Genomic DNA, 72,089 nt, shown 5'->3' with positions numbered 1-72,089 from the left:
GCCAGCAAATCTAGCGCTGACCAGTCGCCGAGCGTAAATCAGGTCAAAAATCGTGTAGTGTGAACTAGGCATTACTTGTAATCTGTAAATCTGACAGTGTAAGTCACTTTGCAACCGTAGTACATTCTGAAATTGTTACTTTCAAACAGGCCATGTGAAATACACTAATTTTTTACCTGTTAATTAGAATTGGCAAATTCTTAAAGCACATTTTGTACCACCTACCAGCTAATGTGGTCCTGGGGCTTTTGGCAGCTTTCTGCCCCTTCCAAAACACACATTAAAACAGTAGGTGACCCACAGGTACAATTTACTCTTTACAGTTCAGAAAACCTGCCAACAACCTACCACTTAGCTGGTACACTTTACAGCCAAAAGTATTTGGACACCAGACCAGGATGGTATTAAAATAGAGTGACCTCTATGTGAACTTTTCACCTATAATAACAGCCACTCATCTGAGAAGACCTTTGAACACTTTGAAGTATGTCTATAAGAATTTGTGCCCATTTAGTCAAAATAGCATTTCCAGTTCATTCCAAAGTTGTTAAGTAGGGCTAAGGTAAGTGCTCTACTGGAACATAATAGAGCCTTTCCTAAACTGTTGCTGCAAGGTTGGAAGAATAGAATTTTCTTTATATAATTAATTAATTACACCTGTTAGCAATGGCTGTGGTAGCACACAAACTCAGTAATTATAATGGGTGTCACGATACTTTTGTCCACACAGTGTACGAGGTACAATATGTGTTTTAGTATACACCGATCGGCCATAACATTAAAACCACCTCCTTGTTTCTACACTCACTGTCCATTTTATCAGCTCCACTTACCATATAGAAGCACTTTGTAGTTCTGCAATTACTGACTGTAGTCCATCTGTTTCTCTGCATGCTTTGTTACCCCCCTTTCACCCTGTTCTTCAATGGTCAGGATTCTCCCAGGACCACTACAGAGCAGGTATTATTTGGGTGTTGGATCATTCTCAGCACTGCAGTGACACTGACATGGTGGTGGTGTGTTAGTGTGTGTTGTGCTGGTATGAGTGGATAAGACACAGCAGCGCTGCTGGAGATTTTAAACTGAGACTGAGAATTGTCCACCAACCAAATATATCCAGTCAACAGTGCCCTGTGGGCAGCGTCCTGTGACCACTGATGAAGGTCTAGAAGATGACCAACTCAAACAGCATAGATGAGCGATCATCTCTGACTTTACATCTACAAGATGGACCAACTAGGTAGGAGTGTCTAATAGAGTGGACAGTGAGTGGACATGGTATTTAAAAACTCCAGCAGCGCAGCTGTGTCTGATCCACTCATACCAGCACCATGTTATTGTCACTGCAGTGCTGAGAATGATCCAACACCTGCTCTGTGGTGGTCCTGTGGGGGTCCTGACCATTAAAGAACAGCATAAAAGGGGGCTAACAAAGCATGCAAAAAAACAGATGGACTACAGTCAGTAATTGTAGAACTACAAAGTGAGCTGATAAAATGGACAGTGAGTGTAGAAACAAGGAGGTTTTAATGTTATGGCTGATTGGTGTATATTTGTGAATGCTGACTGTCCTAGCTTTAAATCTTTTTGATGATTTCCCTTAGAAAATTATCTAAATAATATTGAATTAATTAATATAATACACTTTAATATAATATAAATACAAAATTATTCTTAAAATAAATAACAGTCCGTTATTTAGCAATGAATTTGGATTATTTGTTTTGAACATCGTAATGATTTCTTGTGCATTTTAAACTAATAAAGCCTGGATTCTGCACAGCAGCAGGACTCTTGGGAAACTGGGCTTGATTCCCACCTCTGGCTGGTTGCTAAAGAGTTTCTTAATTTTCTCACCCTGTACAAATGTGTTTCCTCTGTGGATTCCACTTTATTACCTCCTCTCATAAACATGCTAAAGGTGGATTAGAGTGTTGCTATATGATGGACTGGTAATGATGTCCAGCATGTATTCCCAGCTTGTCTCCACTGTTTTAGGTGCTGCTAAACACACCATGACTTATACCAGATTGAAAAATACATTTTTATTTTAGCTGAAAATGATTCACACTGCAGTTTGTGTGGAAAGCAGTATCATGCATTTACTCTAGTATAAACATATTATAGATCCCAGCGTATCCACATGTACATCCACACATAATTTATATATACAATAATATTTGACATTATTGCAGCTTTCTCTTGTATATAAAGTGATTTTATTGAACCATTGCATTATCTATCATCTATTTTATGTTGCATCGCAACAGGTGAGTAGAGGCGCAAAATGAAAACCTGAGATCTGTTTCAATAAAACGTTTTTATTACTTTTTTCTTTGCAAAGTCATTATTTGGTTAAAGCTGTGCACCAAACCTGGAACAGAAATGCTGTCATTTAAATGACTTTCTATTTTTATATAGTTTACAATCATAATAATGTGTGTGTTGTTTTTTTTTTTTAGTTTTTTTAGTTTTTGTTTTATACAGGAGGCTAATGATAGTACAGTGGTACCTTGTAACTCAACGTCCCCTAAACTCAAGATCTTTGAAACTCAACGCCCTTCGTCAAGAAATTTGTACCCTTAAACTCAACGTTTCCCTTAAACTCATTGTGTGTGCGACTGCTACTTTGCTCAATGCTCGGCTTAAGCGGTGCGGTAAAAAGTCATGCGATCATGAGACGAATCATACAATGCATTTGTGTGGAATAACCGTCAAATTTACTCTGAAAGCTCCACATGTATCTGTGTTCAGCTGAATTTTTCTCCTGTTTCACCTTTTTAAAATCTATTTTCTTCATGCATTTTCTCCCCTTTTTCTCCCTTTTTCTTAGCGCGTCCAACTGCCAGATTGCGTCATGATTCCTCTCCACCAATGCCGATCCCCGCTCTGATTGAGGAGAACAAAGCTAACTTATGCCCCCTCCGACATGTATGCAGCCGTATGCATCTTATCACCTACACTTTGACGAGTGCAGTGCAGCTCAGCACTGTGTACGGAGAGACACACCCTGAGAGCACTCTTTTCTCATCTCTGTGCAGGCGCCATCAATCAGCTAGCAGAGGTTGTAATTGCATTAGTTATGAGAGAGAAGAGACCCCATCCAGCTTAATCCCACCCATATCTGAACAACAGGCCAATCGTTGTACACGTGGCTGCTTAGCTTAGCTGGCAGGCAGAGCTGAGATTCGATACGATGTATTCGAGATCCCAGCTCTCGTTCCAGTGTGTGTTTTTACCGCTGCGCCTGAGCGGCCCTCCTGTTTCACTTTTAAACTTGTGTTACAGTCGGGGTTCTGAGAAATTGTAAGAATCAGTTTTTACCAAGAGAGTCTAAAACACTTCTCGTTAAAAAAAAAAAAGTAACTCAGTGTATTAAAAGAACGACATAGAAACACTAAACCTCTCTTAAATATTACTGCTTATTTGTTCTCTCTGCTAATTAAGAAGCATAAGAAAACAATAAAGAAGTAAAGGTAAAGTGCAGGTTTTATTATATTTTTATTATTATGTTTGTGTTAGTTTCAGTGTATAAGTGTCAAAAACAACCCCATTATTTTACATTAGCCTAAAATATATGCAGTTCCACGGGACCATGGAACGCATTAACAGGTTTCCCAAACATCCTTATGGGAAAAAAAACATTAAAATTTAAGGCCTTTTGAACTCAATGCCACTCCCAGAACTAACTGACGTTGAGTTTCAAGGTACCACTGTACTTGCATTTTCCAGAGCACTTTCCAGTAAGCACCAAGCATCAATAAATGGCCAAATGTGGACAAGTGGCCATGAGTTTATTGGACATCCCATTCTAAAACCATGGCTTCTAATTAGTTTACTACAACAAACTTCACCCTCAGCCCTGCAACACATCATTTTGTGGCTTTAACAGCCTTCACTCTTTTCTACTATTTCTTCTAGTCAGTGCTGTGATGACAAGGCCTTGTTTGCAGTCAACTTTTTATCTCATCCCAAAAGTTTTTATTGAAGTTGAGGTCAGGGCTCTGTGCTGGCCACTGGAGTTTGTCCTCACCAGACCTGTCAAACCATGTCTTTGTGTATCTCACTTTGTTAACACTAGCACAGTTGCTCTAAACCTGTTGAGATAAAATTGGAAGAATTTGCTTTATATACAGTTTGTTAGCAATGATTGTGTCTGAAACACCTGAACCTGATCAATTATTAGGAGGAGTGTCCACATACTTTTGGCCATATAGTGTACATTATTAAAAATTAGGATTTATTGCCGCAGCGGTAAAATACGCTAGCACACCAGAGCTGGGATTTCGAATACATCGTATCAAAACTCAGCTCTGCCATCCCGCTGGGCTGGGCGGCTACCGGACCAGGGTTCCTCATAACTAGTGCAATTACGAGCTCTGCTGGCTGATTGATGGCGCCTGTGCAGAAGTTGGGGAATAATGCTGATCAGGGTGTGGCTCTCGGTATACCATATGAACTCGCCTCATGCAGGTAAAAAAAATGCAGTGGGTACTGCACATGTGTCGGAGGGGGCGTGTGTCAGTTGCAAAGCTCTTCAGTCAGCAGTGAAGGGTTGTATCGGTAGAGATGAAGCATAATGCAACCAGGGTAACTGGATACGACTAGATTAGGGGAGAAAATTGGGGGACACAAAAAATTGGAGAAAGAGAGAGAGAGAGAAAAAAAAGAGGATTTATGCCTGCTCACTTATGAGCATGTGAGCCAGCAAATGCCCACAACTGGTACAAACCACTCTAGAGTCTAACCATCCTAGGATAGAACTAAACTCTTTTAGCCAGTTGAACCACTTAGGAACCATTAGCCTCAAATCCGAGTGCTGTGCCCACATTGGCACCATCGTCTGACTGGGCAGCTTGTGTGGCTGGGCGAAGTAAGAAGCCAAACTCCAGTATCAGGGGCATCAGTACTGGCTCTGGCCTAGTTGGTTGGTTTACTCAGCATGATGAGGCTCCCTAATTCCAGTGCACCCGAATTCTGCCCTTTATTCCCCTGTCTTGCTCGCTGTGCCATCGTGGCACAGACTCGCATGCTTCTGTTTATTGGGGCAAGCTGACTGCAGCTCGCATTAAGACCCAAAATAAAGCAGAGTCCCCTTGGCCTTTATTATGCAGCCTGCCTCGTTAGCATGAATGATTAATATTCATGTTGTTTTTGAGAGAAGCAACGTTGCATTTTAAGAAGCCCAGATCTGAGCGGGAGGAGTAATGAGCGTGTGCGCCAACAGGGTATTTTTACCTGCACCAAATAACCAATAAAAAATTGATTGCTCACAATAGTAACAACAGTAAGTGTTTACCTTTTTGCTGGGAAGGCTTACTGTGTGTTTGCGTGAGATTAAAAGTAAAACCCTCTGTTGTATTGATGTGTGGGATTCTGGCATGCTGGGTAAAATAAGCAGAGGTCTGATGCCTGGCTGCAAATAATGTGATGGCATTGAAGATAAATTGGATAAGAAACAGCCATAACATTAAAACCACCTCCTTGTTTCTACACTTATTGTCCATTTTATCAGCTCCACTTACCATATAGAAGCACTTTGTAGTTTACAATTACTGTTTGTAGTCCATCTATTTCTCTACATATCTTTTTAGCCTCCTTTCACTCTGTTTTTCAATGGTCAGGACCCCCACAGGACCACCACAGAGTAGGTATTATTTGGGTGGTGGATGATTCTCAGCACTGCAGTGACACTGACATGGTGGTGGTGTGTTAGTGTGTGTTGTGCTGGTATGAGTGGATCAGACACAGCAGCGCTGCTGGAGTTTTTAAATACCATGTCCACTCACTGTCCACTCTATTAGACACTCCTACCTAGTTGGTCCACCTTGTAGATGTAAAGTCAGAGACGATCGCTCATCTATTGCTGCTGTTTGAGTTGGTCATCTTCTAGACCTTCATCAGTGGTCACAAGACCCTGCCTACGGGGTGCTGTTGGTTGGATATTTTAGGTTGGTGGACTATTTTCAGTCCAGCAGTGACAGTGAGTGGACACAGTATTTAAAAACTCCATCAGCATTTTTGTGTCTAATCCACTCATACCAGTACAGCACACACTAACACACCACCACCATGTCAGTGTCACTGCAGTACTGAGAATGACCCACCACCTTAATAATACCTGCTCTGTAGTGGTCCTGGGAGAGTCCTGACCATCGAAGAACAGCATGAAAGGGAGCTAACAGAGCATGCAAAGAAACAGATGGACTACAGTCAGTAATTGTAGAACTACAAAGTGCTCCTATATGGTAAGTGGAGCTGATAAAATGGACAGTGAGTGTAGAAACAATGAGGTGGTTTTAATGTTATGGCTGATCGGTGTATGATTCTTTCATTTTCTACTTCAAAATGTCTAGTTTACATATCCTCATATCCTAGTTTCCAGTTTATCTGATTCTTCTACCTATCTGCCTATAGGTACAGGACTAGTAATCAGAAGGTTGCTGGTTCAAGCCTCACCACTGCCAGGCTGCTGTTAGGTCCTTGAGCAAGGCCCTTAACCCCCAATTGCTCAGACTGTATACTGTAATGTAAGTCACTTTTTAACAATTTCAACATTTCATGATTAATAATTAATATATGTGAGCTGAAGCACTCAGATGGTGCACAGTTAATTATGCGAGCCCTCTACAACTGGAATCCAGGGTTCAAATCCCAAGCGGTGCTATTAACCAGTCAGGCAACTACATACAGAAATGATTGGCAATGACTGAGGCCCCTGGATAGATTGGCATTCTGTGCTGTGTAACTGCATTACACTTTGTGATTCCTGGGAAACCAGACCCAGCTTGACTTTGACCAGGATAAAGCGGTGGTTTAAACATGAAAATAAAATAAAATGAAACGTTAAGGGTAACTTTCACAGCCAGTTTTCTTTTTGAATGTGGCACTTTAGCACAACCATATTTTTTCTACATTTTGACAGGTTAGTTTTGGAGTGATGCTGGGCAGAAAATGTTGTTATCCAGCCACAGATGTGTGAAGTGATTTATTTTAAACCACAACACTGTTGCTGTAGCAGTGTACATTGGGTCAGTGTGCTTACAGTTCCTTTCCACTTTAGGCTTTCTGGCAGATGGATGGTACTTTGCTGGGGAGTTTAAAACGTTTTATATTTTTGTATTTTATACAAATGATTTTATTCTTTTTTGTTACACTTAAAAATCTTAAAGTTGGGACAGTATGGAAAATGCAAATAAAATAAAACTGCAGCATTCCTTACATTTACTTTGACTTCAATTTGATTGCAGACAGGATGAACCTGAGATATTTCATGTTTTATCTGCTCAACTTCATTTCATTTGTTAATAAACATCCATTCCTGCATTTCAGGCCTGCAACACATTCCAAAAAAAGTTGGGATGGGGGCAATTTATGGCTAGTAATGAGGTGAAAAAAACTAAATAATGATGTGATTCCAAACAGGTGATGTCAACAAGCGAATGGATGGCGTATGCTCCGGACCAAAGACGAAAAGGACCAGGGTCTGTCATGGTATGGGGCTGTGTCAGTGCCCTTGGCAAAGGTAACTTACATTTCTGTGATGGCAGCATCAATGCAGAAAAGTACATTGAGATCTTAGAGCAACATGAGCTGCCTTCAAGACGTCATCTTTTCCAGGGACGTTCATGCATTTTTCAACAAGACAATGCAAAACCACATACTGCACACATTACAAAGGCATGGCTGCGGAGGAAGAGGGTACGAGTACTGGACTGGCCTGCTGCAGTTCTGACCTGTCCCCAATAGAGAATCTGTGGAGAATTTTGAAAGGAAAAATGCGACAACGACGACCCCGAACTGTTGCACATCTTAAGACGTGTTTGCAGGAAGAACGGAACAAAATAAAAGCTGAAACACTAAATCACTTGGTCTCCTCGGTGCCACAACGTCTTTTAAGTGTGGTGAAAAGGAATAGCAACATTACAAAGTGGTAAATGCTTTACTGTCCCAACTTTTTTTGGAATGTGTTGCAGGCCTGAAATGCAGGAATGGATGTTTATTAAAAAATGAAATAAAGTTGAGCAGATAAAACATGAAATATATCAGGTTCATCCTGTCTGTCATCAAATAAAAGTCAAAGTAAATGTAAGAAACTTTTTCTGATTTGTGGTTGTATTTATCTTAGTGAAGAAAATCCAAAAGCAGGCTTTAACCATCAACAGACAGTAAGTTGGTGAGGTAATGCTGTAGGTTTCCTTCCATTAAAGCTATTTTTACAAATACAAGAGTCTGTACTTTAAATTCAGTCTTTTTAAAATGTATTTTTAATTTCAACACATTTCAGATTTCAAAACAATATTGGCACTAATATAGTAGTGCGTTTATTTTCTGTTACTGTATTGGGGCTCATTTAAGAAACCAGCAAAACATTTTTAAGGCACGAGCAGAATCGTTTTGTGGGTGTTGAGGGGTTTGATCAAGCGACCTTTGACCAGATATTATTCTTAGCACAGCAGTGACACTGATACGAACATCCCAGAATAGTGTGAAATTATCCTGAATAAAAGAAATAAAATCAATCCAATAAGAGTGTTAAAATCTTTGCATATGACTAACTTTAGAAAGTGGCTGAAGTGTGTCAGTTCGAAGCTCCTCAGTCAGCAGTGGAGGGTTGTATCGGTAGAGGTGAAGCGTAACACAATCAGGGTAATTGGATACGACCAGATTAGGGGAAAAAATTGGGGGGAAAAATTGGAGAAAGAGGAAAAAAATCTCTTTTAAATATAAATATAACAAAAAAACTCAAAACTCAATATAAAAACTAAATCCAGTGGGTAACTATGTAATTTCACATTTGTTGTTTCACAGTGTGGATGTTTTTAACTAACTTGGGCTCATTGCTGGTACTAAAGCTGCTGGCACTTTTATAGAGCAAATAGTTTTGTTAGGATTCAGCTAAAGTTTCCACTTTTTTAAGAGCTGAATAATTACGAGTGAAACATTCAATTACTTAGCAATAGCAGAAAATGCCAGTGCTCATGCTATAAGTAAATAAATAAATACAAATAAATAAACATGCATTACTCACACTAGTAATAATGTCTAAAAAATAATAATTATTAATGGCCAATTACGTAAGACCAAGCAGGGACAGTGAATCAGGGGTGCAGCTGACACGGACAATAAATGGCTTAGGGATTCCTCATCAATGGCGCCTGCTCAAAGACGGGGCATAATGGAAATCAGTGCATGACTGCGATACAGATCTACTTATAAATGTAAATGGTGCAGGTGAAAAGAAGCGGTCAGAGGGGCATGTGAGTTAGTTATAACCCTTCTTGGTCAGGACTGAAGGTCTGCAGCAGTAGAAGTAAAATATGATCGGGTAATTGGATATGACTAGATTAGAAGAAAAAGTAAAGGAAAATGCATTAAAACATACAGTATATGTTACTTTATATTGTGAGTTCACTGGACGTACCAATCAGAGCTTATACTCATATTTATTGTAGGTAGTCATTATTTACAAGACACACAAATAATTTCCAGACTGTGTCCCAAACTGCATTCTAAGTGCTACATAGTTTAATAGTTTACAGCTATACTAAATATAGTATTATGTTTGTTTGTTTATTGGGATTTTAACATCATGTTTTACACTTTGGTTACATTCATGACAGGAACGGTAGTTACTCATTACACAAGATTCATCAGTTCACAAGTTTAATGTCAAACACAGTTATGGACAATTTTATTTCTCCAATTCACCTCACTTGCACGTCTTTGGACTGTGGGAGGAAACCGGAGCTCCTGGAAACACGGGGAGAACATGCAAACTCCACACAGAATGGACCTGGACCGCCCCTTCTGGGGATCGAACCCAGGACCTTCTTGCTGTGAGGCAACAGTGCTACTCACTAAGCCACTATGCCACCCAATTATAGTATTATACATGCACTAATATACTGTTATAAAACGGATAGTTTCGGTCCTAAAATCTGATTGGCTGAGCCGCGTTCGAAGCCGTTGTAAAATCCCCGATAAACGCACACCTATGACCACCTCACATCATTCCATATTAATACGCCACTGAAAAGAAAAAGTGAATGTTATGTTCGCCCTCATGTTGCCTAGCAACACTGTTAACGAACTACCTGGGGTCGCGGAAGAATGCTTTTTGTAAGTGTTTTTATGAATAAAAACATTTATAAATTGAACATTGTTGTATTTTATTATATTTTATGTTGACTGCCGTTTTATAAAAGCAATAAGCCACTCGAGACCGTGCGTTACTGCTATGATTTTATCACGGGGAAGGTCGTTTTGGCATGACACGAAGCGATTTTATACGCAGTAACGCACGGTCTCTCGTGGCTTATTGCTTTATTAGAGCACTAGGCTGCAATATGGCACACGACCCAGTATAACTGCTGCCCTTTCATGAAAATCCTCCTTTAGAAGTCAGGATTAGCTAATACAATCAAAACTAAGTTTGGTCCTGTCCTAAGAAGAGCATTAATACTTTGTTTTAAGTCACCTTTAAGTCAGATACCATCACAAGTTTCTCCAGATTTTACTTCTTAAAGTTCTGGTCTCAAAAGGCTAAATCTGCGGCTATGGGTCTCTCACTGTCTTCAAAAGACAATTAAAGACCTTCATCACCTCTTTGCTAAGCACTTATGCTGAGCATTAACATGCACTTACTAGCCTTCTGAAGAATCTTATTTAAATCTTTGTTTTGACAGGGTTTCAGCAGATTTCTATCCTTGGACTGTGGACTAGTGTCTACTTAAACTAGAGTAAGAGAATGTTTACTGTGGAAGCTCTTCTGTAAGTCGCCCTGGCTGGATAAGTAATGAGGTGAAAAAAACTAAATAATGATGTGATTCCAAACAGGTGATGTCAACAAGCGAATGGATGGCGTATGCTCCGGACCAAAGACGAAAAGGACCAGGGTCTGTCATGGTATGGGGCTGTGTCAGTGCCCTTGGCAAAGGTAACTTACATTTCTGTGATGGCAGCATTAATGCAGAAAAGTACATTGAGATCTTAGAGCAACATGAGCTGCCTTCAAGACGTCATCTTTTCCAGGGACGTTCATGCATTTTTCAACAAGACAATGCAAAACCACATACTGCACACATTACAAAGGCATGGCTGCGGAGGAAGAGGGTACGAGTACTGGACTGGCCTGCTGCAGTTCTGACCTGTCCCCAATAGAGAATCTGTGGAGAATTTTGAAAGGAAAAATGCGACAACGACGACCCCGAACTGTTGCACATCTTCACTGTCTTCACTTACTAGCCTTCTGAAGAATCTTATTTAAATCTTTGTTTTGACAGGGTTTCAGCAGATTTCTATCCTTGGACTGTGGACTAGTGTCTACTTAAACTAGAGTAAGAGAATGTTTACTGTGGAAGCTCTTCTGTAAGTCGCCCTGGCTGGATAAGAGCATCTGCTAACAGCTAAAAATGTAAATGTTTTGAATAACACTACATTCCTAAAATAATGTTAATAAATAGATAAAATAGATGAAATGTCTGATACGTACAACCCAAAATCAGGAAAAGTTGGGACAGCATGGAAAATGCAAATAATAAAAACACAGAGTTTCTTACATTTACTTGGACTTTTATTTGATTGCAGACAGGATGAACCTGAGATATTTCATGTTTTATTTGCTCAACTTCATTTCATTTATTAATAAACATCCATTCCTGCATTTCAGGCCTGCAACACATTCCAAAAAAAAGTTGGGACAGTAAAGCATTTACCACTTTGTAATGTTGCCAGTCCTTTTCACCACACTTAAAAGACGTTTTGGCACCGAGGAGACCAAGTGATTTAGTGTTTCAGCTTCGTTCTTCCTGCAAACACGTCTTAAGATGGGTAACAGTACGGGGTTGTTTTTGTCGTATTTTTCCTTTCAAAATTGTCTATTGGGGACAGGTCAGGCCAGTCCAGTACCCGTATCCGTACCCTCTTCCTCCGCAGCCATGCCTTTGTAATGTGTGCAGTATGTGGTTTTGCATTGTCTTGTGGAAAGATGCATGGACGTCCCTGGAAAAGATGACGTCTTGAAGGCAGCACATGTTGCTCTAAGATCTGAATGTACTTTTCTGCATTAATGCTGCCATCACAGAAGTGTAAATGACCTTTGCCAAGGGCACTGACACAGCCCCATACCATGACAGACCCTGGCTTTTGGACTTGTTGCTGATAACAGTCTGGATGGTCCTTTTCGTCTTTGGTCCGGAGCACACGGCGTCCATTTTTTTCCAAAAAAGACCTGGAATGCTGATTCATCTGACCACAATACACGTTTCAACTACAGTATGTGATGGTCCATCCTAGATGCCTCCAAGCCCAGAGAAGTCGAGGCCGCTTCTGGACATGGTTAACATAAGGCTTCTTTTTTGCACAGTAAAGTTTTAAGTGGCATTTGTGCAGTTATCCCTTGCCCAGGCCTCATTACTAGCCCTAAATTGCCCCTGTCCCAACTTTTTTTGGAATGTGTTACAGGCCTGAAATGCAGGAATGGAGGTATATTAACAAATGAAATGAAGTTGAGCAGACACAACATGAAATATCTTGGGTTCAAACTGTCTGTAATGAAATAAAAGTCAAAGTAAATGTAAGGAACACTGCAGTTTTATTTTATTTGCATTTTCAATACCGCCCCAACTTTTTCTGATTTGGGGTTGTACTTGCCATGTTAAAAATGTATTGTTATGTGGTTTGGGACACAGCCTGACTGTGCTGGTGTTTCAAATGATGTCGTTAGCTATAGCATTACTAGTGCAGCTCTTATTTAACATGCTGCATTTGCTACTAAGTTTTTTTATCCCTTCTTAGAACCAGTGATTTAAACTCCTCACTGTTAAGTTGGCATTATAGTGGTTGTCAAACATACCTGTCCTGATTAGAAAATGATGCCACCTTAAATCCCCCCCTGACGAGTTCCAGAGCAGCATTTTGGTGTGGAAAGCAAACTGATTTTTTGACCAACTTCGATCCTGGAATGTTTTCGGATTAGTAATTGGCACCATGTTAGTAAATAATGGCCATGTTTGGAGATCAACAGGAGTAGTAGCACTGCACCCCCAAAATATTAGTGCTGGATTTATGTTCATTGCTTTCCTGTGAGAGGAAAAATTGTGCCTAGCTTAACTGTACAATTTTAAAGTGTACCCACATGGCAAAATGATAAAATGGCCAATAAGTAAAAAGTGAAGGTACAAGGTAGGTCTGCCAGATAAATAGCTCTCTCAGTCAATATTTGTTTGTGTAATCCAGAGATTACTTCCATGATTTGGAGGTTTTCATTTAGGAGATGAACAGCATAGCACAAACGGTTGTTTTTTTTTGCGCTGTGCTCAGATGGTCATTATCTTTACTCCTGTAGCTCCTGCGTGGTAGCGAGTGAAACAAATCGACTGTTTTTTCAGCTCACACATTGCGTATCAGCATGGAACAGATACACACATCAGAGATGATACAAAACACAGCTTCAGTGATTCACAAATTCTGGAATATATTATACACACCACTGTGCAAGCCTGTATACGGACTGATCAAGAAATATGGTGACCCATGTGAATCCAGAATAAAGAGATACTGTCTCAAGAGCGTTGTGAGTGTAAAACGTGTCAAAGTTACATCCACATGGATGGCAGGACCCAAGGTTTCCCAGCAGAACATTGCCCAAAGCATCACACTGCCTCCGCTGGCTTGGCTTCTTCCTATAGTGCATCCTGGTACCATGTGTTCACCAGGTCAGAGACACACACGCACCTGGCTATTCATGTAATGTAAAAGAAAACGTGATTCATCAGACCAGACCACCATCTTCCATTGCTCAGTGGTCCAGTTCCGATGCTCACGTACCCATTGTTGGTGCTTTCGGCAGTGGACAGGGGTCAGCGTGGGCACCCTGACTGGTCTGCAGCTATGCAGCCCCATACGCAACAAACTGCGATGCACTGTGTATTCTGACACCTTTCTATCAGAACCAGCATTAACTTCTTCAGCAATTTGAGCTACAGTAGCTCATCTGTTGGATTGGACCACATAGGCCAGCCTTTGCTCCCCACGTGCATCAATGAGCCATGACTCGGTCGCCGGTTTACCACTGTTCCTTCCTTGGACCACTTTCGATAGATACTGACCACTGCAGACCGAGAACACCTCACAAGAGCTGCAGTTTTGGAGATGCTCTGACCCAGTCGTCCAGCCATCACGATTTGGCCCTTGTCAAACTCGCTCAAATCCTTATGCTCGTCATTTTCCTGCTTCTAACACATCAACTTTGAGGATAAAATGTTCACTTGCTGCCTAATATATCCCACCCACTAACAGGTGCCGTGATGAAGAGATGATCAGTGTTATTTACTTCACCTGTCAGTGGTCATAATGTTATGTCTGGTCAGTGTAGAATCTAATCATACCTATTACTAAGTACATAGAACAGAACCCTCTTTTCTGAAGTGGGGAAGAAAACCCAATTTTTTCACATGAGTTAGAATCTCATCTCTGCTACCGGCAAGCTTGACACCTATACAGACAATAATTGGCTCTTCTGAGGGTGTGAATGCCAAAGTAGACTCCTCATGACTGCTGCAGTTATGACCTCTGCTGTCTGATTGATAGAGACAGAGGACAATGAAGATTGATGTGTGAACGCATGCTCAATACAGATCTCCATATGAACCTGCATCATCCATGTAAAAAAGAAGGGGGCTGTGTTTGTCATGGCCCTCCTCAGTCAGGAGTGGAGGTCAGCAACAGTAAAGGAAGAGAAATGTGATTGGCTACCTGGATATGACTACATTTGAAGGAAATTTAGGAAAAATACATGAAAAAAGAAAACACAACATTTTTCTTTTGCTGGAAGGCAATATGTCTGGATGTCATCCAAGAACCAGAAAAACAAGTCTGATATTTGTTAGAAGCTGCAGGAACATCATGGGCTTAAATGTGGCTGTACAAAATGTTTCTATCATGACATGTTAATGACAAGCTATTGACGGGTGTGTGGCAAAGCAGTATAAAGCTGAATACAACATTTACACTGATCAGCCATGACATTAAAACCACCTCCTTGTTTCTACACTCACTGTCCATTTTATCAGCTCCACTTACCATATATAAGCACTTTGTAGTTCTACAATAACTGACTGTAGTCTATCTGTTTCTCTTTATGCTTTGTTAGCCCCCTTTCATGCTGTTCTACGATGGTCAGGACTCTCCCTGGACCACCACAGAGCAGGTATTACTTGGGTGGTGGATGATTCTCAACACTGCAGTAACACTGACATGGTGGTGGTGTGTTAGTGTGTGTTGTGCTGGAATGAGTGGATCAGACACATCAATGCTGATGCAGTTTTTAAACACCTCACTGTTCCTGCTGGACTGAGAATAGTCCACCAACCAAAAATATATTCAGCCAACAGCACCCCATGGGCAGCGTCCTGTGACCACTGATGAAGGTCTAGAAGATGACCAACTCAAACAGCAGCAATAGATGAGCGATCGTCTCTGACTTTACATCTACAAGGTGGACCAACTAGGTAGGAGTGTCTAATAGAGTGGACAGTGAGTGGACACAGTATTTAAAAACTCCAGCAGTGCTGCTGTGTCTGATCCACTCATACCAGCACAACACACACTAACACACCACCACCATGTCAGTGTCACTGTAGTGCAGAGAATGATCCACCACCTAAATAATACCTGCTCTGTGGGGGTCCTGTGTGGTCCTGATCATTGAAGAACAGAGTAAAAGCAGGTTAAAAAAGTATGTAGAGAAACAGATGGACTACAGTCAGTAATTGTAGAACTACAAAGTGCTTCTATATGGTGAGTGGAGCTGATAAAATGGACAGTGAGTGTAGAAACAAGGAGGTGGTTTTAATGTCATGGCTGATCAGTGTACATTCACAGATGCTGCATAAAGTTCAATACTGATCTTATATCATTTTACTCAAACTCAGAAGTCAAAGCACTGGCGAAACCTTGTCATATAAATGACATGACATATATCAAATGATGTCATAAGAAACTGACAGTGTCATGTTACTGGTACCAGTAAGTGTCATGACAGCTGACTAATGCCATGATTGATGCCATGGCAGCTCATGTTTGTTTGTTTATTAGGATTTTAATGTCATGTTTTACACATTGGTTACATTCATGACAGAAATGATAGTTATTCGTTACACAAGATTCATCAGTTCACAAGTTTTAATGTCAAACACAGTCATGGATAATTTTCAATCTTCAATTTACCTCACTTGCATGTTTTTGGACTGTGGGAGGAAACCTGAGCTCCCAGAGGAAACCCACACAGACACGGGGAGAACATGCAAACGCCACACAGAAAGGACCCGGACCGCCCCACCTGAGGATCAAACCCAGGACCTTCTTGCTGTGAGGCGACAGTGCTACCCACCGAGCCACCATGCAGCAGCTTATGTAAAATTTTGGACAATTGTAAAACATGGTATTATTTTATGTATTAGGATTTTAACGTCATGTTTTACACACTTTTGTTTCATTCATGACAGGACAGGCTCGAAATCGCATAATTCCATACTAAACACAGAAAGGAGCCTGTAAAACATGGTGATGAGTGTTACAACGTCAGTGAATTTATAACCTAATTTGACAGGCCAACTTAAAAAAACTAGTATTCTAACATGACATTTAATGATATGTTAATGATATGTTTTGTAATTAGATGAGACAAAGTTCTGTTTTGATGAACAGATTAGAACCTCACTGTTTTGTCTCTCGCCACAGACAGCTTGCAAATACAAAAACAATGAGGAGACACAGCAGTCTAATAAACTAGCTCACCACTGCAAGGAGCTCAAGCTCTCAGTTTTGAATCAGCTGTTCTACCAATCTGGTAGATTGATCAATCTGGATTGACATTTACATTTTCTGCATTTAGCAGACACTATTATCCATAGCAACTTACAAAAGTGCTTCCATAGTGAACACTGCGTTACTGTAGATTAAGTAGACAACTTGGCATATTAAGATGACTTAAAAAGAAGTTAATACACAAAAATCCTTTGTTTTGGGTCTTTAAATGATTGCGTCCAGATCTGGGCAGCATGGTGGCTCGGTGGGTAGCACTGTCGCCTCACAGCAAAAAGGTCCAGGGTTCAATCCCTAGGCGGGGTGGTCCGGGTCCTTTCTGTGCAGAGTTTTCATGTTCTGCCCGTATCTGCGTGGGTTTCCTCCGGGAGCTCCGGTTTCCTCCCACAGTCCAAAAACATGCAGTTAGGTTAATTGGAGACACTGAATTGCCCTGTAGGTGAATGGATGTGTGTGTCCGCCCTTTGATGGACTCGCGCCCTGCCCAGGGTGTTACTGTGTGCCTTGCACCATTGAAAAGCTGTGATAGGCTCCAGCACCCCCCCTAAATTTATAAGCGGTTAAGAAAGTGAGTGAGTGAGTGAGTGAGTTTCTTTGTAAAGACTATCAAATAATTAAGGTTTTGCTATTTCAATCAATTTTTTGCACAAAAGGGTATTTAAACATACTCTGGTTTCCAATAAGTCAGACCCAACTGTGACCCTGACCATAATAAAAATAAATAATAATAATAATAGATTTTATTTATATAGTGCCTTTCTTATACCCAAGGTCACTTACATGCATTACATATTACATATCTAAGGTCTAATAAAACCCTGTTCTGTACCACGCAACCTCCGAGCAACAAGTCTCGCTTGATTTGATCCTCCACCCAAAACTCGAGGAAGACAAGCATCAAGGCTCTTCTCTGTATTTGCACCCAAGTGGTGGAACGAGGTTCCCTTGACGATCCGAACATCTGAGCCTCTTGCTGTCTTCAAAAGACGATTAACCTTCATCACCTCTTTACTCAGCACTTAAGCTGACATGTACTTACTTACTTACTAATGCTCTTATTCATTTCTTAAAAAGAAAAAAAAAAGAAAAGAGTATGGTAATGTTCACTATGGAAGCACTTCTGTAAGTCGCTCTGGATAAGAGCGTTTGCTAAATGCTGAAAATGTAATGTAAATGTTAAGGCGTTCCAAAGTTTTGGAACCATGACACGGAATGATCTACCACCAACAGTAACTAATCTAAATTTCGGCGCAGACAAGAGACCAGTATCCGAGGTACCAAGTGTACGCGCAGGGGAATAGGGGTGTAAAAGTTCTGATAGATAGACTGAGGCCAGAACATTGAGGGATTTATATGTTAGTGATAGAACTTACACAATAGAATACAATTGAATACTGAGCGGGATGGGTAGCAAGTGTAGCTGATAGAGAATTGGGGTGATATAAGCTGATTTTTTAGGATAAAACGGTAGTTAAACAATGAATGAAGGATTGAACTTTCTGACTAAAATTTACTGCTTCATCTTAATTGGCAAATGCGAGTGTATAAATTATTTGTGTTGCACAAATGCAGAGTCAACATAAACGTGTAAACAACATAAAACTGTGTAATACTGCTGCAGCTGGAGTGTGGACAGCTGTGCAATGAGTAAGTGAGGACGTGCTGTTTCTGAATGGGAGCTAATCAAAGTCCAGAGTGGGTGGTAAATTACAGGCACCAGCTGGACACTTGTCACCAAAATACAGAGGAAAGCGCAGCTTCAAAGAAACCAGATTTAACACTCACGGCAATGTTTTGGTTAATAGAAAAACTACACATACTACAGGTACAGAACTACTACTTTTTAATTTAAAAACTAAGAGCAGCAGATACTATACTGTGATAAAGTATTTGCCCAATCCTAATTTCTTTTATTTTTGCTAGTTTGTCACATTTAAATGTTTCACATCTTCCAACTAATTTTAAAACCATATTAAGTGAATTGGAGATACAAAATTGTCTGTGACTGTGTTTAACATTGAACTTGAACTGATGAATCATGTGTAACCAGTAACTACTTGTGCTGTCATGAATGTAACCAAAGCGTGTAAAACATGACGTTAAAATCCTAAATAAATAAATAAAAATTATTTAAAACCTATATCACCGTTGTGATAGTAATTGCTACCTCATCTACTGAGTCGACCAGTGAACCAAATTTAATTTATAACAGGTTTAGTTTTCCTAGCCACACCAAGTCATGATCACTGCCAGACCTGTTAAATCTAAACATCACTTAAATGAATCTCTCTGGCAGTGTGAAGCAGCTAGAGGGTCTCAAAAAGCAGCACATGATGCCATGTTCTAAAAAGATTTAAATATAAATAAAAAATAATACTATATAAAAATGACCAGTCTAGAAAGGTTTACAGAGTGATAGCTAAGGCTCTGGGACTTCAGTGAACCACAGTAAGAGCCATTATTTACAAAAGGGGAAAAATTCAGTAGTGAACCTTTCCAGGACTGGCTGTGTTAGAAATTCGGCATACAGAAGCCAGGAGACCGGGTCTTCAGCAGTAGAGCTTTATTAACACATATTTTTGGGAGACTTTATCCATCCAAGGAATAAGGGGAGAAAGTAAGAGGAAGAGGATTATATTAAGGGGGGTAAGAAATAGGAATAGAGAGCAGATTACAAAGAGGGTATGATGAACAAAGATTGAGGGAGTGTCATAGAGGCAAACAGTGTTGGTGGTTATAAAGGGTAATTTCCTTACCCAAAAGGTGTGAGGAGAAGAGGGGTAACACAGGATACATGATCAAACAGAAAGGGTCATTTCAATACCCCTGGTGTTAGGAGATGAGGGGCATGTAGGAGACAGGGTAAAGTGAGCAAGTATTATATTTTCCTTCACTGGCATACCGAAATTTCACCAAGAATGCATCATCAAGGAGGTCACACAAGAACCCAGATGAACATCTAAAGAACTACAGGCCTCGCTTGTTGTAGTTAAGGTTCAGTTTACAAGATTCCACAATATGAAGGGACTGGGTAAATATGGCTTTCATGGGAAAGTTGCAACAATAACACAAAGGCTCATCTCGCATAAAAAAAAAAATCATTTAAATGTCCCCCAAGAATTTCGGGACAGTATTTTGTGGACAGGTGAGTCAGAATTGGAAAAATGTAAAGACTTGACTTGAATTTCATTGAGATGCTGTGATAAGAATTTAAACGGGGAGTTTATGCTGGAAAACCCTTCAGTGTAGCTAAAAGAAAATATGTAAAAGACTCATCACAAATGTTTGATTGTCGTTGTTAATGCCAAGGGTGGAATAACCTGTTATTAGGTTAATAGGGGAAATTAATTTTTCCATAAAAAAAAAATTGTGTGTAAAACACGCTAGCATACCAGAGCTGGGATTTAGAATACATCATATCGAATCTCAGCTCTGCCATCCAGCTGGGCTGGCCGGCTACATGAACAACGATTGGCTGTTGTTCATAGGGTGGGACAAGCCGGACCGGGTTCCTCATAACTGGTGCAATTACGAGCTCTGCTGGCTGATTGATGGTGCCTGCACAGAGCTGGGGAATAATGCTGATCAGGGTGTGGCTCTCCATACACAAGGTTGATCCGCATATGAACTCACCTCATGCATGTGAAAAGATGCAGTCAGTACTGCACATGTGTCAGAGGGGGCGTGGAGGGTTGTATCGGTAGAGGTGAATCAGGGTAATCGGATACGACTAGATTAGGGGAGAAAATTGGGGGAAAAAATGAAATTGTGATTTAGGTTAAGAATACATTTTTATCTTCAATAAATTGAACGATCATTTAAAACCTGCATTTTGTGTTGACTCATATTGTCTTCATCTTAGATTAAAATTAGTTTGAAAATCTGAACTAGTTAAAGGTGACAAACAAGTAAACGCAAAAGAAATTGTGAAGGGGAAAATACTTTTTACAACAGTGGAACAAAATCTTTTTAGGATTTGTTTAATATAGCAGACCACACTTAAAGCAAGTTCTAAAGATTTCTACAGCTTGTTTTTAAGGATGGTTTTTACTCCCTGATCATTGCACGTTGGGCTCTTGCTGTGATACCAATACATTTTCATGAGGTCCATATCATTCACATAAACATGTCAGAAAAGGGCAGACTAAGACTTGTGAGGCTTTTAAAAAAAAGTTCTCTTTTTTTGCCTGAAATCAAATCCCAGTGGAGTTCACTGCCCTGACTGTTTTCAAGCCCTGACTATGATTGGTTAGGTTATATGTAGAAAAATTCATATATTTTGGGCTGCTGTGGTATGGAGTAAAGAAGACAATCCCATAACAGAAGGAAATCCCATTATCTAATTGTCTAAAATTCTTCCTTGTCATTCTAAAATGTATGTAAATCCCAATGTTTTACTCAAACTAAATTGCAAAAGTACACTAAATTAAAACTCTGTATGATTGACACTGTATAGTAACATTACACAATGTATTTCCAGAGAGTCTCAATAGATGTTTATGTAAACAGTTCAAGAGTTCAAAAGTTCAAGAGATGGTTCATTGTCATTTCAGCTGTATACACGTACATATTGAAACAAAACAACATTCCTCCAGGACCAGGGTGCAACACAGAACACAAGTGCAAAACAATACAATACATACAGTGCAGATAAAAAACAGTACAATAAATACAGAAGACATTTCTAATCTCAAGGATTTGAGGAGACAAGACTAGAGACAAGTGTAGCATATAGATAAAAAAGTAAGGTATTAAATATTAAATATTATTAAATATTGGGTTGTTAGCAACTACTGGGATCCAGGGTTCATTTCCCCCAGCGGTGCTATCGACCAACTGGGCATCTACATACAGACATTATGGCATACTAGGGCAGTTGTGACCTAGTGGTTAAAGTACAGGACTAGTAATCGAAAGGTCACTGGTTCAAGCCCCACCACTGCCAGGTTGCCACTGTTGGGCCCTTGAGCAAGGCCCTTAACCCTCAATTGCTTAGACTGTATACTGTAACTGTACTGTAAGTCGCTTTGGATAAAAGCATCTACTAAATTCTGAAAATGTAAATGCAAATGTAAATTATGGGCTAAACTGGGTTAAAGAAAGTAAGGGAGCTGGATGATTGGCCAATGTCCCTCCATGGACTGGCATTCTGTCCTAGGTGTGTTAATGCATTGTGACCAGTAATTGCTGGACACACTGTGGTCCTGACCAGAAAAAAGCAATGGTAAAACATGAAAATGAATTTAAAATACATTTAATAAATATGTGTTTTTTAAGAAAGCAATTTAGGTAGCAATATACGTATTTGAAATGATTTTTAGAGGAGATGAGCATGTGAGGAAATAATACTATAAATAAATAGAATACATAATTTTTTAATATTTTATTTATGGATTTTCTCCCTTTTCCTCCTGTTCTGGCATAGCAAATTAGTCTTCCGCTGTTGGGATCCCGATTGTGTTCAAGTAGGGTATATTTGCCTCCTCCACGCCCCCTCCATCGCGTCTCTCCACCCTTGGATTCGCACATGAGGCTCATCCACTTCTGCCCAGAAGACTCAGTCTGCTAACCAGGGTCCTTGCACAGTGTTTGAAGACCCCACACATTTAGTCTGGCCTTTTTCCACCCAGAGAACTCAATGGCCAATTTAATTGGGGTGTTCAGAATCTCAGGGCTGGCGTGTCTGTACTAGGAGGCTGGAACATTTAAAAGGTTAACTAGAAGTAAAATAAAATAAAATGCTGTTGTTTTTAACAATGATACACATACGCCAATCAGCCATAACATTAAAACCACCTCCTTGTTTCTACACTCACTGTAAATTTGATCAGCTCCACTTACCATATAAAAGCACTTTGTAGTTCTACAATTACTGACTGTAGTCCATCTGTTTCTCTACATACTTTTTTTTAGCCTGCTTTCACCCTGTTCTTCAATGGTCAGGACCCCCACAGGACCACTACAGAGTAGGTATTATTTAGGTGGTGGATCATTCTCAGTACTGCAGTGACACTGACATGGTGGTGGTGTGTTAGTGTGTGTTGTGCTGGTATGAGTGGATCAGACACAGCAGCAGTGCTGGAGTTTAAATACAGTGTCCACTCACTGTCCACTCTATTAGACAATCCTACCTGGTTGGTCCACCTTGTAGATGTAAAGTCAGAGACGATCGCTCATCTATTGCTGCTGTTTTAGTTGGTCATCTTCTAGACTTTCATCAGTGGTCACAGGACACTGCCCACAGGGTGCTGTTGGCAGAATATTTTTGGTTGGTGGACTATTCTCAGTCCAGCAGTGACAGTGAGGTTTTTAAAAACTCCATCAGCGCTGCTGTGTCTTATCCACTCATACCAGCATAACACACACTAACACACCACCACCATATCAGTGTCACTGCAGTGCTGAGAATAATCCACCTCCAAAAAAATAATACCTGCTCTGTGGTGGTCCTGACCATTGAAGAACAGGGTGAAAGCAGGCTAAAAAAGTATGTAAAGAAACAAATGGACTACAGTCAGTAATTGTAGAACTACAAAGTGCTTCTATACCATTGATAGCCAGTGATAGCTCAGTGGTTAAGGTACTGGACTAGTAAACAGAAGGTTGCCGGTTCAAGCCCTGCCACCACCAAGTTGCCACTGTTGGGTCCCTGAGCAAGGCCCTTAACCCTCAATTGCTCATTGTGTAAGTCGCTTTGGATAAAAGCGTCTGCTAAATGCTGAAAATGTAAATGTAAATATATGGTAAGTGAAGCTGATAAAATGTACAGGTAGTGTAGAAACAAGGAGGTGGTTTTAATGTTATGGCTGATCTGTGTATTGGCTTGCTTAACACCAAGCCAATAGAAAAAAAGTATGTGGACACCCACCTCCTGTATTTACTGAGTGATTGATGTACAGGAACTCCAGTGGCCTCCACAGAGGCCTGACCCCAGCCCCACTGAACATCTCTGGGATGCATAAAAAATTCAGCAGCTTGCCAGGCCTCGTTGTTTGACATGGGTGCCTGACCTCACAGATGACATTTTGACTAGATGAACACAAATTCCCACAGACAACAGAAAAGTGAAGGCTATTATACAGCACAGGGTACAAAAGCAGGGACGTCCTCATGGCTCATGGTCAGGCGTCTATGTACTTTAAGCCATATAATGTAATATCTGGCCATTTTTCCTTAATGGTAATTAGCAAACAATCTAAATTATAAATTAAATAAGTACTTTAATGGTTTTCTATCAAGATGTTACCCATACTGACTATGACTAACTGTTTGCTAAATGACTAGTTGGAGCCCTGAACAATACACAGATATTTAGGATCCTAAATTAAAAATGAAGCCAGGGTCCCTCCTGAGCTAAGCTGTCAGTCAGACATGCCACAAAAGCAGAGCTACGACCTCTTCCTTATCCTCACACCGCTGTAGATCTACAAGGCACATCGTGCTAGCTGTTAGCATAGCAAAGCTGTGACAGCGGGATGATTCTGAAGGCTGTTCCCACAGGAAAGCTTGAAAGTGTCCAGACGGCAGACAGCCTCTCTGTGCTGCTAAACGAATGTAAAAATCCATACTTCACCCCCCACACAGTCTTCAATAGCTTCTGACATTTATTGCCGGCTCTGTCGAGCGCTGTGTTCTAACAGAGGAGCATGTCTGTGTTCATGCAGGAGTTGAAATTAATGGAAGCAGGCAGCTTTCTGAACTGGTGAAGACAAGACGTGCGGCAACAGGTGAGAGTATGATAAAAAACAAATCAAGTACAAAGAGTCTTTCTTCTGAAAGATCTTTATCCACTGCATATGTGGCATTTTTTACTATTTTATTTTTGCATTTTCTCCCTTTTTCTCCTAATTTAGCATAGCCAATTAGTCTTCCCCTGCTGGGGACCCCAGTTGCATCAGAGGAGGGTATATTTGTCATACACATGCTCTTTCCAAACCCTTCTTATTCACCCATACTTCCACTGATTTGTGTGAGGCCAGTCTCGTGTCATGGAGAGTCACGCACTGATTTCTACATTCCTCCACTTCTGTACAGGCGCCTTGAGCTACTAATCAGGGCCCTTACACAGTGCTGAAGACCCCACACTTCTTAAGTCCAGTCTTTTTCCACACAGCAAACCAGTGGTCAATTTGTCTGCTGTCTGCTGAAAGCACTGCCAGTTGTGCCTGCTAGGGGGTGCCCAATCGACCGGTAGAGGTTATTTATTAGTTTTGGATGCTAAAGGTACAGTATGTGCTTGGCTGCTGGCAGCCCCCCTACAGCACCAGTGCCTACACTGTGGAAGACCTCCTGCATCATTCTGGTGCCGAAAAATAATCGTCCCAGTGATCTCAATGACTACAGACCTGTGGCTCTGACATCACATGTCATGAAGACCTTTGAGAGACTGGTTCTACGACACCTGAGGTCTTAGCTGACAGATTTCCTCGACCCACTGCAGTTTGCATACCGACCACACATCGGGATGGACATGACCCACAAGGCCCTCTCCCACTTGGACAAGCAGGGAAGCACTGTGAGAATTATGTTCTTTGACTTCTCTACCGCCTTCAATACCATCCAGGCTACTGAGTGAGAAGCTGCTGGAGATGTACCTGCACCCCGATACCACATCCTGGATCACAGACTACCTCACAGGCCGGCCACAATAGGTCTGAGTGGATGGCTGTGCTTCTGAGTCTGTCATCTGCAACACTGGTGCACCCCAAGAAACTGTACTAGCACCATTCCTCTTCACTGTCTACACCTCTGATTTCCGTTTTAACTCTGGGTCCTGCCACCTCCAGAAGTTTTCCAATGACTCCTCCATTGTTGGATGTATCACCAGGGACAACAAGAAGGAGTACAGAGGATTGATTGAGAACTTTACTACATGGTGCAGTGATAATCACCTGAAGCTCAACATCAGCAAGACTAAGGAGATTGTGGTAGATTACCAGAGGAAAAGAAGCCCCCCTGTTCCGGTTTTCATACAGGGAAAGGAGGTGGAGAGGGTGGACTCCTATTAGTACCTTTGGGTAAATATAAACAACAAGCTGGACTGGACACATAATACTGATGCCATCTATAGGAAAGGACAGAGTAGACTGTTTTTTCTAAGGAGGCTGAGGTTGCTTTCAATGTGTGCAACAGACTGATGTAAGCTTTTTATCAGTCTGTGGTTGCCAGCACCCTCTTTTTTGCTGCGGTGTGCTGGGGTGGTGGCATCAAGGCTGGAGATGCCAACAAACTAAATAAGCTGGTGAGGAAAGCCAGTTCTGTTGTGGGTCTACAGCTGGACAGTCTGGAGGTAGTATGTGAGAGGAGAACAAAGGACAAAATCAGGGCCATCCTGGATAATCCTTCTCACCCTCTCAATGGGGAACTATGGCGGCTGGGCAGTTCTTTTAGTCATAGGCTAATTCCACTGAAGAGCAAGACAGAGCGCTTCAGACTGCATAACTGTAGCAGAATACACAGGCTGTTCTCACACTGACAAACCACCCCTCCCCCCATACAATAACTTAAGATCCCCCACCCTTTTTCCCAGCACTGGACTCTACATTTCATTATACACATGGATATATTTACATATATAATATGTAGTGTTTTATTATATAGCTGTAATTATGAAACTGATGTATAATAGTAATTGCATCTTATAGCTAATATTATTATTAAAAAAAAATTTTTTTTCTTATTTGTATTTTATTCTACTCTATTTTATTTACTCTATCTACTGTACTTACACTGTACTGAAGCTGCTGTAACACTCGACAACACAGGTCCTTATTGCTGTGAGGAGACAGTGCTACCCAATGAGCCACCGTGCCGCCTGGAGTATCCCATTTTGCCACCTGGGTGCCCAACTATTTTGAAAATTTGTTAACCCTAAACCCCAAATTTAGAAGCAGCAACCGCAACCAAACACTTTCACTAACTGAAGATCAGTGTTCACCTCAGCTCACTCCTCACCCCAGGTCTTCTTTGTTCTTGCCAAACAATCAAGTCAGGACTTTGACTAGGTCACTCCAAAATCGTAAATTTGTTCTGTTGTACCCATTCAGTGGTAAACCCGCTCTTATGACTAAGATTGTAGATAGATTTAGTAGCTAAGAGTGTAACCACTTTTTCACATAGGGCCAGCATTTTTTCTTTAATCAATGAAATTATTAAATAAATTAAGTGTTTTTGTTTAACTTCTGTGTTTAACTATGGTAGTGGTCTAATAAACATAAATGTGATATGCAAAAATAGAACTGGAGAAGGGGCAAATACTTTTTCTCATAATAACAGCAAATGCATACCATTTTATATCATGCTCTGAATACAAAATCAGCTGTGTGCCCAAGTGCCATGTCCTCCTCCATACCAGCAGCCACTTATTCTGATCACAGCCTCTAATTATCTGCGTCTGAGCGCTTATTAAAAAGTGGCCTTTATTCTCTAAAACAAACAAATTTAATTAACAGCAGTGGTCCTTAAGTCATGGGCCGTGGCATTAGCCTTAGTTTCCTCCTGATTATTCACTAATATTACATCATTTATTCCAATCAAGGATTTTAAATTACTCCCTTCAATTTCCATTTATAATTCCCTATGTTATAATTTTTAGAAACACCCTCGAGTATCATGTCATGCATCTTAATGATTTCCCATGTTTCTGGCTGCATTTTTATTATCTTCAGCCCATTGTTTTTGGTATTTTGGGTGCTGCTGTCGCTGTCGGTGAAGACTTAATAAGCGTAAAGCTGTGATCTCTCAACACCTGTCATGATCTGTCATGGCAGTTAGCAGTTTGTCCCCGTGCACCGGGAGTGCATGAATTCCTATTAGCAACCCGTTGTTATGTTATCATGGGTATTGTTTTCTTCAAACCTGCCAATATTTATTCATCAGCTGCTAATTGTTTGATGAGTTGTGCTGCTGTAAACAGCCTACAGGAACCAATAAAAATGTAAGGTGTTCTTTTAATTCATAATACTTTACTTAAAGTGAAGAAAATGAACAATTCATTATTACACACTGACCTTGCACTGACCAGATATTTTATTATGTGGAAGATTTATTTAATGACAAATCTTCTATTTTTAACTTATTTTTGATGTACCTGTCCTTCAGTAAATTTTGGAGCTAGTTCTATTTTTAATTGTTTCACCCAAAACTCACCCTGTACATCTTTTTTCCTACTCATACACTAGTAATCTTAAGGTAACTAGGGCTGGCTCGATACCCCTTTTTTATGTCCGATACGATACTGCTAATTGAGTATCTGCCGATACTGATACCAATCCGATACCGTCATTTCTCCTCTCAAACAACTAAGCAGTATTAATACATGTCTCAATGCACCATGGTTAAACTAGCATATCTAAATAACAATGCTCAGACTGTGAAACAAATATTCTAAAGGAATAAATACAGAACCTACAACATCACACTTATACAAAACTGCTGTTTTTATTTTAACTTTTACACACAGAACATTTAGCAGCATTTTTGTCTTGTTTAACACTGTACAAACATTTCATATAAAATTTAAAGTGCAACTTTATCTGTATTTAACAAATAAATTATAATTTCAATATAAAATTCTAGATCTGTCACCTCTCAAGTCTACACCTTGAAGAGGCAGTGAAAAAATTATAAAATAAGTAATAAAAAATATTATTTATAAACACTAAAAATGAAACAATTAAATTACAAAAAATAAACAAATGTATCTATCTTGTCCCGACTTGGAGATCTCTCACATCCTCAATGAAATTTAATCCATTAGTGTTATGAAATAAAACAAACTACACTGTTTCCCGTTTAGACATAGACGTTCTCTTCAAAATCCAGCAGGGTTTTTTAATAAGTGCGCTCTGGTTTTTAATAATCTAAAAAACGTGACAGAACTTTAAAGGAAAATCTCAACCAAACACTCAATTCTAATTGGTCCATCATGTTTGATTGACACTTTATACGATTATACGATTGACACTTTATACGACACAGAGTATCGGATCAGTACCAGCCCTAAAAGTAACCATACATCATTGGTGATTTCTCTAAGACTGCAAGGGAAGCTCAGCTTCCCCTAAAATGTCAAAAATTAAATGGTCAAATATGTACAGTTGTGTTAACATTTCATTGACTACAAATGCGTTAGAACACGTTCATCTCGAAGACGAGTTTGTTCAGAATCAGCTACTTATCACAAATCGACTGACTCGAACTTCTCATACATTCCCGTAGCGTCAATGCATTTACCCGTAGAAGCTGAGCATCTATTCACTTCAACGGGACTGCATGGAAAGGTTTTTTCATTGCTTCGATACTCGCCGGTCATTGGATAAATGCCACAATTTTGTCCCGCCCATGGACGCTGAGCGTCTCTGGGCGTGAATGGAGCTGTGGGCGGGTCTGGACGCTGAGCTTCTGCAAGATGTTTGGAGGATCAGTCGAAAGGCTGAATCCCAGTTTGATTGACAGCTATTTTGAGATCTACACCTTCAGTTAATCACTGGGAGCTTCAGTCCCATCACGGATTTTGCGAGTGAAGTCGAAAGACAAACTGCAACCCATTTCAGGCCATTTTCTTGAAAAGGAACGGAGGGCAGAACTTATGTATAAATAAATTGACAAATTTTATGATGTAAGCCGACAATGAGCTTCCCCTCTTTGAAAGACCAGCAGCCGCCACTGCCATACATCTACTGGCATTGTTGTGGGAAGTGGGAGCAAGCTAGTGGAATAAAACACATGCACTTATTGGAGGTTAGAAGTTTACCAGTAAAAAGACCCTTTTGACCCTGACCAGAATTTTGCAGCTGATGGAAATGGAACATAATGATATACTATTACATACTATTACAGGGAAAAATATTTCACTTATGACTGTTAAATGTTCCACTTATGACTAGTACATGCATTTAAATGTATGGTTTTGCAATATGTTTATTATGTTTGTGTATAAATGTACAAGGGTTCTTCAAAAAGTTTCCTCAATTTTAAAAACAACCTTCCGATGCATTTTGCCAACTTTTTAATGCCATCAGCAAAAAATGTTTTTGTTCGAGCGCGTAGTCACTGCTGCTTTCACATCATCACATGAAAATCTTCTTCCCCTTAAAGCTTCTTTGAGCGTCCAAAAAGGTGGAAATTGGATGGCGCTAAATCCGGATTATAAGCTCTCTCTCAGTCTCTCAGATACGACTAAATACTACTCCTCCCACCCTCACAGTTTCCAACCAAAATATAAAAGTGCAGAAACTTTTTATATTGTTGGCATTAGGCAAATTGGGCAAATGAACATGCTCATCTGTCCCACACCATCAGTTTAAACAGACAATTATCATTTTTGTATGTGAATACATAACATCACTTGAGATAGACTGTGATGTACTAACTTTATTTAGTAACCAAAATGGCACAAAGCAAAAAAAGATGATGCTTGTATTGTAGCGTTATTACCAGCCCAGTGTAGGCTAATTGGTGTTAGGACTGGTAAGGTTGATGGTAAAGAGCAGAAAGTAGATAGGTACCAGGAAGACACTGGTTTGCTTTAATGTCTTTAGATAAGGTTTCTTTTACAGTGTAAATAATAATGACTCAAGGGTGTGACAGAAAATACACAGTCCAACAACAAGGTGCCAAATTGAGGACTAAAGAAAGCCAAAAACATTCTTGCCTAGTTTAACCCAAATAAAAAGTGATCTACTTGCATAAAGCAAAATACAGTATGTACACAAACCTGCTTACCTAGTGTGTCTTACCTATCAGTCTCTGTAAATACACATAATTTTATTACAAGATGGGTTTTTAGACATAATAAAAACATGTACGTAGTTGAATATTGCTGAATAATGCACAAGTAGCTTTTAAACAATATGAATAGATAAGAAAGGTTCACTGTCTGTCTGTTTGGCGATGTCTTGCTCCTAGGTTCTCTCTGCTTTTAATTTTAAAGCTTCACTTCCATCTACATATTTGAAGCGTTGCTCATTATATATTCAATTTAATTTACTAAGGCTGGGATATATAGTGGCATTGTGTACATAATTTGTCTGTACAGAGTCATGTTTTTGTTATTATAAAACCATGTGTCAGTTTGTATACATCGATCAGCCATAACATTAAAACCACCTCCTTATTTCTACACTCACTGTCCATTTTATCAGCTCTACTTACCACGTAGAAGCACTTTGTATCAGTGCATCAGTGATCACAGGACGCTGCCCACGGGGCGCTGTTGGCTGGATATATTTTTGGTTGGTGGACTATTCTCAGTCCGGCAGTGACAGTGAGGTGTTTAAAAACTCCATCAGCGCTGCTGTGTCTTATCCACTCATACCAGCACAACACACACTAACACACCACCACCATGTCAGTGTCACTGCAGTGCTGAGAATGACCCACCACCCAAATAATACCTGCTCTGTAGTGGTCCTGGGAGAGTCCTGACCATTGAAGAACAGCATGAAAGGGGGCTAACCAAGCATGCAGAGAAACAGATGGACTACAGTCAGTAATTGTAGAACTACACCATGCTTCTATATGGTAAGTGGAGCTGATAAAATGGACAGTGAGTGTAGAAACAAGGAGGTGGTCATAATGTTATGTCTGATTTGTATATATATTCTGCTCTTGATTGAATGATAGAGTTGAAAAAAAAGCTGCTTTATAAACATAGAGCTTTATAAACGAAATAAATGAAATAAAATTAATTAATAATTCTAGTTCTTATTTCTTAAATAAAAGCCTTTTTTACCAAGGCAGAAATTGATACAGTAAATCAGATAAGTTGTTCTGAACTCAACACAAGGAAAAAAAGCAAAGAAATAAAGATAGACTTTAGTGCTTGAGGTTTGGTTACATGGTGATGTGAACTGATGAGACTTTAAAGATGATGGATTACAAGGGTGGCTTACCTGAAAACTAAACAAAAAAGCAGTTATCACTCAAAATGTGCTCAGACAAGCTGTCAAACAAATAAAGAGTCAATCTAGAGCTGCAACATCTGTAATATCTCTGAAAAACCTGCTGCTACAAACTTGAACAAAATGAAGACTTAATGGTTTGTAACCTGACTCTTCTTACCATCAGTTGTTCAATTTGTCTTTTCTTTTCTTCCTTCCTTTCATCCACTTTCTGGGTCATCTGTCCACTTGTCCATCTGCAATTTCTTCCTCTTGTTAATCTATCTTTCTTTTTTTCTTCCCCTTCTCATTTTTTATTTATTTCTTGCCTCAGTTTTTCCTCTGCTTTTTTGTAAACGGAGCTTTCTTTCCTTTTCCCCCTCTATTCAACTCTACCTGCCCCCTCTCCTGCACACCCACCTGCCAGCCACCTTTGCCCACTCGCCTGCCTGCTTTGCACACCCTTCTGCCTACCAGCCTTGCCTGCCTGCCCACGTCATCTTTCTTCTCTTCATTTAATTATTAATTCCATGATTCCTTTCCACTATTTCATTTCTTTTTTATCCTATACATATACAGTATATCCACAGTCTATCCTTCTATGCTCCACTCATCTATCTGAACTTGATACTCGAGAGAATGTCAAATACTCTATAATCTAAATACATATATGGGTTAAAATGAGAGCATGGCATTAATTATAAAACCTATATTTAACATTGAAATATTAAAATAAATATTGAATGATTTTAGGTATATACTCTGATCAGCCATAACATTAAAACCACCTCCTTGTTTCTACACTCACTGTCCATTTTTTCAGCTCCACTGGAGTTTTTAAATACTGTGTCCACTCACTGTCCACTCTATTAGACACTCCTACCTGGTTGGTCCACCTTGTAGATGTAAAGTTAGAGATGATTGCTCATCTATTGCTGCTGTTTGAGTTGGTCATCTTCTAGACTTTCATCAGTGGTCACAGGATGCTGCCCACGGGGCGCTGTTCGTTGGATATTTTTGGTTGGTGGACTATTCTCAGTCCAGCAGTGACAGTGAGGTGTTTAAAAACTCTGTCAGCGCTGCAGTGTCTTATCCACTCATACCAGCACAACACACACTAACACACCACCACCATGTCAGTGTCACTGCAGTGCTGAGAATGATCCACCACCTAAATAATACCTGTTCTGTGGTGGTCCTGACTATTGAAGAACAGCATGAAAGGGGGCTAACAAAGCATGGAGAGAAACAGATGGACTACAGTCAGTAATTGTAGAACTACAAAGTGCTTCTTTATGGTAAGTGGAGCTGATAAAATGGACAGTGAGTGTAGAAACAAGGAGGTGGTTTTAATGTTATGGCTGATCAGTGTATGTACCTATATTTCAGGTTTTATTTTTCTCACTTGCTTCTAATGGGCTGATTTTAAATTTTACATTTCTATCTTAACTCAGAGCAATAATCATTTTGACAAATGAGACCACAGTGGCACAGCCTTTCTGAATATCAATGACTTGATTTTAATAATCTAATTTATTTAATACGACCCCTAAGGCCTTCGCTGAATGTTAAGAGCTTCAGATAGAGTCAGCTTTTGAAGATATTAACGAGTATTAAGAGCCTATCAGGACATCTAAACACCTTGACAAATGGTGAATACTAACTGTGTGGTCTGGATTAAATGTTTATTTTTCTGGCAGAGTGAGAAAAGTGAAGTGAGGCGTAAGATTCTGAGCCAGCAAAGCTAATGATAGAAATGAACTAAGCCCGAGTTAATGGGTCTAATAGATAATGTAGGAGTCTTTTAATAATATTTATGATAGTTCCTTACTCATTCTAATGCTAGCTCCTTTACAGTAAGTGAGCCCCTTGTCCTAAAGTCAATTTGTATAACTGTGGTTTAACTTGATGAACTTTGTGCCAAGTCCATTTATTTTAATATTAAATTATATGGTTATATCTGAAATACTGTGGATTCAGACACTATTAAAACCCTGGGCTTTTTACACAGTTCTTTGTGTTGTGGATTTAATTTTAAATGGATATAATAGCAAATGTAAACATCAGTTGAGACTTCATCACCCAAAATGAAGATGTAAGACTGAAATCTCTTTTCTTACAGAAGTAAAAAGACCCTTTAGACTCTTCCCATGACAAACTGTGGTGAGGTGCATCCAATAAATACAGTCTGGTGGGGCACAAACCTTGTGTCTATAAGGGCACCAAGCACCAAGCAATGAAGTCCAACAAACTGTCTCTGGATCTCAATGATTAAATTGTGGCAAGCCATGAAGGCTTTCAGTATTTCCAGGACCACAGTGGCCTCAATAATTTTGTAATGCAAGAAGCTTGGCACAACTGTGAACCTTGCTAGAGTTGGCATTTAGGCAAATTGGGCATCCCTGCACTAAGGACCTTGGTCAGGTAGGTAAGAAAAAATCTATAAGAGCTCCAATAGTCCTGAGCAGAGATAGGAGAACCTGCTGGATGGTCAGTCATCTCTGTCCATAAATCTGGACTAAATTAAAAAAGTGGCACTATTGTTTATGAAGTTTGCAAAATGGCATGTAAAAGACTCTGGAAACATGATAACATTGAATTTGAAATCTTTGGACAGAACAGCAAGCACTATATCTAGCAAAAAAGAGGCACTGCATATCACCTTGCTACTACCATCTGTTGGTGTTTCCCAGTGGCAGGGAAAGGGGGACTGGTAAAAATTAGAGGACAAATGAATACAGCCAAACAGAAATAAAATTGGAAAAAAACTGCCAATAGTGCTTCTTTATGTATTCAACAAAGTACTGATCAATAAAATTGCAATTATATCTCTTCAAAATCAAATCCACAACACACTAAATAATGCATAAAAGTCCACCAGTGTTAAGACTAAAAGTTAAATTTCTGAATCTACTGTATATTTTACGCATTTTATAATGAATGTATATTCTACAACGATTTACATTGTTATTATAGAGTAAATCCCTCTGGTTACCCTGTGTGTGAGGGAGGGAGATCGACTGGGTGCTTCATTGCTGCTGCGAATGCGGCCTTTGCCGGCTGGTCGAGGCGCCTGCATGATTGGAGAATTCACTGAGCAGCATTGGATGTCTCTCCTTGTTCAGGACGGGGGTGATACAAGCAGAGAAGGTGTTACAATCAGAATGACTGAAAAGGACTAGATTGAGAGAAAAGGAGAAATACAGCAACAGACTAAAACTAAAAGTTTTTTGTTAAATGCAGTTATTGTTAACTCGTATATTCACTGCATTGGATGCTTGTTGGAAATGCACCGACATTACAGAGGAAGCATTAATGTTTGCAGTATAATATACATGTTTTTTAATTATTATATTAGCCTTGTGTGGTGTTCATAGCTTTGTTACTCAGCCAATGTTTGAGGGTCTGGTGGACCCACTGCATGATTGTGTTTTTAAATCAATACAGCCATAACTTTTTTAACATACAAAATATCAGATGTTTACTTTAAGATGTTTACGAGCAATAAAGACGCATATTTGGTTAACATTTACTATTTACCTATATTGGATCATATTTAGAAATAACAGTGTCATCTGTTTGTTGTAATAAAATATAAATAAGGAAAAATCACTATTAAAATATGGCTGGAAAAATGTGTTTACTTTGAACAAATCGAAATGAAACAACCTTAAGAAATGTAAAACAATTATCAGTGTAAGAAACACCAGCCTGAACAGATACAGTATCAGTATCAGTCTACACATCAGTCCCATTGAACACAGTCTATTCATGCCAGCCTATACAACATGAGGGTCAGCTTTACTGTGTGTGTGTGTGTGTTACATTTATTTGATGCATGTATCCTGTGTCTGTCTGTCGCTCTGTCTGTGTATCTGTCTGTCTGTCTGTCTGTCTGTCTGTCTCTCTCTGTTTCTCTCTCTGTCTGTATCGGTACGTCTCTCTGTATGTCTGTCTCTCTCTCTCTCTGACTGCCTGCCTTCCTGTCTGCCTCTGCCTGTCTGTGTTTTTTTTCTGTCTGTTTCTCTCTCTGTCTGTTTAAAAACTTGTTATTTTATACATTCTTCACACAAAACCAGCCAAAGGCAAGGAGTCTAAAGTTAAAATAATAATAAATAGCATCATTTTTCTTTTGGTAAATATTGAAAACAGATCCCACAGACCCAAACACCACACAAGGGTTAAAGAAGAAATTGAAATCCAGCCCATTCTTTTCCATATGTAAATGAAACAGAAATACATCAGTTTCCATTCTCACCACTGAAAAGCTTTTACATCATCATGTTTGTGTGTAGATTATCATTTAGAATCCACAGAATTTTACTGGCTGTTTTAGAGCAATTGCCCAGTCAGAAAGTACTTTCCAGTTTACAAGACCACTCAAATGCAGCATTAATTCTACTATTACCAGTGTTGTATAGTATATGACACCTTTTTAAAAGTTAAGTGAACCCATTCGTGGGTTAGATATAAACTAACGTATCATTGTGAAAATCCTTTGCTGTTGAAAACTGCACAATACATATAAATGTTTTAATGATTGTGATTATACAGTATTATTACAATAGTACACAAACTCTTTACTCATTGCCACACCTATAGGTACATTTTTTTTTAAACACTCCCACATACGCACACACACATACTTTATCTGTTTTAACTTACTGTTGTGCCTTTTTTTTTTACAATTTCAGTGTTCAGCTCAATTACAGATGTTTCAGCACTGGAGAAACAATAAATAACAATACTTGTGCATACACCATTTAATCTGTTTACACGGCAATAAAACCCATGCTGTTATGTGTTGTTAACAATCTGTTAGTTTTCTGAACATGTGCAGATGTTCACGTGCAGTTCTGCTGATCTAAACATGACAGCATGTGTTAGTGTGCGCAACAACAGTCTTATTACTTTGTTTTGGCTTTTTTCCTGTATGTGTTTTTACAAATTATCAGGTTCACTTTTTAAAAATGTACCAAATTTGTGTTGTTCTTTAAGCTTTATACTTCTTACCACCTACCAGTAATTACAGTCAAAAGTTTCCATAAACTTGTAAGCAGCACTTATGTAATATCTGCAATTGTTCTTTTTTAGGAATTATTTATTAGAGCACATATTGGACTTTCCATGTTTTTTTGGGAAAATACGACAAAATATGCTGGCCAAAAATAATATACAGTATATATATATATATATTAGAGGGCTGGCTCGATACCATTTTTTATGTCCAATACCGATACTGATACTGCAAATTGAGTATCTGCTGATACCGATACCAATCCGATACCGTCATTTCTCCTCTCAAACAACTAAGCAGTAATAATACATGTCTCAATGCACCATGGTTAAACTAGCTATCTAAATAACAATGCTCAGACTGTGAAACAAATATTCTAAAGGAATAAATACAGAACCTACAACATCACACCTATACAAAACTGCTGTTTATATTTGAACTTTTACACACAGAACATTTAGCAGCATTTTTGGCTTGTTTAACAAAAGTGTCTACAATTGGAAGATGTGGATGTCAATCAAACACGATGGACCAATTAGAATTGATGCAGATTTGAGATTTTTAGATGATTAAAAATCAAAGCGCGCTTATTAAAAAACCCTGCGTTTTCTCCCAATTTAGTGTAGTCAATTTGTCTTCTGCTGCTGGGGAGCCCCGATTTTTTGCAGTTGAGGTTGGTATATTGCTGCTCACGCCTCCTCTGACTCACGCACAGCCCTCAAAGGAACCCTTTTTCCACCCATACACTCTGCACAGGCGCCTCTATCTGCCAATCAGGGTCCTTACACAGCGTTTGAAGACCCCGCCAACATATTCTGGTCATCCCTCCCTGCAGGCACTGCCAATTATGCCTGCTGGATGGTTCCCAGCCGATCGGTGACAACGCCGAGTTCCAAACGAGGACTTTAGAATCTCGGCGCTGGTACCACCTGGGCACCTTGGCCTCCGGTTTTATGACTTTCTAAGGTGCTGTACATAATCGACCCCAAATATTTTCAAAACATCCACAACAGACCACAACAATGATTTCGGATCATTTTATTTTTTAAATGCTTTTTCTCCTTTTTTCTCCCAATTTTTAGCGTGTACAATTTATACCCAGTTGCGTTATGCTAACTGAGAAGAGTGAACTGACACACATCCCCTCTGACAGTGCGCAGTACCCGACTGCATCTTTTCACCTGCACGAGGGGAGTTCATATGCCGATCAGCTTTGTACATGCAGAGCCACACCCTGATCAACTCATTATTTCTCGACTCTAGCCGGATGGCAGAGTTGAGATTCAATACAATGTATTCGAAATCCCAGCTCTGGTGTGCTAGCGTGTTTTACTGCTGAGCCACCTGAGCGGCTATCATTTCAGATAATTAAACAAAAACCTGGTATAAAATAGGAGAACCCTACATTGCCCCCTACGTTAATGAATATGTAATTTGGAGCAAAGTTACTAAACCAATATAACAAAATGACAAAATTATTTCCCTGCTCATTACTTAACTAAGATTTTAACCTTAACCTTTAAACTTGTTTTCTTGTTTCTATTGTTTCTAACATATCTGATTTATCTAGTTATAGTTATGAAGCTGATCTAAGTTGGATTAGGTATGTTGGTAGGACAGTAAAACTGGGTTGTTTAAAACAAACAAAAAAATCTCAGAATTGTATATATCTGCTGTTTTTATTTATGTTTTGTAACTTAGTTTCAATACATAACATAAACCTTTTGTTCCTGACTGATTATAAATCATTATAATTTGTTTATTTAATTTCTGTGATAATTGTTCAAATCCTGTGTGGAGTTTAACGGGTTACATTTTTTTCAAGCTCATAAAAACCTGCTGTACAGGGGCAGATGTGGGTGAATTGCTCTCTAGGTGAGATCTGTTTAGCTAAAATTAATCACAGCGAGTAGTCCATCAAGTCCTCAGTAAAATAGAAGAGCCCTTTTCCGCGTCCTTATCCATTGTGCGGGCATAAACATTATAGCCTGCTACTTATTATGGAGACTTTGTGCATGGCTCATTTGCTTCTTTCTATTGAGGAAAATCAATTTGTGCTTTTTTTTTTTTGGAGCTGAAGCTGAAGTTGGAGGTGACTCATGGTCCTGGTGCTGCATTGTGTACTCACGCTGCCTGGTATGTTCATTTCGACCGAGAGGAAAATGAGGCTTTAAGCATTCACATGGTGCCTGCTGCTAAAAGAGTCTTGCTTTTTAGCTTTTAAACCACATATTAATTATCTCTCAATCATTTCTTCTCTCCTTCCTTCCGTGCTTTAATTGTGCCAGATATTGGTGACACACAAAAGGTTGTTTCGCTCCTTCTCAAGAAAATCGTTTGTTCCAGCACTCAGCGCGATGTACTAAGAAGTATGAAGCTTTGTTGCCATGGTAATCACACATTTAAGGACATAAAAACACATTTGCATAATTACACCTTGAAGGTTATGCAATAAACAAAATCATATTTACCTGTTTCTGTCTAGTGTTGAACCGAGCAGTGCTTCCGGACTTCTGATTTTTATATATTTTTTTTATTTATGCATTTTCTCCCCATTTTGTCTCCTTTTTAGCGCATCCAATTGCCCGATTGCGTCATGCTTCCTCTCCACCAATGCCGATCCCTGCTCTGATTGAGGAGAACGAAGTTAACCCATGCCCCCTCCGACACGTGGGAAGCATGCCGTATGCATCTTATCACCTACACTTTGACGAGTGCAATGCAGATCAGCACTGTGTACAGAGAGACACACCCTGACAGCACTCTTTTCTCATCTCTGTGCAGGCGCCATCAATCAGCCAGCAGAGGTCGTAATTGCATTAGTTATGAGAGAGTCCCTATCCTGCTTAATCCCACCCATATCTGAACAACAGGCCAATCGTTGTTCATGTGGCCACTCAGCCTAGCCGGCAGGCAGAGCTGAGATTCGATATGATGTATTCGAGATCCCAGCTCTGGTTCCAGCGCAGGTTTTTACTGCTGCGCCACCTGAGCGGCTTCCGGACTTCTGATTAACATTATCAGAACCAATAAACTCACCAAAAACACATTAAGTACAAACATTTACTGTTTCTTATGAACATTTATTTATTTATTTTTGGTAAGTGTTTCATAATGATCAGGGTTTTGGTGTGACCAGAAAACACTGTGTTAGTGTCACAAGTCAGAAATACACCCTGGACAGGACCCATCACATGGTATTCCATACTCACCCAGTTACTCACTCTCTTATTTGTGGGGCAATCCATTAGCCAGTCCACCTATGGAAGATTTAAGGAGGAAGTGGGGAGGACAAATCAACTTTTACTCTGAAATGAACTAGAGGTAAAGATCAAACCCAGGTTCCCAGAATCCTGAAGCTGTAGCACACCAACAGTTGTTGTGCCAAATTAAAAGTACTTATGGCCGCTCAGGTAGCGCAGCGGTAAAAACCCATGCTGGAACCAGAGCTGGGATCTCGAATACATCATATCGAATCTCAGCTCTGCCTGCTGGCTAAGGCTGAGCAGCCACATAAACAACGATTGGCCTGTTGTTCAGATATGAGTGGGACTAAGCCGGATATGGGTCTCTCTCTCATGACTGGTGCAATTACAACCTCTGCTGGCTGATTGATGGCGCCTGCACAAAGATGAGAAAAGAGTGCTGTCAGGGTGTGTCCCTCGTACACAACGCTGAGCTGCACCCAATCGTCAAAGTGTAGGTGATAAAATGCATACTGCATGCTGCCCACGTGTCGGAGGGGGCATGGGTTAGGTTCGTTCTCCTCAATCAAAGCAGGGATCAGCATTGGTGGAGAGGAAGCATGACGCAATCGGGCAATTGGACGCGCTAAAAGGGAGAAAAAGGGGAGACAATGCATTAAAAAAGAATGCTCTTTATTCTCACGCTGTCATATCTCAGAGCAGTCTAGAATGACTTGGTGATCCCAGGGAATGCAGTTTGATGGTTTTAGGATGGGTTTTGTCAGACTGACATACTGATTTGCTGAACTTGAGAGCCATTTTTCCCTTTCTGGGATAAAAAACTTTTCTTTTTTATATCAATGCAATTAAGTTGTTTTTTTTTGTTTGTGTATATAAAAGCATTTTAACCCCTTAATGGTCTCACCAAGAAAATAAAGTTAAAAAAAATAATTTCTTTGCATTTCTTAGTGTCTTGGGACGATATCAATAACAAACAATTAATATTTTTTACTAATGCACACAGTATTTTTTAATGAGCCTGTACCAAACACATTAACGCAACGTTCATGGCTTCAAGTTGACATATACACCGATCAGCCATAACATTAAAACCACCTACACACACAGTAGATAAGACACAGCAGCACTGCTGGAGTTTTTAAACACCTCACTGTCACTGCTGGACTGAGAATAGTCCACTAACCAAAAACATCCAGCCAACAGCGCCCCGTAGGCAGCGTCCTGTGACCACTGATGAAGGTCTAGAAGATGACCAACTCAAACAGCAGCAATAGATGAGCGATCGTCTCTGACTTTACATCTACAAGGTGGACCAACTAGGTAGGAGTGTCTAATAGAGTGGACAGTGAGTGGACACAGTATTTAAAAACTCCAGCAGCGCTGCTGTGTCTTATCCACTCATACCAGCACAACACACACTAACACACCACCACCATGTCAGTGTCACTGCAGTGCTGAAATGATCCACCACCCAAATAATACCTACTCCTGCTCCATGTGTAGCAGATCTGCAGTCCTTGACTGAACATACGTACCATGTAATTTCTTGTTATATCATTCTGCTAATGCTGCTCAAAATAAGGAAACCTTTTAATAAAAATGTTGAAAACCTTTTAATACATGTATTTATTAAGTTACTTCTATACTTAAAATTTGAAATGTAAATACAAATTTCACTTTATTTTTATTTATATAGGATGTCACCAGCAGAGCTCTGTATTAATGCAGTTAAAGAGAAAAGAGCATTTTTGAGCATGTGTTACCATGAGACTTTATATTGGCAAAAGAAACTCTATTTCAGAGCAGGTAAACTAGGTAAACGCACCCCTACCCCCATCCCCACTGTGAGAGAGCAGCCTTGGTCAATGATGGGGCAATTTTTCAAATATTAAAAAAAAAATGTGTTCAAATGGCCGCTCAGGTGGTGCAGCGGTAAAATACGCTAGCACATCAGAGCTGGGATTTTGAATACATCATATCGAATCTTAGCTCTGCCATCCGACTGGGCTGGGCAGCTACATGAACAATGATTGGCTGTTGTTTAGGGTATGATGAGCTGGACCAGAGTTCCTAATAATCAGACCTATGCAGGCTGATTGATGGCGCCTTCGCAGAGTTGGGGAATAATGCTGATCAGGGCGTGGCTCTCCGTGCACAAGGCTGATCCGCATATGAATTCGCCTTGTGCAGGTGTGTACACCAGTACACCAGTATTCAGTATTAAAGTACACAAGTATTAAAGTATACAAGTATTAAAGTATACAAGTATTAAAGTACACAAGTATTAAAATACACAAGTATTAAAGTACACAAGTATTAAAGTATACAAGTATTAAAGTACACCAGTATTAAAGTATACAAGTATTAAAGTAAACAAGTATTAAAGTACACCAGTATTAAAGTACACAAGTATTAAAGTAAACAAGTATTAAAGTACACAAGTATTAAAGTACACCAGTATTCAGTATTAAAGTACACAAGTATTAAAGTATACAAGCATTAAAGTACACAAGTATTAAAGTACACAAGTATTAAAGTATACAAGTATTAAAGTACACAAGTATTAAAGTACACAAGTATTAAAGTATACAAGTATTAAAGTACACAAGTATTAAAGTACACAAGTATTAAAGTATACAAGTATTAAAGTACACAAGTATTAAAGTACACAAGTATTAAAGTATAGAAGTATTAAAGTATACAAGTATTAAAGTACACAAGTATTAAAGTACACCAGTATTCAGTATGAAAGTACACAAGTATTAAAGTACACCAGTATTCAGTATTAAAGTACACAAGTATTAAAGTATACAAGTATTAAAGTATACAAGTATTAAAGTACACAAGTATTAAAGTACACCAGTATTCAGTATTAAAGTACACAAGTATTAAAGTACACAAGTACTAAAGTACACAAGTATTAAAGTATACAAGTATTAAAGTACACAAGTATTAAAGTACACAAGTATTAAAGTACACAAGTATTAAAGTATACAAGTATTAAAGTACACAAGTATTAAAGTACACCAGTATTCAGTATTGAAGTACACAAGTATTAAAGTACACAAGTACTAAAGTACACAAGTATTAAAGTACACAAGTATTAAAGTACACCAGTATTCAGTATTAAAGTACACAAGTATTAAAGTACACAAGTATTAAAGTACACCAGTATTCAGTATTAAAGTACACAAGTATTAAAGTACACAAGTACTAAAGTACACAAGTATTAAAGTACACAAGTATTAAAGTACACCAGTATTCAGTATTAAAGTACACAAGTACTAAAGTACACAAGTATTAAAGTACACCAGTATTCAGTATTAAAGTACACAAGTATTAAAGTACACAAGTACTAAAGTACACAAGTATTAAAGTACACAAGTATTAAAGTACACAAGTATTAAAGTACACAAGTATTAAAGTACACCAGTATTCAGTATTGAAGTACACAAGTATTAAAGTACACAAGTACTAAAGTACACAAGTACTAAAGTACACAAGTATTAAAGTATACAAGTATTAAAGTACACAAGTATTAAAGTACACAAGTACTAAAGTACAAAGTATTAATGTTGTACAACACTATGTAATTAAATAAATAGAATAAAAATGTAGTATGTAATATAATACAAAAAACTTTAAAAATGTCATAGCAGTAAATATTGTCAGATGAGATATGAAATATGTAATTTACTAAACTGTTGTAAAGTGTTCTTTGCAGTAAATATTAGTAGATATGTAATGTAGGCTTCATAAACAGAATGCTAGATCATGCTCCATGAGTCTGTCCTGATAGTAGCTCAGTGTTTGATGATGTCCTGAACCAGTGAAGTGTTATACAGCGTGATCACTGCTGGTACAAACTCCTGTACCGTTCCTTGTTACAGCGGAGCTGAATGAGTCTGTTGCTGAAAGTGCGCCGCTGTCTGACTAATACATTTAGTGTTGTCATGGGATTTCAGTAAAATGCATCTGAGGTTTGTTTTTTGTCAGAAAACTTTTGTGTTTAGTTTATGTCGGAACTTGATTACTTGAAGTGTATTATATCAAAAATAGCTTTGATGGAAATGAGCTGCCTGCAGCAGAACACATTTTAATTAATTGTGCACGTTATTTACATAAATCTGATTAGAGCTTAGCTATTAAAACTCTCTTCATTGTTTGCTATTTTTTTATTATTTTAGTTGCAAGAACAGAATTGTTGTAATTAGGGATATTTATAAATACAAGCATGAGTATATTATAAAACCTGTTCAGGCTCATGTCTCTGTTTGTAGCTGTTTTTAGGTGCTATTTGAACAATTTTGTGTGTTATGTCTAAAATGGCACACAAGTCTGTTGGCACAGTATACTGCTGTGTATATATAGATAATAAACTAATTGCTATTTACCCTTTAATGCATGTGAAAAGGGCGGCACAGTGGCTCGGTGGGTAGCACTGTCACCTCACAGCAAGAAGGTCCTGGGTTTAATCCACAGGTGGGGCGGTCCGGGTCCTTTCTGTGCGGAGTCCAGCACCCCCCGACGACCCTGTTTGGATAAGCGGAGTAATATACACACTTCATCAATGGTCTGTTCTGCCAACAATATGCCTATTGCACAATGGCACAATAATTACATTATTTCATTTATATTAATAATTATTATTATATGTATAAACACTGATCACCCATAACATTAAAACCACCTCCTTGTGTCTACACTTACTGTCCATTTTTCCAGCTCCACTTACCATATAGAAGCACTTTGTAGTTCTGAAATTACTGGCTGTAGTCCATCTATTTTCTACATCACTTTTTAACCTGCTTTTATTCTGTTCTTCAATGGTCAGGACCCCCACAGGACCACCACAGAGCAGGGAATATTTAGGTGGTGGATGATTTTCAGCACTGCAGTGACACTGACATGGTGGTGGTGTGTTAGTGTGTGTTGTGCTTGGATGAGTGGATCAGACACAACAGCGCTGCTGGAGTTTTTAAATACAGTGTACCAGCACAACACACACTAACACACCACCACCATGTCAGTGTCACTGCAGTGCTGAGAATGATCCACCACCTAAATAATACTTGCTCTGTGGTGGTCCTGTGGAAGAACAGCATGAAAGGGGGCTAACAAAGCATGCAGAGAAACCGATGGACTACAGTCAGTAATTGTAGAACTACAAAGTGCTCCTATATGGTAAGTGGAGCTGATAAAATGGACAGTAAGTGTAGAAACAAGGAGGTGGTTTTAATCTTATGGCTGATCGGTGTATTTGTACTGAATATCTATGTTCAGCAAAAACAAGTCCAACATTTATGACTTTAGAAGGTTTTTAAGAAAACCAAGTCATGCAAGGCCCTGAGATGAACTGGCATCCTGTTCATGGTATTTCTGCCTGCACCCAGTGTTTCCCAGTGTAACCAGACCCGCCACAACCCTGACTTGGATAAAGCATGTTAAAAAGACCAGAAACAGACATTTTTTATATAGAACTGTAACATTTTTAAGCCAAATAAAGAATGAATTTGTTTTTATACAACCTACCTATACATTTAGACCTCAAGCCCCTGGAACGCCTTTACCTTGTATATTAAGGCATTTAAGGTTGCGTGATATGGTTTTAGCACAGACTGTATATCTTTTGTGAGATGACACTTCAGCATAACAAAATAAAGAGGACAGAAACATCAGCAACAGCTCACGTTAGTCATCACCCTATTTACTTCCAGCCTGTAACGGTGTGCTATTGATCGGCACTCTTTTTAAAGGTCACTGACTTGCAGATGACAGAACATACACCGTACACACACTTTCTGAAGCCAGTTGTGCATGAGCAGTCAGTCAGTGTGTAAATGTCCATCACTGAGCTTGTTTTACAGATGAAACGCTGCCAGTGGAACTGATAAGAAACAAAACTGTGAGGGAAAAGAAATGGAGTGAAAGAAAGCATGAAAAAAGGGAACACACAAAGCAAAACAGTGAACTGTAATTTAAAGCTTAAGTTCAGTAAACTGTCCTGTTATAACAAGCTTGTTAATGATTAACTTTGTCGCAAATAAATGGTATCTGGACATTAAAGTCACTGCTATTCTATTTAAGGTTTTTTTTTATGTCCTTGCCTTGGCAGGTTTAACAAATTGAGCAATTGTGAACATTAACAGTTGTCTAATATTAATCTAAAATAAGAAAAAAATTTAAATTATATTAATTATCTAAAGCCTACTGCTGTTACACCATCAATCACTTAGTTTTAGCAAAGTGACATTTTGATGGATTCAGAAAGCAACTTTGCACACTTGTTATGTTGTGCATTTAATTTTTATATATATATATATATATATATATATATATATATATATATATATATATATATTGTTTATGCATTTTCTCCCTTTTTCTCCCGACTTTTAGCACGTGCGATTGCCCGAGTGCTCTGATTGAGGAGAACGAAGCTAACCCACGCCCCCTCCGACACGTGGGCAGCAGCCGGATGCATTTTGTCACCTACACTTGACGAGTGCAATGTGGATCAGCACTGTGTATGGAGATGATCAGCACATTTTTTTCTACGTCTCTGTGCAGGCGCCATCAATCAGCCAGCAGAGGTCGTAGTTGCATCAGTTTTATGAGAGTCCCTATCCGGCTTAATATCCCACCCTTATATGAACAACAGGCAATTGTTGTTCATGTGCCGGCAGGCAGAGCTGAGACTCGATATGATGTATTCAAGATCACAGCTTTGGTGTTCTAGCGTGTGTTTTTACCACTGCGCCACCTGAGCGGCTTGTGGATTTCATTTTGAATGGACATTATTTAAGGGCACTTGGGTGGCGCAGCGGTCTATTATGCTCATTTACCAGGTTCTGATCTCAGTGGTGCTATCAGCTGTTTAGGCATCTAGGCAGACAGCAGATTGGCTATGTCTGGTGGATGGGGGAGGGGGGTGATCAAAGCACTGATGAATAGGTGCCCTGTCTTGCCTTGCACCCAATGTTTCCTGGTGCATCCTGACCAGGATAAAGTGGTTAATGAAAATAAAATTTAAAAAAAAAATGCCATTTACCCATCAATCTACACTTAATTACCCATAATGGTGAAGTATTAACATGTTTTATAGTTTTTTTTTTTTATGTCATTAAAATTTAAATCTGAAATATCTTTTTTAAAGTATTCAGACCCTTTACTCATAATACTTTGTTAAAGAACCTCTGGAAGCCACAGGTCGTCACAAATATATCTCTACAAGCTTGGCACACCTGGATTTGGGCAGTTTATCCCATTCTTCCTGTCAGATCCTTAAGTTCAGTCAGATTGGATGGCAAGTGTTTGTGAACTGCCATTTTCAAATCTTCCCAATTTCAGATGTTTATTGGGGTTTACACTGACCAGGCATAACATTATGACCACTAACAGGTGAAGTGAATAACACTGATTATCTCTTTACCACGGCACCTGTTAGTGGGTGGGATATATTAGGCAGCAGGTGAACATTTTATTCTGATGTGTTAGAAGCAGGAAAAATGGGCAAGCGTAAGGATTTGAGCGAGTTTGATAAGGGCCGAATTGTGATGGCTAGACGACTGGGTCAAAGCATCTCCAAAACTACAGCTCTTGTGGGGTGTTCCCAGTCTGCAGTGGTCAGTATCTATCAAAAGTGGTCCAGGAATGGAGGAAAATGAAGGAACAGTGGTAAACCAGTGAAAGGGTCATGGGCGACCAAGGCTCATTGATGCACGTGGAGAGCAAAGGCATCCAACAGACGTGTTACTGTAGCATTTAAGAGGTTAATGCTGGTTATGATAGAAAGGTGTCAGAATACACAGTGCATCACAGTTTGTTGCGTATGGCGAAGCAACAGGGGGACCAACACAATATTTGGAAAGTGGTCATAATGTTATGCCTGATCGGTGTAGTTCTGGGCTTTGTCTGGGACACACAAGACCATTCAAGACCCGCCCTATAATCACTCCAGTGTTGTTTTGTTTTCAAGGAGTTTTTTTTCAAGAATGTTCCTGTATTTGCCCACATTTTCCCCCACCTTAATTCATTCCAATGTTCATTCAATTCAACCCAACCTCTAGGAAGGTTTAGGGTTATTTTTTGAAAATTTACATTTAAATTGTTATTATTATGTGGTCCTGGGAACACTGGAAGCCTTAGATATTGTTTTATAACCTTGCTTTGATTTATACCTTGCCACAATTTGATTGTTAAGAACTACAGGCAGTTCATTGGACTTCATGGCTTAGTTTATATACCGACCATGCAGTATAAATTATGGGCCCTTATAGACTTAAGTTTGTGCCATTTAAAACTATGTCCAGTCAATTTAAATTGCAACAGGTGGACTGCATCTGGGTTCTAGACACATCTCAAGGATATCTAAAGCAAACAGGATGCATCTGACTGCAATTTGAAGAGACACAGTAATAGTCTGAAAACTTGAATAAAAGATTTATTTAGCCATATCCATTCCAAATCAAATCCACAATACAATAAAGTCATGGTTCTGAATCCTTCTTTCTTTCAATTTAATTCAGTTTGATTCAGGGCTTAAGTGGTGTAGCAGTAGTTTACTAGCCCACTGCTGAGTCTTTATTTTGGATCTAAGTGTTGCCACAAGCCTCGACAGGTGCTCAACACACAACCAGCTGTGTTTGATGAAAGGAAAGCCAGGTGGAGAATCACCTTGTTGTTACACAAGCACCAGAGAAATACAGATAGTAATATAGTCCACTATACACGGTTAAACTCTCTGTGAGGAAGAAAAGGCTCACTAGCAAAAAGCCAGTGGTAGCTCAGAGTTGGGCACTACATGAAGCAAAGCCCCTAACCCGCAACTGCAATTGTAAGTCAATTTAAATAAAATGTGTTCACTAAAATGTGAATGTATAAAGAACAAGTTCTGTATAAGTAATTGTGGTCTGGGAAATGATTCATGATGACATGTCACTGTCACCTCCAAGCTCCTTAAATGCAATGCCTATTTCTAATATGTGATTTTTTAATTCTCTTAATTGTCTCTTTAATTGTCTGATAAAAGTATAAAGAAATAATTTCCAATGTTTTTACTGAGAAAATTAATTTGTATTTTGTAAACCTAAACAAATTTGAAATGTGTATGTCTATAACACACTCATTGCATGTTTACCACTGTGTTTCATCACTTTCTCTGTTAATTACACGTTATCATAACTTTATGGGAACTGAGGATACTCCTTGTTAAAGTTTTGCCAGTACAACTGTTGTATGTTCTTAAATGATACAAGTTAAGCACATGCACTATGTGTCCATAGGGTCATGCTGTTAAAGGCTGAAATAATCTTGAACTTCATGGAAAAAGATGTTGCCTTGATGACTCCATATACATCTATAAAATCACAATACATACCACATTTCCACTGAAATTAGCTTGGGCCCAGAGAACATTTTTGCATTAAATTGATTTATTGCTTTGTCTTGTGGTTCCTGCTTAGAAGCAAATTCCAAACAGCCAAAGGTACCATGAGCAACTATACAAACAATTGTATGTAAATATCCACCATTAAGAGAGTGCTACAGTACATTGTTATAGCCTTAAATGATGCAGTGCAAAAAAAAGAACCCCCTACTCCAGGATGGCATAAAAACCAGAGCCTATCCATAATGATCAGTGCTAGATATAAAGGAAAAAAAGACACTGTCCCAACTGTGAAGCATGGTGGTGGTAGCATTATATTCTAGACTTTTGTTGAGAAAAGGACTGATGAATTTAAGAAAGTTGATAGCAACATGAAGTAGGAAGATTATTTCAAAACACTGAAGCAACACCTCAAGGTATCAGCCAGAAAGCTGAAACTTGGCCATGAATGTGTCTTTCAGCAGGACGATGATCTGAAGAATTTCTCCAAACCTGTGACAAAATGGCAAAATGTCTATCACAAAGATCTGACCTGAATCCTAAAGAAAATTTGTAGGCTGAACTGGAAAAAAACGTTTTAGAGCAAGGTTTTCAAACTTGAATGAATTATATTAGTTGTGTAAGGTGGAATAGGCAGTAAAGTATATTGAGAACCTTCAAGTATTTTGAGCATTTCAATCAAGTTTAGCAATTAAAAGCAATGCTACCAAATACTAACAAAATGTATAAACAATTTTTATCTATTAATATCTGATACAATACAAATGGAAAATAAATTAGCCTCTTTGTTATTGTTTTAAAATTAAATTTACATTTTCAGCATACACCTTTTATCCAAAGCGACTTACATTACAGTATAAAGTCTGAGCAATTGAGGGTTAAGGGCCTTGCTCAAGGGCCCAACAGCAGCAACCTGGCAGTGGTGGGGCTTGAACCAGCGACCTTCGGGTTACTAGTCCAGTACCTTAACCGCTAGGCTACGGCTTACTTCTTGTGGAAATAAAGTAAATATCCTACTTTATTTCATTTATTTAACAAATGAAATGTATGGTTACATGAAATGTATACGTCTTAAGAAATGAGGTGTTAACCTATGTGTCCTCAACTGCATTTGCTTTGATTGGAAAAAATAAGGTAAAAATATCAGAAAAACACCATAAATACTTTCTAAATGGGTTTGATCCCCAGGTAGAGCGGTCCAGGTCCTTTCTGTGTGGAGTTTGTATGTCCTCCCCGTGTCTGTGTGGCTTTCCGCTGGGAGCTTTGGTTTCCTCCCACAGTCCAAAGAGTGAGGTGCAAGTGAGGTGAATTGGAGATACAAAAGCTCTTCAGTCCACAACAATCTTTACTGCTCACAGATAAAATTATGACAGACTTATTTTGCTAAATGCTAGTATTTGAAGATATAGTTGTTGAATACACACAATCTGCTGTTGTACCTAACCTTGAAACCACTAGAGCCAAAATTCTACCCTATGCACCTTCAATAATTCTGCCACACCATATCAGAACTGCAGAGTCAGATTAAAAGCTGCAGAGTCAGGAACACTGAGGAATGCAGGCATTATTTGCTTGCAGTGTAATATTAATGTGTGTGCGTGTGTGTGTTTGCAAGTCTCAGTGTGTTTAGAAGCTAATAGCCGCTCTAGTGTGTAACCTCAGCAGGGCACCATCACTCAGCTACCTGCCACTGCAGCTTTGAAGCAGTATGTGAATTGGCTTGGCATCAGCAAGCAGGTGGCCACGCTGCCACTGGGTTCACAGTGTACCCAGCGAGGAGGAGGCTGTGATTGCTGCTGGCCTTACACGCAGACACCCACACACAAACACAAACACATCACCCTAAGGAATCTGATACACCTCATTACCAACACAGCTAATGGGGCAAAGAGCTCACAAGCCTGAGCTTATGATCCTGGGAGTGTTTTTGTGTGGGGGTATGTGAGTGTGTCATTTTGTGTGCCTGTGTACCGAAGTACTTACAAGGGCAATGCTCAAATGTTTTACTATTTTAAATACTATGTACTTATATAATAAAGAAAAGCAGAGAACTTTAAATCATGTCTTTTTACCTAAAATATCATAAAGTGTAAATGAAGTGGATAAACGGTTGTTATCAGTGGCTCCAAATTCTTATCTGTGTGCATTTGACTGTGATCATAAATAAGCAATAGACAATAATATAATAATGTTATGGATTTTATTTCGGCAGGCACAGATCAAAACAAGAATCAGTATCTATGTTATGGAAGATGCTTGGCACATCCTTGAACCTTCCTAGCATTGCCCTCTAGCCAAACTGGACATCTGGGAAGTTATTTGGCCACACTAACCAGACATGTTTGTAGAAGAAAAGCTGAGGCTTTCAAACCTAACAACACTGTACCTACTCTCAAGCATGGTGGTGGTAGCATTATGTTCTGGTGCTGTTTTCTTCCAGAAACAACCATAAACTACTAGCTATGAGCTTAAATCTTGGATACAAGTTGAAACACTCGTCAAAACAGGTTTAGTAATTGCTGAATCATTAATTCAATCATGAATTGTCTTTTTACCACCTCTTTATTCTGGTCAGGGTTGCAGTGGGTCTGATTCATTGGGCGAAAGGCAGGAAACACCCTGGACATGTCACCAGTCCATCACAGGGCAGACAGTCAGAAAGACACACACACACACACACACACACACAATTTCTAGTAGCTCCAAATGGCCTGACTGCATATCGTTGGACTTGTATAAAGAAGACCTAGAGAAAACCCACTTGGACACAGACAATTCCACACAGAAAAGACCTTGGCTGTCTCGTCAAGGATTCAAATCTAGGACCTTCTTGCTGTTAGGCGACAATGCTACCCACTGCAAAACCATTAACTGCACCACCCTTTCTAAAACCAATTATAATTAAACTTTTAAAAATAATTCTTCAATGTCCCGACCTCAAACTCAAATGTTGTTGATGGCTATATTCATAGACACATTGGAATATTAGGATTGCTATATGTATATACACTGATCTGCCATGACATTAAAACCACCTCCTTGTTTTTACACTCACTGTCCATTTTATCAGCTCCACTTACCATATAGAAGCACTTTGTAGTTCTACAATTACTGACTGAAGTCCATCTGTTTCTCTGTGTACCTTTTTAACCTGCTTTTACCCTGTTCTTCAATGGTCAGGACCCCCACAGGACCACCACAGAGCAGGTATTATTTAGGTGGTGGGTCATTCTCAGCACTGCAGTGACACTGACATGGTGGCAGTGTGTTAGTGTGTGTTGTGCTGGTAAGAGTGGATCAGACACAGCAGCGCTGCTGGAGTTTTTAAGTACCGTGTCCACTCACTGTCCACTCTATTAGACCCTACTACCTGGTTGGTCCACCTTGTAGATGTAAAGTCAGAGACAATCGCTCATCTATTGCTGCTGTTTGAGTTGGTCATCTTCTAGACCACGACGCTGCCAACGGGGCACTGTTGGCTGGACATTTTTGGTTGGTGGGCTATTCTCAGTCCAGCAGTGACAGTGAAGTGTTTAAAAACTCCAGCAGCATTGCTGTGTCTGATCCACTCATACCAGCACAACACATTCTAACACTCCACCACCATGTCATTATCACTGCAGTGCTGAGAATGATCCACCACCTAAATAATACCTGCTCTGTAGTGGTCCTGTGGGGGTCCTGACCATTGAAGAACAGAATGAATGGTAAGTGTAGCTGATAAAATGGACAGTGTGTGTAGAGACAAAGATGGGGTTTTAATGTTATGGCTGATCGGTAAAGCCACACATTTTGAGAAATACAGCTTTAATCTTATAGGAATATACATATATATATATTTTTAGACAAAGAAATGCCAAGACTGTGATGTGTACATGTCACAAAGAAATATAAACATTTGATCCCAGTGTGCTGGATGATGCTGTGCAAGCTCAGATTTTTCTTTCTGAGAGCTCACCCCTGCTGTTTATTGATTTTTTTGTATGATGGGGTTAAGAGCCTTGTGTGTGTGTGTGTGTGTGTGTGTGTGTGTGTGTGTGTTTGCACATAGCGTCAGTAGCTCATCAGTATTTAAGGTGCACACTAAAAATATCACCTTGCCGAGAAATGCTGAGGGTTAAGAAAAGGTCAGGGACAGAACATAAACATTACTGTAGGAAAATATTTGCAACCCTACAGGCTATGTATCTGTTATCATGTCTCTCTGATCATTAATAACCTGAGAGTAGGGGACAATATAAAATATGAATGTGTTTATTATGACACGTCTCTGAGCTGTGTTATAAATGTTTTCAACCTGATGATCTTATGCTTCTGGTAGTGAGCCAGCAGCATTTAAAACACCGACTAAAAGCTTTTGGATTGGACGTGGTGTAAGTTATAGTGCAACAGAGCACAAGATGGAGTGTGTTATCACAAATATCTTCACATCACTGATTCAGTTACAGACTTCATCACAGAAAACCTAACCTTAAGTGTTCGACTGGTTTATACAACAGTGCATTCAAATAATTAAAAGAATTAACAAAAAAGTCAGAAACTGTTCAATTAGCAGTTTCAAACATGGCCAACTTACTCTGCCAAAAAATTCAATTCCATTACAAGTGCATTTTTGTTCTTCTCAGCTCCACTTACCATATAGAAGCACTTTGTAGTTCTACAATTACTGACTGTAGTCCATATGTTTCTCTACATACGTTTTAGCCTGCTTTCACCCTGTTCTTCAATGGTCAGGACTCGCCCAGGACCACCACAGAGCAGGTATTATTTAGGTGGTGGATCATTCTCAGCACTGCAGTGACACTGACATGGTGGTGGTGTGTTAGTGTGTGTTGTGCTGGTAAGAGTGAATAAGACACAGCAGCGCTGATGGAGTTTTTAAACACCTCACTGTCACTGATGGACTGAGAATAGTCCACCAACCAAAAATATCCAGCCAACAGCGCCCCATAGGCAGCATCCTGTGACCACTGATGAAGGTCTAGAACAGGGGTTTTCAACCTTTTTAGGCATGCCCCCCCTTCGTGTGCCAAGCGCGTCTTGCGCCCCCCTCGCACCACGCCCCCCTCCCCTTAATGAAGCATGATTTAAACGCAGACACTCTCGTAATGCCATGCCCCCCTCACGCCCCCACAGGTTGAAAACCCCTGGTCTAGAAGATGACCAACTCAAACAGCAGCAATAGATGAGCGGTCACTCTGACTTTACATGTACAAGGTGAACCAATTAGGTAGGAGTGTCTAATAGAGTGGACGGTGAGTGGACACGGTATTTATAAACTCCAACAGCGCTGCTGTGTCTGATCCACTCATACCAGCACAACACACACTAACACACCACTGTCAGTGTCACTACAGTGCTGAGAATTATCCACCACCTAAATAATACCTGCTCTGTAGTGGTCCTGTGGGGGTCCTGATCATTGAGGAACAGCATGAAAGCAGGCTAAAAGGTATGTAGAGAATGGACTACAGGCAGTAATTGTAGAACTACAAAGTGCTCCTATATGGTAAGTGGAGCTGATAAAATGGACAGTGAGTGTGGAAACAAGGAGGTGGTTATATATATATAACAATAGATTGTTGCTGTGTAGCAATAGGAACTAATACAAAAGGTTATCAAAAATAATTAAAAATCCTTTATCAGTGTGTAATAATTGGCAACCCTTTATTGTTTTGACTTTAGCTAATATATTTACTATAATAGTTCTGTTATATATACAATTAACAACAACAACAGCAATGTACACTCAATGTGATATTTTGTTTGATTTTAAGAGGGGAGGGTACTGGTTGTGTTTAGATTGTGTGTTTAACGCTGATGTTTAAAAGCCATGGCTCTCTTCTCACTTGGCAGCTATTATATTACATTTGTTTCATTTACATAGTAGAAAAAAATATTCATGGCCTAATGGGAAATAGTTAACATTTTCAAAAAGATTGACTTAAACTTTTTAATTTTGCTCATTAATATGATTCTGAAATTAATATTTACAAGACAAATGTTAGAAATGCTGAGTTATAAATGTCAGACTCCTGTAGGGATGCTTTTTGTTATACGTTTATTAATAATCCTTTTGGCAGTGTATTGACAAATGTGTGGCAGACACACAAAAGCCATAACAAAATGTTAGTGCAGTATATATGCACTAAGTGAACACTTTAATGGGCACCTATCTGATATATATCTATAGCTGTTTCCACTAAACTAAGAGCCAAAAATACTAAGCTTTTTGACCATGTTTTGGGGGTTTTGCACCTGTTTTGGGGTATTTATTTTATGCAACAATCCACAAAAAATTTATTTTATGCAACAATCCATAAAAAAACAACATATACATAAAAAAAAAAAAGCTGCGTTATTAAGAGAGTGGTTCATTATACAGTGGTACCTTGAAACTCAATGTTAATTGGTTCTTGGACTGGTGTCGAGTTTATAAGGCATTGAGTTTCAAGGTATTTAAGGATGTATGGGAAAGCTGTTAATGCGTTTCATGGTCCCGTGGAACTGCATATATTTTAGGCTTATTTAAAATAATGGGGTTGATTCACATGATAATAATAAATCTGTTCACAACTAGACACAGTTGCTGGAGACAGTTGCCAGGTCCCACTTGAGAGACCATAATCTTGGAAAAATCATTCTGCAAGCCTCAGTTACCCAAGTTGATTTTTCCAAGATTATGGTTTGGGGGTTTTACATACATCATATTAATCAAACATTAAAATATAAACCATATGCCATATAATGTGTAATAACACATGACCATTTTAAAACTATTCAAAAAAGGACACGGTTTTACTGTTCCTGATTGTGTTTTGTAAACATTATTTATTTATTTATTAGGATTTTAACATCAGGTTTTACACTTTGGTTACATGACATGACAGGGCAGGTAGTTTCTGGTTACACAAGATTCATCAGTTCAAGTCTTTTAATGTCAAACAAAGTCAAGGACAATTTTGTATCTCCAATTTACCTCACTTGCACGTCTTTGGACTGTGGGTGGAAACCAGAGCACCCAGAGAAAACCCACACAGACACGGGGAGAACATGCAAACTCCACACAAAAAAGGACCCGGACCACCCCACCTGGGAATTAAACCTAGACCTTCTTGCTGTGAGGGGAATGTTGTTGCTACAATGCACCAAAACAGTTTTACTGTTGCTTGATAATTCAAATGTAATACCAAAAATCTATTAATAAAATGCTTATATATAATTTACAATTGTCTTTGATTATTTTTAGATGGTAACTGCACTGATTTATTAAGTTTATTTAAAAGGATGAAAATAGTATCCTCCAGTCAGAGAGAATTTTTGGTCCGCCGTATTTGTTAAAATTTTCATGAAGCTTTGATCTAGATCTAGTGAGCTGAATTACTAACAAAAAAGAGTGGTACAGCCAATACCAAACTTAAATAGGGTCCCAATAAAGAGGGCAGCCGTCATTCAAATAATACAGCCTTTATCTCAAAAGCACGAAAAATGCTCTCTGAAAACGCAGTCTCTTCAGTTAGCCGTCTTTTGATTGGAACACAGTGAAAGTCTCACATACACAACGTGTGATAGAAAACAGCCACATTTTTCACACTCTCACATTTCTTATCCAGTCTCCGACAGGAACAGTGGTGAAAAAACAATGTGTACGATAAAAATGTGTTCTAGTGTTTGCAGACACTGCAGAGAAAAACAGTGAGGAAAGAAAGAAAGAAAAGAGAAAGAAAGAAAGAAAAGAGAAAGAAAGAAAGAAAAAGAAGAAAGAGAAAGAAAGAAAGAGAAAGAAAGAGAAAAAGAAGAAACAGAAAGAAAGAGAAAAAGAAAGAAAGAAAAAAATGAAAGAAAGAAAGAAAAAAACGAAAGAGAAAGAAAGAAAGAAAAAAAGAAAGAGAAACAAAAAAAGAAAGAAAAAAATGAAAGAAAGAAAGAAAAAAACGAAAGAGAAAGAAAGAAAGAAAAAAGAAAGAAAGAAGAAAGAGGAAGAAAGAAAGAATGAAAAAAAGAGGGAAAAAGAAAGAAAAAAGAAAGAAAGAAAGAAAGAAAGAAAGAAAGAAAGAAAGAAAGAAAGAAAGAAAGAAAGAAAGAAAGAAAAAAAAGAAAGGAAGATGATGGTATCTCTGTGTTTTTTACATTACATTGTCTTCAGTACTTTGTCAACCTACAATCAGTGGTTAATTTACACAGAAGTGTCTCCAAGTAAGAAAAATAATTTATTTTTGGGCTAAGAATGAAGTGCAAGTTTAAAAACAAGAATTACATGTTACATTGATTTAATTTTAAAAGAAAGGAACTAGTGACCATAAGAAAACAGTGTGAAATGCATTGATTCTTTACTTTTTGTCATCAAATGTTGCGTGTTTTTGTTACACTGGCAATTTTAAAAATGAATAACCCTATCCTTTTTCAGTGAGTCCGATATCATATGTGATTATTAATATGATCAAGGCTGTCATACTTGTGTAACATAATTACTGCATTGGCAAGCAATTTTAAATGTCATTTTTTGTACTTTTTGCAGTTGGCAGTAAGATTTAATAAAATTAACAAAATATACATTCTTGTTGTCTGCATTTTAAACTTTTTTGGAAATAGGATTTATATTTTAAACACCTGTAAGCAGTGGGTGTGGCTTAAACATCTGAAATCAATGTCCACATAACTTGGCCATACAATGTACAAGGTGTGGCTCAATATAGTTGATAACATGTTATTTCTGTACATGCTTTCTTTTTGTAAAACAGCTGTTGGGACGTGTGCCTTATCATCTATAGAATGTCACTTGATACATCAAACAGCCATGACATTAAAACCACCTCCTTGTTTCTACACTCACTGTCCATTTTATTAGCTCCACTTACAATATAGAAGCACTTTGTAGTTCTACAATTACTGACCATCTGTTTCCTTTCATGCTGTTCTTCAATGGTCAGGACTCTCCCAGGGCCACTACAGAGCAGGTATTATTTGGGTGGTGGGTCATTCTCAGCACTGCAGTGACACTGACACGGTGGTGGTGTGTTAGTGTGTGTTGTGCTGGTATGAGTGGATCAGACACAGCAGCACTGATGGAGTTTTTAAACACCTCACTGTCACTGCTGGACTGAGAATAGTCCACCAACCAAAAATATATCCAGCCAACAGCTCCCCGTGGGCAGTGTCCTGTGACCACTGATGAAGGTCTAGAAGATGACCAACTCAAACAGCAGCAATAGATGAGCAATCTAAGTAAACACAGATACATGTGGAGCTTTCAGAGTGAATTTGACAATTATTCCACAAAAATGTAGATTTGTCTCATATGCACACTTTGATAATGTGCTGAACAATTTCTTTTTTTTCAAAAAGTTGAACACGTGGAGTTTAAGGGTACAAATTTCGAAGGGCGTTGAGTTTCAAAGATTTTGAGTTTGGTGGTACGTTGAGTTACAAGGTAACATTGTACTTGGAGTGAGGAGCCAAAACCACAATACTCTGTAACAAACTGTCTAAAGGAACCTCATGCTTATTTATTATTATTATTATTATTTATTTTTTTAATTTTCTATTTTTCCCTACTTTTTTACCCAATCTAGTCGTGTCCAATTACCCTGATTGTGTCCTCTATACTGATTCGACCCTTCACCGCTGACTGAGGACGCCTCTCAACTGACATACGCCCCCTCCAGCAGGTACAGTCAGTACAGACTGCATTTTTCACCTGCATGAGTCGAGTTTATACACTGCCGGGCACTGTGTATGGAGGGCCACACCCCCATCAGCATTATTCCTCGGCACTGTGCACGCGCCATCAGTCAGCCAGCAGGGGCCGCAGTTGCACCAGTTATGAGGACCCATGATCCGACTTTTTTACCCTCTAACCCTGAACAACAGCCAATCGTTGTTCATGCTGCCGCCCAGCCCAGTCGGAAAGGCAGAGCTGAGATTCGATACGATGTATTCGAAACCCCAACTCTGGTGGGCTAGCATACTTTACCGCTGAGCCACCTGAGCGGCGTACCTCATGCTTATTTTATTTGGTTCTCTACAACCTTCCATCCGAAGGTCTTCATCATTACTCACTTTAAAAGGATATACCATGAGGATCCAGCCTGGAGTTCAGAGGTGAGAGGGCAGGTGGTGTAAAAGTCCCTCAGCGCTGACACTTGGGTAGTTGTGCTCCTGTAGGTGAGTTGGATCTGTTCTCAGACTAGTGTGAGCGATGTGAGCAGGAAGTCAGTGTGGATATCTCTCAGCAGGCTCTGAGGTTAATAGTTAGCACCCCAGCAAGCGAAACAATTCAGCCTCCAGAGCAGGACCTCGGATCAATGATTCTGACAGGTGTGGATAGGTAGAGTGTAAGAGAGACTGCTGGGAGATGCTCTACTGCTCTTGTATTTCAGCTTTCACTATCTGACTATTTGATTTATAAAAAAATGCAGCCTTAGCCTGTAGCTCAGGTTTTTTTTTAAATCAAACTGATGCATTTTGATGATTTTTTTTTTCTCTCAGGACAAAGTTTATACAACATCAGTGGTTGATACAGTGTGATAAAAGCATATTGCCCTCAGCACCTGTTTAAAACCTACACAAAACTTCTCAGGCATGTGGAAATGAGTCAGAAAAAAGATCTTTTAAATCAATTCTGTTAAGCTGGAAGTAGGCTTGTCAGAATTAGCATGTAATTGGTTTGAAAAGTGAGAAAGCGAGGCTGCCAGCTCATCGTAAAAGTATGAATGACCAAACACAGTTGTGATTGTAACAAGGCCGTTGCTATGAATTAAATATGGGGAAGGGTGGTGCCAAATCTACCAGGTGCGTATATAACATTCCTGCCTATCTATCTATCTATCTATCTATCTATCTATCTATCTATCTATCTATCTATCTATCTATCTATCTATCTATCTATCTATCTATCTATCTATCTATCTATCTATCTATCTATCTATCTATCTATCTATCTATCTATCTATCTATCTATCTGATGGAAACATTTTAAACATATCTAAATACTGGGGGATGGGACTTATCCCCCCAATATACACCGATCAGCCATAACATTAAAACCACCTCCTTATTTCTACACTCACTGTCTATTTTATCAGCTCCACTTACCATATAGAAGCACTTTGTAGTTCTACACTTACTGACTGTAGTCCATCTGTTTCTCTGCATGATTGTTAGCCCCCTTTCATGCTGTTCTTCAATGGTCAGGACTCTCCCAGGACCACTACAGAGCAGGTATTATTTAGATGGTGGATCATTCTCAGCACTGCGGTGACACTGACATGGTGGTGGTGTGTTAGTGTGTGTTGTGCTGGTATGAGTGGATCAGACACAGCAGCGCTGCTGGAGTTTTTTAATACCGTGTCCACTTACTGTCCACTCTATTAGACACTTCTACCTAGTTGGTCCACCTTGTAGACATAAAGTCAAAGACGATCGCTCATCTATTGCTGCTGTTTGAGTTGGTCATCTTCTAGACCTTCATCAGTGGTCACAGGACGCTGCCCACAGGGCGCTGTTGGCTGGATATTTTTGGTTGGTGGACTATTCACAACACACACTAACACACCACCACCATGTCAGTGTCACTGCAGTGCTGAGAATGATCCACCACCCAAATAATACCTGCTCTGTGGTGGTCCTGGGAGAGTCCTGACCATTGAAGAACAGGATGAAAGGGGGCTAACAAAGCATGCAGAGAAACAGATGGACTACAGTCAGTAATTGTAGAACTACAAAGTGCTTCTATATGGTAAGTGGAGCTGATAAAATAGACAGTGAGTGTAGAAACAAGGAGGTGGTTTTAATGTTATGGCTAATCAGTGTATATATTGTGATTAATCTCATATTTTGCTTAAATTATGGGACACCAAATGCGTCCTTGCATTCTGCTGTGCTACTAATGAGGCTCTTAAGAAGTGATTGTTCATCCAATATATCAAAAATGTTTACTGTGTTATGTTTTTTATACATTTAAAATCTAAATACTAGAAGTACTGCATGCAGAAAAAACAAAAATTTGCAGGTCAGGCGACATGTCTAATGTGGGCAGCTATTACAGAATATAGCTTTTTTGAAAACATTAAAATTGAAGTTAAAGGTGTAATATGTAAAATAGTATTTATTATTTATAAAGTCAGCTTGTGTGGCATAATGGTAGGAGCCACGCTGCTGTTAACAGCAATGACTGAGTCCCAGGGGTTTGAATCCTGGGCTGGGCTTACAAATACAGGATGCACATAATGTTACATGAGCCTAGTCACTGGGGGGGTATAACACACAAGCCCTGAAAAACAAGAGGGTTGCATCAAGAAAGACATCTGGCATAAAAACTGTGCCAAATCAAATATGTAGACGTATTTAATTATAAACAACCTATGATTTTAAGCTGCCACTGAAAGAATAGATGTAAACATAATGATGGTTGATTCTGCTGATTTGGCTGGCTAGACAAGAGTCCACTTTCTCCCTCACTTCTCAATGCTCCAAGTCCTGATTAATAGGGTTCTGGGCTATCAATCAGAGGTTCAAGGGTTCAAATCTCAATCCTCCAAGCAGCCACTGTTAGGTCTTTAAGCAAGGTCTCTCCGGCTCCAGGGGTGATGTACTGTATAATTGCTGACCTGCTCCCTGACCCCAGCTTCTAAAATATGTGAAGAAAAATCATGGTGGTGCATCTCTATACACATATGAAATTATAATTATAATAGAGTATGTGTGAAAGTATAACCCCAAATCAGAAAAAGTTGGGACGGCATGGAAAAAGCAAATAATGAAAAAAATACACATTAACTTTGACTTTATTTGTTGCAGACAGGATGAACCTGAGATATTTCATGTTTTATCTGCTCAACTTCATTTCATTTATTAATAAACATCCATTCCTGCCTTTCAAGCCTGCAACACATTCCAAAAAAAGTTGAGACAGTAAAGCATTTACCACTTTGTTGTCATCTTGTCATTCCTTTTCACCACACTTAAAAGACATTTTGGCACAGAGGAGACCAAGTAATTTAGTGTTTTATGTTTTATTTTGTCCCATTCTTCCTGCAAACACGTCTTAAGATGTGCAACAGTACGGGGTCATCATTGTCACATTTTTCCTTTTAAAATTCGCTATTGGGGTCAGGTCAGGACTGCAGAGAGGCCAGTCCAGTCCCCGTACCCTCTTCTTCCGCAGCCATGCCTTTGTAATGTGTGCAGCATGTGGTTTTGCATCGTCTTGTTGAAAAATGCCCCAGATAGCAAATTTGATATTGCCCGAATCTGGGCCACGTCCGGCACTTACTTGCGGCCCACATACCACATGGAATGATGGCACAGATGAGGGCCAGATGCGGTTGCTGGAACTCGGCCGTTTTACAGCCATAAAAGGGCCACATCTCAGCCACCTTTAAACCAGCAGGGCCAGAAATTACCCACAACTCAACCACATGTAAAACAACTGGGCTGTTACCATGCCATACACTGTAAAAAATGTGGTGTTGAAATTACTTAAAAAAATTAAGGCAATAGTTTGCATAGATCTTTTTGAGTTGAATTAACTTTCTGTTTTATTAAGTAAATGGAACCTATCTAAGCCACTTAAAATATATTTAAATACATTATCACAGTATAACTAAAATCACTACGTTGAGTCAACTTAAATATTTTTAAGTTGAATCTACTCAGGTTTTGTAATAAACACAACTAAATAAAGTCAAAATGAAGGACTACAAATTCAAGTTGTACCAACTCATTTTTTTAAGTTCTACCAACATAGAAATATCCATGCAAACTATTGCCTTAAATTTTTTAAGTAATTCAGCAGCCGGTTGCCTTACATTTTCAAGTCAGCTTAACCTTTAGATTTTTAAGGTTGACTAAACATTTTACTTTTAGTTTACTAAACTGTGTTTTTTTTTTTTACAAAAAATTTTACTAAATGTTTTTTACAGGCAAAAGTTTTTTACATTGCTGGCAGTTGGTAGCTCAGTGGTTAAGGTACTGGTCTAGATGCTGGTTCAAGCGCCACCACCACTAAGTTGCCACTGTTGGGGCCCTGAGCAAGGCCCTTAAACCTCAATTGCTTGTATTGTATTCAGCCACAATTGTAAGTCTATTTGAGTAAAAGCATCTGCAAAATGACAAAAATGTAAATGAATATGTTAGGCTCTTAACAAGTAGCTATGAAATAAATTTAAGACAATTTAAGAAAATTTTATTGAAATGTTTATTTGACTTTCACAACAGACATTTATTTTAAGCCATAAACCTGTGCCACTCCAGCAAAAGTATAATTAGCATCAATAAACAAACTAGTTTTCCAGGTAAGCAGAGTCAGGATACAAACACGGCAATGGCCAGGAGCGCCCTTGGTAATGACACAATCTGTAATGTTTCAGTAGTACTTCTGGACTGGGATTGCAGTGCATATTAATCTGCAATAAAAAACACAAACAATTTTAAATTAATATATTTACATTTAAACAATATGATGATTTAGCTCTCGTTTAATAATCAATTAAGACAAGCACAGTAAATCAGCTAAAGCTGAAGTATGTAAGCAAAATTCCAATAAATTGACAATAAGCATATTAATGTTTAAAAGTTTGCAACTATAGCTAACTATGAATACCATGAATAAGGCCCTACCTAATTCACAGTCGTGAAAATCACATCAAATGAGCCGCTTACTTACAATCATACCGCATCATAATTAAGTGTAACAGACTGTACCACAGACAAGTTTAGCTTATTAAGCTAACACAGTTAGCCCCAGGCCATTCAAACAAATGGGCATCATAACCCGCTAGCATGTCAGCTAACATCGCTCTGTGTACCGAAAATGGTTAAATTGTCACCGACAAGCCCAAATTTGCAAATAGATTACACTTGTACACCTTTATATAAATTAACAATTTTATACACTCGTCTGCCATACAATATTTGAAATTTTGGTTGAGAAAATACGTGAAACTAAAATGCTAGTAATTCCACTCATTATTCAGTCAGTTTATTGTTTATGCATTTGTTAAGTTTTAAACATAACTTGTATTATGTTGAATAGCTGAATACCTACCTCAGGACAGGTCAGGGCAAAATCCAAAACTTCAGGGTCGTCCTCGTCCGTTACAACTCAACTCGGAGAAGTGCGCATGCGCAGTCACAGAACGTAGAGCTGCTGATGCTCTTCTCTTCTTTGCTTTGTTCAGACAACTCAGATATTTTAGTCGGCTCAACTCAAAATTGGTATGATGTTGTACTAAAGCAAAAATAATGCGTTGAAAAAGTGTACAATTTTAAGTTTGTCTAAAATAATGTCTTTTTAGGTTGCCCAAACTCAAAAATTTGAACAAATGTAACAAACTTATTTTTTTTTGTTGAACTGACTTATTATATTATGTTTAATTTACTAATGTGCTGAATCATTTTTTAGAGTATAGAAAGTGGGACATTACCATTTTTAATATAAGAGCCAGTATTACTGGCTCACTTAGTTTGCCAGTGGTGCCATGTCTTTGCCAGATGTGTTTTGGGACATGTGGGCCATATAAGCATTTCCTATATGTGGGCCACTTTTGGCTCATATGCTGTTTGCCGATGCCGGCAGTGAGCCGGCAATGCCGTAACGTTGCCAGAAGTGGCCCACATCCGTATGCTATCTGGGGCTGGATGTCCCTGGAAAAGATGATGTCTTAAAGGCAGCTCATGTTGCTCTAAGATCTCAATGTACTTTTCTGCATTAATGCTGCATCACAGAAGTGTAAATGACATTTGCCAAGGGCACTGACACAGCTCCATACCATGACAGACCCTGGCTTTTGGACTTGTTGCTGATAACAGACTGGATGGTCCTTTTCGTCTTTGGTCTGGAGCACATGAAGCACCATTTTTTCCAAAAAAGACCTGGAATGCTGATTCATCTGACCACAATACATGATTCCACTGTGTGATGGTCCATCCTAGATGCCTCTGAGCCTAGAGAAGTTGATGCCGCTTCTGGACATGGTTAACATAAGGCTTCGCTTTTGCACAGTAAAGTTTTACGTGACATTTGTGCATGTAACTCTGTATTGTAGTGCTTGACAAAGGTTTGCCAAAGTAATCCCTCACCCATGTGGTTATATCAGCTATTGTTGAGTGGAGGTTCTTGATGCAGTGCCGTCTGAGGGATTTAATGATATTATGCACTGTAGAGGGAGAAATATGCAAATCCCTTCCAATCTTTCTTTGAGGTTCATTGTTTTTAAACATTTCAATAATTTTCTTACACATTTGTTGACAAACTGGAGATCCTCTGATCATCTTTGCTCATCAAAGACTCAGCCTTTTCTGGATGCTGTTTTTGTACCAAACCATGATAACAATCACCTGTTGACATCACCTGTTTGGGAATTGCATCATTATTTAGTTTTTCACTTCATTACTAGCCCTACATTGCCTCTTTCCCAACTTTTTTTGGAATGTGTTGCAGGCCGAAAATGCAGGAATAAAGGTTTATTAATAAATTAAATGAAGTTGAGCAAACAAAACATGAAAGTAAATGTAAGAAACACTGCATTTTTATTTTATTTGCATTTTATTTGCATTTTCCATACTGTCCTTTTTCTGATTTCGGGTTGTATCAGAATAAAACCAAACTCAAATATCAACAAACTAGCCGGAGAACTAATACTAAGACTGAATTTAAGAGGAAATCTAAATTATTATTTTAACTAAAACAAATTAGAAATCATAACAACACTGGTGTCCAAACTGGTGATTTGAGTTTCTGCTTCTGACAAAAGCTAGATGAATCACATGTGGGTGACTAAGCTAGGTGAAGATGAGTGCCCACATGCAACTCTATCCACTAGATCTGCCTATTTCCAATCAATATTTCATACAGATATGAAATTACACTTCAATTCCAGGCCCAGATGCACAATAAGCAGCTACGAGAATTGATTATATTTTTCATCATCTATGATCTGTGTACAGTATGTGCACCAGTAGCTGCACCAAGATGCAGCTCAGCAATTTAAAACTTAGTGGATAAAAGAACATGACATCTAATCACATCTGTAAAATTTTACAGTTGTTTAACCACAAATGAGCAAAACAGGTTAATGTCCCACAGTCTGCAGAAACGAGATAAAATATGCTGACACATTTAAGCTAATCACACCACCCTGTAGCAATCCCTAGGAGCATAAAACCACCAAAGCTCCTACACATGGGATTCTCTGCCCTCAGTGAAGAAATAGGTTATTATCCAAGGCCCGGGTTCTCGTCAGTTTTGTGGCTTCATTAGCTGTGGCATTTAAAAAAGGGGTCTCTCTATATCCCATACAAATGCCACCGTGTGTTCCTCACTGCCCACATTAATACGACATGCATGAAAAGGTTAATCAAAGCCATAAGCAGAGGGGAGTCCTGCTTAGAACTCAATCAGATCAGAAGACAGCCCCAAGCATGCTCAACGCAACCAAAATGTATACATTCCAATGTATTTTATAAGCTTCCAGTACCCGTACAGTACCAGGTGCATTTAACTTTGACAAAATTAGGTGGTGTGATGGTGCAGCTGGTAAGGTGGGCAACATGGTGTCAGAGATGATACTTTGGTTTCCACAAACCTCCCACAAACACTGAAGTGACCCTAGATTTAAGCAAATTTATTGACTCACTGTCCAGAGTGTTTCTGGATTGTGTCCAGTATTCATGGTGCCAGACTTATTATCAGAAAAAGGCTCATCTCCTGTTACTACCAATAATACAATTACTGAAAGATACCAATGTATTTAACTTTTCATTATACAATAATATTATTATTACAATAAGTTAAATAAATCTATTTGATAATGAATTGTGTGCATTTTTCACACTAGTATAAAGAGCTATATTACGGGTTGATTTAAAAGTAGTTTTTTTTTACTTTTTAGTAATTGACCTAGCCTTATATATATATATATATATATATATATATATATATATACTGTATATATATATATAACATACTACTAATATAGAATAAAGAGAATAAGAGAATACTATGCACCATAGATGATAAAATAACTAAAATCCTCCCAATCGCTAATTGAGGACATATTTAAATAATTTAATTATTTGTACACAAGTAGTCACTGAGGTTTGTTGACAAAGGGTGTGTTCAAAAACCTAGTGAGCTGCCTTGCTGTCTACTGCCTACTTGGGCAGCTGCCTAAGTAGAGAGAATTATAATAAGTCATCGACTTATAAGTCAGGTTATTGAAACACACTACTTAGACAGCAATTCCATCAGTTTTCGCTTACTAAGCTAACACAGTTAGCCTCATGCCATTCAAACCAATGGGATGAGGTGGCACAACACGCTAGCATCTCCCTCCGTGTACCAAAAACGGTTAAACTGTCGCTGACAAGTTCGAATTTGCAAATAAATGACAACTGTACATGTTTATACAAATTAAAATCAATAATAATTTATTTACGTTTGAAAATAACTCTGTTTGTTTCTCCACACCGTCCGCCATATTTTTTTTTATGTGAGAAATGTTGTGCCGCACTGAATGCTGGGATTGCCTTCACCGCTAAGGCAGCATCGGATGCTCCCTCATTATTCTGTCAAAATACCGTTTAGATTTAAGGTGCCTTAGTAGACAGCATTTTAAGGTTTCTAAGAATTCTAACAGCCTCCTTTTTGGGAGCGCGTAGGATGACATAAAATGCTGTCTATGTAGAGAGATCACTAGGTTTTCGAACACACCCATGGTGTTAGGTGGGTACTGATGCTTTAAGGTTACCTCGGGTCTGCATCACTTTCTGACTTTCTTTTTTTGACATATTTTCATAAAATATATATTTTAATACACTATAATACACAACATAGACACTTTTAATTTTTGGGTATACATTTTTGTAAGCTGTATCATGGCTCACCACTTTGTGCCAAAGGATTGTCAGTTGCACACACGAACAGACTGAGAAAGAGCTTTTTTCCAAGAGCTGTGGCCTCCATCACCCCTCCAACACCTCATAGACTGTGAACTTGAACATTGCGTATTTGCACATCTTCATACAACCATTCTCTCACTCAACATAAATCATTTCTGAAACTGAACTGGTATCTCCACACAGCACAGTCACTTTATACAGTGTATCACAAAAGTGAGTACACCCCTCACATTTCTGCAGATATTTAAGTATATCTTTTCATGGGACAACACTGACAAAATGACACTTTGACACAATGAAAAGTAGTCTGTGTGCAGCTTATATAACAGTGTAAATTTATTCTTCCCTCAAAATAACTCAATATACAGCCATTAATGTCTAAACCACCGGCAACAAAAGTGAGTACACCCCTTAGTGAAAGTTCCTGAAGTGTCAATATTTTGTGTGGCCATCATTATTTCCCAGAACTGCCTTAACTCTCCTGGGCATGGAGTTTACCAGAGCTTCACAGGTTGCCACTGGAATGCTTTTCCACTCCTCCATGACGACATCACGGAGCTGGCGGATATTCGAGACTTTGCGCTCCTCCACCTTCCGCTTGAGGATGCCCCAAAGATGTTCTATTGGGTTTAGGTCTGGAGACATGCTTGGCCAGTCCATCACCTTTACCCTCAGCCTCTTCAATAAAGCAGTGGTCGTCTTAGAGGTGTGTTTGGGGTCATTATCATGCTGGAACACTGCCCTGCGACCCAGTTTCCGGAGGGAGGGGATCATGCTCTGCTTCAGTATTTCACAGTACATATTGGAGTTCATGTGTCCCTCAATGAAATGTAACTCCCCAACACCTGCTGCACTCATGCAGCCCCAGACCATGGCATTCCCACCACCATGCTTGACTGTAGGCATGACACACTTATCTTTGTACTCCTCACCTGATTGCCGCCACACATGCTTGAGACCATCTGAACCAAACAAATTAATCTTGGTCTCATCAGACCATAGGACATGGTTCCAGTAATCCATGTCCTTTGTTGACATGTCTTCAGCAAACTGTTTGCGGGCTTTCTTGTGTAGAGATTTCAGAAGAGGCTTCCTTCTGGGGTGACAGCCATGCAGACCAATTTGATGTAGTGTGCGGCGTATGGTCTGAGCACTGACAGGCTGACCCCCCACCTTTTCAATCTCTGCAGCAATGCTGACAGCACTCCTGCGCCTATCTTTTAAAGACAGCAGTTGGATGTGACGCTGAGCACGTGCACTCAGCTTCTTTGGACGACCAACGCGAGGTCTGTTCTGAGTGGACCCTGCTCTTTAAAAACGCTGGATGATCTTGGCCACTGTGCTGCAGCTCAGTTTCAGGGTGTTGGCAATCTTCTTGTAGCCTTGGCCATCTTCATGTAGCGCAACAGTTCGTCTTTTAGGATCCTCAGAGAGTTCTTTGCCATGAGGTGCCATGTTGGAACTTTCAGTGACCAGTATGAGAGAGTGTGAGAGCTGTACTACTAAATTGAACACACCTGCTCCCTATGCACACCTGAGACCTAGTAACACTAACAAGTCACATGACATTTTGGAGGGAAAATGACAAGCAGTGCTCAATTTGGACATTTAGGGGTGTAGTCTCTTAGGGGTGTACTCACTTTTGTTGCCGGTGGTTTAGACATTAATGGCTGTATATTCAGGTATTTTAAGGGAAGAATAAATTTACACTGTTATATAAGCTGCACACAGACTACTTTTCATTGTGTCAAAGTGTCATTTTGTCAGTGTTGTCCCATGAAAAGATATACTTAAATATCTGCAGAAATGTGAGGGGTGTACTCACTTTTGTGATACACTGTATATTCATATTCACCCATATTTTATTATATTATTTATCTTGAAATCCATACTTTAGATTGTACTGGTTATTGTGTAAATATCCATATGCTTATGTAAATATGTTTGCCTCTTTTTAAATAACCATATGCTTATGTAAATACTTTGCTTCTTCTTTTTATCTTTCGGAGAGTGTCTAACTAAATTTCGTTGTATGCAAGTATAATGACAATAAAGGTTCTTCTTCTTCTCTTAAAAAAAAATAACAATGCAAGATTGCAAAAAGTTTATGTCTTTTACCATCTACTATACATAATATTGTAAAAAGATTCAGGAAATCTGGAGAAATCTCATTCCATATAAGGCAAGGCTAAAATGTACTGTTTAAAATGTGTGATCTTCACATGAGCTTGAGAGAACTTTGGGAAACCATGGTCACTTAACACAATCCACTGATGCATCAAAAAACGCAACCTGAAAAAATCAGCAACTTGAAAGTCATACATTAATTCTATGCAGAAATGCCACAAAGTTCTCTGGGCCCAAGTTCATCTTAGATGGATTAAAAGACAGAGAGTCCACATTTCAGCTTGTTCTCAAAAATAATGAACGTCAATTTGTAACGTCATGCTATGGATGTGCACCAGTGCCGTGACATGTGACTTGCACATGTGTGAAGGTACAATTGACGTGGAGGCATATATCAGGAATTTAGGGCGACACATGCTGCCATTAACACCAAATCTTTTCCAGAGAAGTCCATGGTTATTTCAGCAAGACTATGCCAAGCCTCATTCTACACTAGCTGCAATAGTTTTACTTTCTAGACAGAGAGTGCATGTGCTTGACTGTCCTGCCTGCAGTTTAGATCAATCCTGCAAAGTACTGGTGCCCTGTTCAGGGTGTTCCTGCCTTGCGCCCAGTGTTTCCCAGTAAAACCGTCCTGTCACGACTTTGGTCAGGATAAAGAGGTTGATGAAAATGAAATTGTTACTCTTGTCAATTAGAATATCAGTATTAATCCAGAGCAGATGAATAGAATAGATTTTTTTCATTTCTTTTAATTTGACATGGCATTCCCGTTCAAGTTGAGCCCTGAATTTAGTTTACTGCATCACCATTGATGTTTCCCTTCAATAGTTTATAAAAAAAAAAGCTGTGCATGAAAGCCATCAGAAGCTTGTCTGAAGCAGCAGATATGACATGTTAGAATTTTGCACTCATTACACTGATCCAGTTATGATTTATTGCTTCTTAATTATTCATCAGAGAGCTCTAAAACATTCATGCAGGCTTGATACCCCCGAGCCTGTGGCATCTTTTAATATTGATGTTATTGTATTTGGAGCAGGACAATGGTAGCCATCAAACGCTTGAGCTCAGCCACGTCCTTATTAAACGCCCATAAATTAATGAGCCTCCGCCAGAGTAAACACAAACAATACCACAGGGTGAAAACACACAAACGACAGAAGCCTATACATAATTACACATCATCCGGAAACACCAGCTACCAAATTGTAAGTGATGTTCTATCATCAGTCAGGAAAAGTCAGGAGCTTATGAGCTGCATTATAAACTATATGTTCTTTCCTAATTATTGACTTGAGGTGTTTCAGGTGCAACCATTTCCAGTGCTGTGGCAAAAGTTTCTCTTTTCTGTTCCAGTTTAACTCATTTGACCTTTTCCAGCATGTTAATACAGACACACGTTTCAGAAAGAGAAAAAGGGGCAACTTCTTATTAATGCCCATGGTTTAAAATGGGATGTCCAACACAATGTCCAATTATCTTTGCCCATATAGTGGATGTAGCTTAAATAATATTGGAACCTATGTCCAAATCTTTTTTGTTGTGGGCCAAATAGAGTAAATAAATATGCAAACACAGGCCACAGACCTTTTTGTAACAAAACAAATTATAATATAATATAATATAATATAATATAATATAATATAATATAATATAATATAATTAATATAATATAATATAATATAATATAATATAATATAATAAATAGAATAGAATAGAATAGACCTACCTGATTACTA

The 72,089-nt window shown here is 39.0% G+C and overlaps 1 long non-coding RNA gene across 1 annotated transcript; it reads left to right on the top strand.

The window, feature by feature from the left end:
• The first annotated feature begins 18,575 nt into the window (after positions 1 to 18,575).
• Positions 18,576 to 47,001, top strand: LOC134324914 (uncharacterized). The gene is made up of 3 exons (XR_010014236.1): positions 18,576 to 18,652; positions 24,492 to 24,554; positions 46,332 to 47,001. It is a non-coding gene; the product is annotated as an uncharacterized LOC134324914 (long non-coding RNA).
• Positions 47,002 to 72,089: the final 25,088 nt, after the last annotated feature.

This window comes from Trichomycterus rosablanca, chromosome 1 (genome assembly GCF_030014385.1).
Source record: "Trichomycterus rosablanca isolate fTriRos1 chromosome 1, fTriRos1.hap1, whole genome shotgun sequence".
Classification (NCBI taxonomy): domain Eukaryota; kingdom Metazoa; phylum Chordata; class Actinopteri; order Siluriformes; family Trichomycteridae; genus Trichomycterus; species Trichomycterus rosablanca.
This window is presented reverse-complemented; position numbering and strand designations above follow the sequence as displayed.